A 72,089-nucleotide genomic window follows, 5' to 3' on the forward strand; every position below is an offset into this window, starting at 1 on the left:
GGAGTCCGAATGTGCCAGGGGCCTGGGAAAGTGCACAGACCCTCCCCCTTCCTCCCACCTCCCCAGCGGGGAAGTTATGTTCTTGCTTGGGAGATAATGGAAAAAGAAAATCTGAGAGCAGCTGTTTGTGCTCGAGGATCCATCTGCTGCACCACGTAGAGCTTTGATGCCCGTTTTAAGAGGCACGACACGGGCAGCTGACTTGCTGATAAAGGAAAAGATATCACGGGAGGCTGGATGCTCACACACCCGCAGGTTTGGACCTCACCCAGATGCAAAGGCTGACCTAGGACAGAGCCAGCTGGTTGTGTCACCACGACAGCCAGTGCTGACACGATTCAACAGCGAGTGAGCTCAGGTGTTTAATGCAGTCACATTTCTAATGCGTTTAGGATGCTCCCCAAAAGTATTACTGCTGCATTGGATGTGACACAGAGGTCGAAAAGAATCTGGACCTCTGTGAACAGACCTTGTACATGTCTCAAAACATCACGCTGTATTGTCTACCACGTTTCTTGAAAAGCACTTTAAAAGCTTCACCACTGCCAAATATCATCTTTACCTGTAATAGATGTTTAAAACCAGCTGTTCCACAAGGCACAGAGCAAAGGAAGCTCGCTTTCCTGTGGATATCCACTTTACAACTGGATATTTTGGTACTCAAAGAAAACACAAAAATCCACAACCAAAAAAAAAAAAAAATCCACAAAATGACAGAAGTGTTCCAGGAATGTAGGATATTTGCCATGTGCATTTTCTGTGCCACGTCGATTTTCTATGATAAATAAAATGTTCTTTATTCCTTTGCCCTCATTAGAGGCACTGTAGGCATCTCTCCTGCATCCAGCCATTATTTATCATCTTCTCTTGGAAGTTTCCCGTACCTGGCCAGACCTCAAGATATCTGCAGTATAAATTCTCCACACGCTTTCTGTCTGCAGCCCTCTTTGTGGGGTTTGTTTGTGGAGCTGGTGCAGGACTTGCTGCGCCATCTGGCAACGCGCAATCAAGTGGAGCACGGGGAAATTGAGAAGTCTGGAAGCAAAATAGCTAGCATCTGCAGATACCAAGCAGCCTTACAGCCAGCCAAACTGTGGTGTCATCGGCAGAAACCTCAATTTCCAGATCCAGGCTTGGTGATTTTGCAGTGTCAGCTGCGGAAGCGTTTGCTTTTACAAGGGCTGGGGTTGACTAACACCTGCAAAGCGGCAGCCTGCTCCCCTCCCTCTCACCCTAGGTACCAGGAGGCAGCACCTCTGGCTACCTTCTGGCTGTAATGAGCAGGTAACAGAGCAAATGTGCCTCTCCAGAGCATTTATTTTTCTGCCAGCAGCTGTTTAGATGTGCAAGCTATTCTGCATGCCTCGGCTGAGCAGGGAAGGCATCCACTGCAGCTAAAAGGAACGGCTCTGGCATCCTCTACCAGACTGTAATTCTTTCTTTTTCCACCACCTCTCGCAGTCCAGCCTGCACCAAGTGGCACAACAGTGGGATTTAGACTGGTTCAAATACAAGTTAGAATAGGGCCCAACTTTTAAACTGGAGTCTGAATCTGAAAAGCCCTTTAAAGACCTGGTTAGGAGAGGCCTAACCAGAAGATCCATTCATGACAGGTACCAGACAGGGATTCATGAGGAAGATTCATGAGGCAGAAGCCTCCGTGAGCCTGGTGTTTGCAAAGCGTATGCGTCACTGCGAACAACAATTAATCACAGCTGTTAATCCGAGCGGTTCTTCTTCCCTCCTCCACACAGCCCACGCATCTTCCACAGCTCTCAACAACCCTAATACCCGATGAGCAACAAACCCCTACAACAACACAGCAACACCTTGCTTCCTTATTGACGTTCTGGCATAGAAACCGGGCTGTGCATAAAGCGAGTCCCAAAATGTCTCCAGCAACATATCGGTCACATAAGGGAGACAAGGATCAAGCACTGAGCAGTGCTATTTTGGAAACCCTTGGGAACAGAAGGAGGTTCTAGGACACGTGGGTGAGCTAGTTCATTGTGCTCTATGGAGAAGGATTGGGTATTTACTACCAGCCAGCAAGCCCTCCCCCAAACACAGCGCTATTCATTTCCTGCGTGATTCCACAGGCTGACAACGCATGGAAAATTCTGGCTAAATGTCTCTCCCACACAGCACAATTTGGCAGAGGGATTAGCAGCGTAATGCGATGCACCTTCTTTTTAATCTCATGTAACGATTTTGACTGCTTAACACTCTCCTTACTCAGCAGCTAGCCATCAGAGCTGCTCCTCAGGAAGCGCGTACCAGGACACCGCGCTACACTCGGGAAGCTTTTTGACCTACCTACAGGAGCTGTATTACAGCAGCACTAGCCTGTAATTAAGGTTGTGTCAAAGTTTCCATTCTGTAATGTTACCCTGGAAGGAGAGAGTACACAGAGCTGAAGGTACCTCGAAAACTCATGGTAACACATCAAATTGCTTGGGGTATTGTATAGTACAGCTGAGACCTCAAGCCAAGTACCTTGCTGGGAGTCACCAAAACGAATCCAAGACCTTGCTGTCTGATAAAAGTCCCCTCTCCCTTCTTGAAGATTTCAAGCAGCATAAACCACATTATTTTCATGAGACTGTAGATTTTTCATCTCACTTTTCCTTATGGGATCTGAGGTGGTAAAAGCCCTCGCTCTTTCTCCCAGTCCTGCAGCACAGCTTGGTTAGCATTCCCCTGCCCTTTGTGAGCACGCTGCATCTGAGCACGCTTCCTCAGATGTGGCAACATCCTCTGACCTGGTCCTTTGGATAAGCTCAGCTTTACACTCTAGAACATGCACGTGACAGCAGAACATATGTACCAGCTATCAGACTGAATTGTCATCTTAAAACAAAAATTCCCAGAAAACAACTGAGTCCTTAAAACTAAAAACAGGTGAAGAAATTACACATGCTTGTACTTTTTAATATACCATGGCTGTGCTTGGCTGAACCTTGAGGGACAGACCTTGATCAGCACCACGACTGGTAAGGTCACTTGGTTCACCCTCAAGTAGTGAAGCGAGGTCAGTGGATTGCACGTGTGCCACTGGAGCATGAGGAAGTAGAGGCTTCCTCGCTGCAAACCTCAGAAACAAGGAGGAAGGTAGGAAGCTGGGAGGCACTTGGCATTGCATGAGGAACCTGGTGCTGTGGAGCATGTTTTGGGAGAGGAAGGAGATGTGCTCTTTTGCCAGGAAGGGCCAGCTGCTGGAATTGGAGCTCTTTCAAGGAGGACCAGCGTGGCAGTGTCTGTACTGCAACCTGGAGGACTCTGTACGAAGAACCTGGAGGACTGCTGCCTCCACAGTGAGGAGACATACACGAGGGCATTGAGGAGTGGAGGGAGATGAAATCTGAGCGGAGCTTGCTCTGATATCCAGGGTAGACTGGTTCCCTGTCTCCCTTCCTTCCCATACCCAGACTCCCAGTTCAGCCTCAGGAATCTCCTTTGCCTCTCCTTTCCCCCGTGACTCCATGCAGGCTTGGCACTAGCCAGGGCAGGCCTCTGGCTGCCTCACGCTCCGGGCTGAGGTGAGCCTTTCACCACCAAGAAAAACAGCTGCGGTTGCTGCTGGCCATCCTGCCTGGGACACAGGCAGAAGTGAGTGACAGATGCCAGCACGCTTCAGAGTGGCCAGACACGTGGCCACTCTGCTGACTAGCCCAGACAGGGGAGGTGATGGTGGCAGAGTCTTAGGTGAGATCTGGTGAAACCATCTTCTCATCTAGGAACCAGACTAGACAGAGGGACACTTCACCAGCCCTGCTCTCTCCTCTCCCCACACAGTGCCTTGCAGTGTCTTGGATCAGGTCACAGATGATAAAACCATCTCAAACACTGCAGTGAAACAGCAGCAGACACTACTGACAGCTTCTCTGTGTTCTCATTCGCCCCCAGTTTCCTCATTTCAAATCAGCTCACCTGCTCCTAGTATTTCTTTAGGTCTTCCCTCCAACTTTTCCCACCTTTTCTACCACATTATGCTCCCTCCCTCTTTCCTGTCTCAGCCTGACTGCCACCTGTTCCTCCTAAAATCTCAAAGTAGGAAATCTCATGGAAAAATAGCATCTGGAGGAATGGACTGCAGCACGCAGAAACTCTTCTTGAAAACCTTTTTCAACTTTTTAAATGAACTTCTTTGTATGGCTGAGGAAATACAAGCCTAACTCCAATCTATCTAAGATGCACTTAGATATGCTTCTTAAGACAGCATGGGCAGCTACCTTGTTTCAGAAAGAGCCACCTTATGCAGAATGGAAAAGCAATCACAGGCAAGACTGTTCCCTGCAGCATTTTTTTTCCTTTACAAAAATAGAACTCCTTCCAAGTGTCCTTCAACACAAACAAGGCCATTTGCCTTCAGCCAGAATAGTGCGTGTTACGACATGCAATCGGTTTGACCTTCAGCATCAGAACAAGGAAGATGCTGTAATTCCCTCTCACAGGAGATATGCTGGCGTGCATACTCTCATTGCATGCTCTCCTTTCTTTGAATGAGGTACGAAGTACACACAAATCATTTAAAAGGTAAGTTTGAGAAGTTATTACATGGCTGAACAAAAAATTCCACGCAGCATTTAGTTTACCGTCTGACAGCTTCTGCAACCCTGAAAAGATCAGAAACAGCATTTTTAGGAACATTTGAACAGGATGTGGGATATCCGAGGATATCGAGAAGACACCAAAACCACCAAAAGATCTGTCACTTTCTAGAGGAATAAACAAGCTGCCTCCACAGATTTTCACTGAAGTGCCAGCTGACTGTTGATCTGTTTGTCCTCACTGAGCAAGAGGCACCAACCAAACCAGTGGTAAACACCCTGGCTTTCTACCCAGAGGTACTTCAGCACCTGAACCATTTCAGTCCCTTCTTGCTGCTTCAAGCCCCGCCAGGCTGGCATTACCAAACTCCTCATTACAGTATGGGCAAAACCTTAGGAGGGGAAAAACAAGAGGTATAAAGGGTTAGGGTACACAGCTGTCTTTTATGCCAAGTCATGTATTTCTGCAGCTTTCATAAAATTCAATACATTGATCGTTATTTTATTTATAACAACCCAACACCATTCAACTCCAATACTGGGAAAAGCCAAAAAATCCACATTGCTGTTAAAAGCGCTTCGTGTAACTGCTGCTTTTTGCATTAGTCTGGCTGTAATTCACATTAAGAAATGCTTTTGGATGAGCTAAATTAAATACAACCTGTGAATTAGCAACACTTGATATATATAAACTAGTATTTGAACTTCATCTTTTACAGTGAAAACTGACTGGACACATGTATGTGTTCTTTGTGCCTGTTCAAAGCAAGCAGTATTAAGAAAAGTTGACAAAAATCCTTTGGAGTTTTTTGTTAGAATAACTTAAACACGACTAGCAGTAGGTAACACTAGTGATTTTTACTCATTTACACGGCACAAAGCTCAGCCAGGGCAGCCAGCAGGGAGAATGATAAAGCAACCCCTACAGAACTACATCCCAGGCTGTTTCTATCCTCTAGCATAAAATCACACCCCACTTTTAACACACAGCTTCACTGCTGGTTACAATTCCTTTGAGATGGCTCACTTAAATAGGGGAATTGGATTAACACTAGTTTGAAAAGTCTTAATGCAAATAAATCTTTAAAGCTAGAAGCTTTAACCATCTCTGCAAGCCTGCAATGCACGCTAGCCTTTTACAACTCATTTTTCTTGTTGCGTGCATTGCAGTAATTACTTCTGCTCTCTTTCCCTGTAGGGACAAGCTTCTCTCCACAGGAACTGCGACACCGCAGCATGAACAGCCAACATACAAAATGCTTCATCACCTGGACTAATCCCATTTTACGGTCTGCATGCTTACTTGCATACACAGACACCCATACAGAGATGCACAAAGTTACTCAAGTGCTGGAAGCAACCTTGCCACGATACATGGCATCCTTGGTGTGTACACTTGGTGCTGTTTAATCTCTAGAAAGCACAAAGTGCATAAATGATATGAATTCCTTCAAAACCTGTGCTGCATCCCTGTGGCCTTCTAACAAGCTGAATTAATGGCTAGGTAACTTCCAGTAGGTAACCTGCTCTCACCTGATTGCTTAGGATTAAGATTTCTTAGGATTAGGGTTTCTTAGGAGTCTGATTTAAACACTTTGCCTATGTGAACTATTTGTCATGAGTGGTATCAATGAAGTCACCAGGGAACCAGGTGTGCCACACTGCAATTTACCACTTTTATCTTTAAAAGTATTTCACTACAAAATTTTTTATACACCACAGAAACATTTCAAGCAATATCCCAAAGGGATCAGAGATAAGGAGCAGTGTACTTTCACAGCCCAGTAATGAAGTTACTTCTTTTCCACATCTGCTGCCATGGTGGGGGCCTTTTCTGGAGGTGAGTTTTTAGTTTAATTTTATCCAGTAGTACGCAATGGCATTGCTTGATGTTTAGCTCCACCTATTGGGCACCTCCACGTACCTCTTTCAATTCGTCTAAATTAAACTACAACTTGATTACGCTTTAAGGCTCTAATCATCCAAGTTTCCCCCTACTCCACCCTCCCCCAAATGCATATGCAAAATTCTGTTGAGAACTACATGCAGGTTAGGATCCAAGTTCTTACTGAAATCACACAGCATGCAAAAAAGTGAACAGAAAAGAAAGGAATAGAGGAAAGGGGAGAAAAAAGCAACCCAAAAAAACGCATCTTGGAAATTAAACCAAAACAGATTCAGAACCTCTTTTTAGAGAATATACAAGATAAATTCCTTATTTTCCAAGAGATCCCTAGTGAATGCCCCATTTAAATCCAACTCTGTTATCCTAAATATTGAATTTCAATAATTTTTCAAACAACAAAAAAAACATTGTTTGAAAATAATTCTGATAGTTTACTATTTCACTGAATTTTCCTGTCAAGATGGACACTGTAAGGAAACAACATGAAGGTGATTTCACCAAATCAATTTAAGCTTTTTAGGATTTGAAGGATGCATTTTATAGCTTTAGAAGAACTACTAAATAATAAGTTTAAAATATCTTAAGAATCAGGGGACACAAGCTTATAGTGTAAGGGAGAGAGGAAAGCAGCAAAAGGGTTTTAGCAGAGGCCACAGGATAAACTTTGAATCACTTCAATGCACAGAGACAGAGAACTCCAAGAGGAGCTCCAGAACAGGCGTGGATCTAGCGGCATCCCTTGGCACCTCAACACACTCCCTTAAAGGAAATTCAAGTGAAATAATGGTGATGTCTACCTGAATGACACTTAAGGACAGATTTTCCTCTCCAGTATTCCTATACTGGAGTAGCTCCAAATATTCAGTGAGTTCTCATCTTTGGCACTTTAGGGGAGAGACGTAACTCTAGGTAGCACTAAAAGAAGTCAGAAATTTTCTGTTTCTTTCTCCGGATTTCTGCAGTAGCTCAGTAAGCCCCTTTTGGTAAAACCTTTAACTAAAGCAGTGAGGGTCTGGGGCACTCAAGAAAATAAATATGGAAACAATTGAGTTGTGACTGGTTACCCACAGAAATCCTCAATATCAAGTGCAAAGACTCAGAGTAGAGCATTATGTAAAGAGTCTATTTTGACTAAAAACTGTAACAAGTTAAAAAGGAAATTAAAGCTGGAGAGAGAGAGAAAGAGAGAGAGAGAGAGAAGGAAAAAGAGAACAGCTATGAGTCAAAAGCCTGTCTATACTCTAGAGCTCTTTGAACATTTGTTTATCTTTGAACAAGCTTCTCTTCACTGGACTTGTGAAGTGGTACCAGTAGGGCAAAAAACATCAAAGTTTTCAGAGATTTTGACAACAGCACCAAGCAGCCAGAATTGCACCCATGGGAATCTGCCTTGTTTCCAGGCCTACATAATTACTGAAGGTATGTGTTCCTGGGAATTGATTATGGCTGGCCAGAGTTACAGATGCACAGCACCAGAACAGTGTACAACAATTTACATCAGTAAAAGAAATAAAGGTTAAACGTGTATAAATGGTAGACATGCAACATAGATCAGACAGAAAAACAGATACAATTTCATTAGGATTAACTAAAGACAAGACACCTTGGGCATCAGGTGAATGTTGGAAAAGTTCATGCAAGTGGGACATATCAGTAATGAAACTGCAAACAAAATAAGTTCCTGGCACATACCTGTGGCAACAAAAACATATACACTGAATACGAAGGCAGGTACAAAGTCACACGTAAAATCCAAGGAGGTAGCAGCCGTGGTTGGTAGATAGTACAGTCAACTCCAATATGTAGGCAGAAGGACAAAAAAGATGTGTAGTAGAAGAAAGATTTCAAAACAGAACAAAGTGTTTCAGAAAGACCCAGGAAATTCTTTTAAGTACCCAGAGACCCTCAAGTGTTTTGGAAACAGAGGGAATGCCATCTTGAGAAAGGTGGTTGAGAGCGAGAAACAACGTTAGGAAGAACTGCAGCTTCTTGGGCTGGACTTTCAGAGGGAAAAAGTCCCAAAGAGAATGGGTGACAACACAACTGCGAGAAGTGATGAAGTGCCACTTTAAGCCTTTCTCCACCTATTGAATCTTTCAGGCTTAAACTCCTATCTTTTTTTTTTTTTTTTTTTTTTCATACCTCAGAGTATCACACTAAAAACCAACTGCCAGCTACTAAAAAAAAAAAAAAAAAAAAAACAACAAGCAAGGTGACAGAGATGCTGCAATTCACGCACATAAGCACAGACTAGGTAAATGACAAAAGGTTTCAAGTGGAATAGTTATTACTTATCAATGGAAATTTTGTCAGAGAAGAGAAATCCAGTCCTGCCAGATCCATCCCATTGACTACTTATCAACTGAGTCACTTTTCTCGTCTTGCTTTCTCATGGTAGAGTACAGCATCTTGGGGAATATTTTGTCTTCATTATTATTGGTTGTTCTGTAGTCTTGTTTTTAGACATCCAAACATGGATTAATAAAAGCGCTAAAAACATGAATTAATGAAAGCGTTAAGTGGATATAATTTTCTGTAAAATGCTTCAAAGGCACGTTGGACATAATCCAGGATAAAAGCAAAGATGATAGAGGAAGTGCAACAGCTAAGCCTACTAAGTGAATTTCTGAACTTGGCCCATGCCTAGAGTAAAGGCCCACCCCTCGCTACCACAGCATGTTTGGAAGTGGGAGATGGCTCTGGACATACCACAGCTAGCAAGCAAGCTTTACAGATACAAATCACAGTTTCAAGTTAAGAATTGGTCTTCCCCCAAGACGTTCTTTCTAGTGTGACAAAACAAAACTTGACTAGGCAGGTGATTATGCCTAGGGGAAAACCCATGCTGCAACTGTTAAAATGGTATGAGAGAGTTGCTCGAGTTCATTCCTTCCCCACCCTTGACAAGTCTGGACTACACATGAACAACTAATACACTTGTCCAGTATTTCAAATATCAAAGCTACTACACTTACTGCTGCTCTGAGAAACAACACCCTGATTAGAAACAAACTTCAGTCTTACATGTAGTTGAATTCACCTTGGTAAGGTCATTAACGTAGTAATGCATGCATAAACACAGAACCTGATAATAGCAACATGCATCGCTAAACTGACAAGTCTTGATAAATGACAACTAGGGATTACTTCCACATTTATAAGATCATGGACGCTATCCTTATGCAGAATGCAAGTAATAAAACAGTGAGTTGAACATCTAAAAAAATAAATGAAATTAGAGATTTTCTGTGTAAAATAGGATGGTTCAATTGCTGTTGCTTGAAATTGCACAATACCTTGTATCCTCTGTTAGATCACTTAAGGATCAAGTTATGCCTGTTAGCCTACACAGGAATTCCCCTGGATGGGCCTGCTATCGATAAGCAACAGAACTGCTACTTCAAACCATTCCCATGTATAGGACAATTACTTAAAAACATCAATACTTCCCAGTCATAAGTATTGAGAAGAATGACCAGCATTAATATCAATAACTCCTTTCTGCCATGAGAGGATTTCTGTTTCATTGAGTGAAACCTTCAGTTCATTTTTGTATAACGTTTTGCAACTCAGAGATGTAGGATTACCAGGTAAAGCCCAAGAAATATTTACATTTTCATATTCCAAGAGCTTTAAAAATAGAATTATTCATGCTGTAGAAGAAAACTGGTAATGATAATATGATCACAGAGGGATTATTATAGAACAGTAAAACATTGATATTGTTATTAGGAAGCACATCAACTTTAGGCACAGAAGAATCAGTTTTTAAGTGGAATATTTTGGACCACTTAATTTACTAGTATATCCTCAGACTTGCATTGAGATCACACAAGTCACTTAAGCAAAAGGCTGTGAAGAGTTTCACTGTGAATAAATCCATTTTGTTGGTAAGGATGGAACAATATTCTAATATTCTAACCTTATTCAAATCAACAGCGTTTGGAAGCTTTAAGTTCATGTTTTGGTGCAAAATCTTCAAATAGTTTCATGGAGAAACACCACAACATTTACAAGAAGACAAAATATTTTAATTTAAATATGCCCCATACTATACAATTGTATAAAATACCAACTAAGCATTCATTTGAATGTTTAAAAAAAACAGAGCAAGCAATATACTGTAGTAATGATAACAGGAGGTGGCACAAGCCGAGATACAGAACCAGAAAAAACAGGCAAGTTACTGTCTCACCATCTTTGTTTACAATCGCCATCAGAAGGGTAGCCATCCCAAGTCTTCCGTCCATGGTTCCCAGTGCCCGCTTTATGAGGCGGATGGCAGTGTAATAAACTTGGAAAATCATGTTTTTGTTTATGTTTCTTCACTTTTACTTGAAAATCAGCACTGCTTTCTTTGTATTGCTACAAAGCAGAGCAGCAACTAAGTTGCTAATGCAAAACTAATACTTTCACTGGTAATCATATAAAGATGGAAATAGGACAAAAATGATTTCAACAATTTCAAACTGTATGATGTAAAACACCCTAAGCCCAGTAGTAATTTTAGAAACATGGAAAAAATCTTGGGAAGGCTTAAAGACAGTTGTGGCAAGCTTACAAAGTTTCCTCTCCATTTTATTTATTTTGGGGTGTTAATAGGCAGTACATGTACCCAGCTGATTGTTATACCTTAAAAAAACAAAATAACCTTAAGCACCTTAAGTTGGAGAGTGTGCCACTTGAGTTAGGTCCAAGATAGACACCAATTGTCAGTGTTCGGTATGCCCTGCGAACTGAAACACTCAGAACAAGGTCATAACTAAAAGTTTAATATATTCCTCTTATCTTTGGTCACAGGATATCAATCTCTGTTTTACTTAGTATAATGTCATGCCTTCAATAAACCATGTTTACACTGCACCACAGCTTGGAATGGCTTCATTATGCAACTTGCTTCACTAATATTTTATTTTAAAAATGAGGTGTGAACCTGGGTATTTAAATTAATGTTTGCTTCAAATGGCACTGAATGGATTTTTTTTTTTGAACATTAACTCCAGCTACAAAACTCATCCTCAGACCAACTGTGGCAAAAATAAAATGACAGAAGCAAACTTTTGAATTTTAGAAACGTGTTGGAAACCCTCAAATGTCCCCTAAAAATTGTAAGTGATATTTGCCCACAGGTATCAGTTATTGTCTTTAAAAAAAATTACTGAAACCCATTTCAAAGTGAAGATCTCAGTTTTAAAAAACAAATAAGAAAATACACTTCTGCCATCTTTCTTCCACCAAACTTGTATGTGATAAGCTACTGTCTTTAAACACTAACATATAAAAAAAGCTTCTCCCATGTATACCCATTACTTAAGTATGCATCGTTACTTGGCATTAAGCATTTCTAAATACCAGCTTATTTTGGAAGCAAAGCTAAGAAAGTATATTCTTATCAACATAGAAAGCCAGTAGAAAAAGATACAAGTGTGCAGCTTGTAGAACAGTTCACATCAGGAATGAATGAGGAAAAGGCACTCCATCTCGCTTCGCTGTTCTACACAGTGTGTGCAATTTTTCTATCACTGTTAGACCTTTGTTCACAGCAATGCAGATTCACATATTGAGCAGCGCTCTCATTACTCTCCATTCATTATCATTTTTTTCACTGGAAAAGTACATTGCTGTGAATATGCAACATTAGCTTTATTTATACATTTAAGAATACTTTTTTTTTTCCAAATGAGAAAGTTGAGATTACTGAACAAATGCTAGTGAAGATATAAATTATTTAAGTTTAAATAATTTAAAATCAACTTGTTTAAACAACTTTCCTATTGCACAGTTTTTCTATAACTTTGCCAGACAAAATCCTACATCGGCATTTAAAAGAGTAAAATCGTAATAGCACAAGTTACATAGCACCAAGGTAGGGTGCCAATTGTATGCCTGCTGAAAACTGAGTGCCAATAAAAACAAATATAAATATATATGTATATACATATCTAGTAGTAAGTCCGGGATGCTGAGATAATAAATACTTTAAACAATTTCCCAGATTTCCAAAAACGTGAGAAACTATAGAAAATAATGCAAAGTTACTTTTAGAAGACCAAGAATACACATGCACAAAATCTATTACAAGAAAAAGGTTTACCATTCCCAATGTCTTATCTTTAAAACCACCTCTGTTATCGCTACGTATGCCACACAATGACTAGCCTATTAGTTTGAGGATTTATTAGAGACAGAACAAAGAAAGCTTCCCCCTGTTGCTTTATAACGTAAAAGCTTACAGTACCCCCAAAAAATAAACCCACAGTTTGTCTTGTTAGGTCTCAAAATGTCGTCTTCTGCCTGTCTTCATTCCCAGTGATCAGGGAATACACCCATGACATCTATCGACCTGCAGCATCAAAAACAAGGATGAAAATTCCTGTATTTTTTTCTGAGCAAACTTACATTGGAATTTCTCCTACTACAACTGCTGCTGTTGCCACCAAACCTGTGACCTGCCGTTTCCATAGTAAATGTTTCCCTTGAACACACCTACTTGTAACCGTTAAAATACTATGGCAGTTCAACTTAAATGGGCAGGGGTATAATCCGGCCTTCTTGTCTGAATTATTTTTGGTTTGGGTTTCTTTGTTTCTTCTTCCACATCGTTTTCCTGGTCACTCTCACAGACGTGGACAACAACGCTAGGGGTAGTGTCAGTTGCAGCATGTAGCTCATACTTTTCTCCTGGAAATTAAAATATTAACAGAAGTGGTTAAAAATGATCTATTTTGTAGAAAAGTATGAAAGAAATGACTAAAAAGAAAAGATTTGTTCTTTTTAATGCTACTTGTATAATATGTTGATGACTAAAAGCCTGATGTCACAAAGCATCAGATGTCACAGGCAGGTGCATTGTGAACCATCATATTCACCATCCAGAAGTATTTAAGTATTATTTCCAAAGCAACAGTGCTCACCTACTTTCTTACATGAGAAAGTAAGTTACCCTAGGCATTTAAGAAAGCATTCTATGTGAGCTGTCATAAGACTTCCTGGTGTGCGGTTTTTGTTTTGTCATTTTAAAGCATACAAAGACTATCCATTCACTGTACCATGCAGACTTATTTTTCCTCAATGATGACAAAACCACAGGATCTTCCTTTCCTTCCAAAGCTTTCACTGTTAAGAAAGCTGGATGCACTTTTACCCACCTCGCACAGAGGTGTTTTAAAACTGTTCTGGCATTCTGTGGAGCAAGAGCTAGACAGCAAGCATCACGCACATACAAGGTGAAACATGAAGATTATAATACAGTCTGGGTGCAGAGGTACTATGACAAATTTGGTTGACCACTGATTTGAACTCTGGTTTTACCACAAGGTTAATAATTGCTTTTAAATCTAACCAGATGTTAAATAATTTTAGTCTTATGTTAGATCAGGAAAACCAAACTATTTCTTTCTACCACATTCTACCTGATGAGCTCTCCTTATGTTTTTTTTTTTGTTGTTGTTGTTGTTGTTGTTGTTGTTGTTGTTGTTTTTTTTCCATGTTACTTTATACTCTTTACCTCTCAGTGGAGAAAACAGTCTTCTCTAAGACCACTTCAGTGATCAGCTGTCTGAGAGCTAACACCTGTGACAAGCTGCACACCCTAGCCTGCCAAAGCTCTAAAGTGGTCTCTGCTCTGTTTCGCAGAGCACTTTAGGAGCAGGAACTGGCAAGAGCACAAGTTCCATAGAGGAAAAGGCTCTTGCCTACAATTCTTCTAAAACATGCAAACCACTGTGCTGAAGTAACCCTTGCTTGCACCTGGCTCCTTGGTACTGAGTCATTAAGCCCATGTTTCAATAAACCTTACAGTAAATAGGTAGAGTTTTATAGGGCTTAACATTCACTACATATGTGAAAAATCTCATGGAGAAAGGGATTGCAGATCTGCCAATAACCTTACTGTAGGGCATCTTAATAACAGAATTTGCAGGGGAAACACCACCAGCTTTTACTTAGTAAACTTTTAAGTATTTAAAACAGAGATTTCTTTTTGGTATGGATACAATTTAAAGGAAAGTTTATAGCTAAGAAACCAGCACACACCAAGCAAGCTCTGAGCTTTCACAGGATCAGCAGCAGTAACACTACTTATTCCAAGTCCTTCATCCAAAACAACTTTTATTCCAATGAACGTAATCTTATGGGACTTTTGTTTCAAAAACTGATTTCAGGAAAATAAAGTCTTTGACAAAAATATTTACTATGTCAGGAGTATTCTCGATTAATGGTTTCAAAGACCTAATCAGGCTTATCTGTTTAGTTTACACACTTCTGGATAAACAAATGATTTTGGCACTATTTTATACCTTCATTTTAACTGTAGTATTTTTCCTATAAATTGTTTCCTATAAATTGTCCCATCATTCACATACTATATGAAATATAGTATTGATTAAAAACTTACAGTAATTCACCCCAATTTTTATCCTAGCATAATCATAGATATTTATCCCTCCACAGACTGCAAGGTATGAATTTTCACAGGTAGGAGTAATTCACTAGTCGTCTGAGACACATATTATTTTCATTAGGAAATGAGGATTTCACCAGCATACAGTTGGCCATAAGCTGTTACACAGACAACCATAACATACTACTGCATAGCTGATACATGAGGAGGTAGAAATTCTCCTCTACCTTTTCCCTTTTCCACTCCCTTCCTACTGATGTAATAAAAGTTCCCTAAGCTGGTAGGCAAGCAGATATATAAACATATTACAGCCAAATAAATCAGACTACAGTTTATGTTCTCTTTGATGCTGCTACTAAATATATTCATTTGTTCTCTCCCCTAAACCTAATAGGACAGTTGCAAACAGGTTAAGTCAGAGTCACAACCTGTAAATTGTGGAAAATTAAATTTGCATTAACTCTCATTAAGTTGTTTTAACTGAGATATAAAATGACATCAAGGAATGAGATCATATCAATCCACGAAGCATGCTTAAAATACGAGTTAGTTCAGTTTAATGGAACTTTGTATCAAAATAATATTGTTTAAAACAGACCAGGTAGAACTGTTTCTCCTATCTGTGGTGCTATGTATTTTTAATAAATAGATGCATCAACAGCCTACACAGCTGAAATGAAAAGCAACTGACAAGATACCACTAGAAATGAATGGTAATAAACAATAAGTGTGCATTCTTGTTATCTCCTCTAATTTGGACAGAGAGGGATGGAAATTCTTCCTTCCCAGGCTGAAACAAACCTCAAAGCTACCAATAACTGAGTAAACTGCAAAAGATGAAAATACCAAGGAGTTGGGAGTGGCAGAAACTTCTTCCTCTTAATTCCGAAAGAAAATTGGTGCCTCAAACCTGAGATAGTCTTCCACCTACACATACTGCTATCTCAGAGTGCATGGAGGTAATTCTAGTTCAGAGCTACGTAACTGTTAACTGTTTTAATGTCCTCATCTGAAACAGGACTTTCCTGTCTCTGCAGAAGGCATACCACTACTCAACTTCCTCTATTTTTAGGAAACTACTTCGAGAAAATTCTGGTGAACAAGCTAGTATTTTTGAAGCAATATTCATGTTCTCTACAAATCACAAAACATCATATTGTTGAGGCCTGGGCACTTCAAATGATCCTCTGGAGTTACTGTGCGTGTAAGAAAGCATAGCTTACTTTTTCTGATACTATAAATTTAATTGGCGAACAGTAATTCATTTGAAAAATTATAGAAATTCAGTTGAAAAGGTGTATTACTTGAGCAAAACTTGGGTGTTTCTAATCCTGTTTACCTGGTCCTAACTTGGAGATAGCATATAAAAGGTCATAGTTAATCACTGGAGTAGCATCTTCTACTTGCTTCCAACCAACAGGTGGAGAGGCAGGAGGTGAAATCAAAAACTGTTTGTCTGGATTTGGTGGTGCCAAATGCGAGCTTCCAATGTGCAAAGTCTGAAAAAAATAAGCATTAAAAAAATAAAGTTATTTCACTATTATTGATGAATTCATCATTAATGAGGAATTTTAACATCAGCTAGATGTTATGCTGTAGCAGGCACTCAAGGTGGCAGCATGTAACAGTATTATTGAAGAGAGCTATCTGAAAGACCCCATATACAAAATACAGACGAGCCACCACATCCGTTAACTCTGATGAAACATGCAATGAGGTGTGTATGTCTACATTTTCTCGTTATGGAGTTCTACATAAATTTCACCAGAAAATATCTGTCCTTAAAATACTGAAGTAGGAAGAAGCTAGATATGGGTTTTAAGGTCTAATGACAAATGGTGTTGAAACTTATTACCACAAGTGAGAGTGGTGAGAATTCTAGAAGGTATATAAATAAACTGGCTCCTTCAGGACTGTCCCTATTGACATCTGAAACAGACACAGAGATTAATTTTCCCGTTGAGTTTATGAAGGAATACACACCATAGCTACCAAAAAGCACCCAGATTACCAGAATCTGCGGCAGTTTAATATCTTTAGCAGGAGAAGCTAGCTAGCTAGAGAGCTCCACTGATGGCAAACTTCAAGTACAAACGTGTGCTAGAGTCCTGAGCACATACTGCTACACTTCGGGGTCCCGCACATACCGTTTGAGCATTCTTTTCTTCTGTGTGCGTACTGCTGGCCAACACGCTTGGCTTTCCCCACCCCGTAAATTCTATCTTTGACTATGTTGATCACTATCATCTACTCCTTCCCCAAAGGAATCTAAGCAATACAAAAGGAGACATGCAAAATATGCAAGAGCCTCCACACACGTGTAGCTTTGGACCAACCTGTGATTCTCTAACCAAAATGAAAAAGTAAGTGTTCATTAGCATGACAGGAGACCTGTGGAAGCTTACCACTAATAAGTTACACTTTAGTACCTTGCAAGAATAATCACAGAGACCTACCTGAGCAAAATACAGTTTTATTTCCTTTCCAAGGAATTCTGTCTTGTGCAGCTGGACTCTAGCATCTGCCGCAGATAAAGGGTTACTGAAATTTATTCGTACTCTTTTGAAGCTCTTAAAATACTGAAAGGTGATATCTCTGTCATATGTTCTAAACAGCGATTCAAATTTGGCCTGAAAAGAAAGGACCAAATAAAGTCAACACAGCACTGTATATTTTCTCTAAAGAAATACAGAAATTACAGTTGTCAGGAGGGGGAGATCAACACTTGAGTACTGGCGTATTCATTATAGCTCAGGTATCTTTTTATTTATTTTAAAACTTTTCTAACCTATTACTTGTTTGTTCTTTCTTCCTCTATGGAAGCTTTTTACATCTTAATCAGCAAAATTATCAATAAGAAGCATCTGATAAGATGACATAGAAATATTAGTTAATGGTGTTGGTACGATACTGAAAAGAAACGCTTGTTTTACAAAATTAATAACCAAAGGCCTTAAAAAAAAGTCTGCCAAGCATGCCTTTGTCTAAGTGAGTAATTTTCAAGGAAACCAACACAACAGTTTTAATAGAGAAAAATGAAAAAAGCTTATTTGCAAGTTAAAAGCAATTTTCTTCAGTGACTCAGCATGCATAATAAAGTTCATGAACATCGCCTTTTTTAATAGCTGCTACTTTCACTTAGGAAAATGCATGGTAAGAAAATATATTACTGAACACTACTTTAATAGCCTCTTCTGTTTCTGGAACTGAATTCTAAGAAGGCTCCCACTGGCTCTTCTAAAAAGCCCTAAGCACTAACCATATAGCTCCTGAAAGGCCTTTGACACACTTTCTGTTTTGACCGTGTGGTAAGTGTAGGAACTGGACCAAAGCCTCATACCTTCATAGATCTGCAGCTGAATTACTTTGCTGGCCTGACTGTGTGAAAAGATTTAAGCACATTTACCAACAGCTGGTAATCTCCATGATGCATTTAATGTTTGTGGTCCTGGGGCATCTACGCAAACCAGACAGATTTTTTTTTTATTATTATTATTTTTTATTTCTAAATAAAGTGTACTTGCACTCTTACTTGAGGACACCAGAGAAAAGGAAGAGAAAAAGCAGGAAGCATGCTCTTGCAAAGTGTTTCAGGCTCACATTAGGACACAGTAATCAGTTACAAGCCTTATTTCAGAGATGGAGACAGACCAAGCATGCTAGCATTTCAGATATCTTCATCAAAGTTTACTGGAAGCTGAATATGAAGTCAAAATATGGAGATATATAGAACTGCATGCATTTTTTTAATACTAATTTTGAATTAGTAGGGAAAGCAACAGAGATTATCTAAGGCAGCAGTGATTACTTCAAAATTTTATTTTCCTTTCTGAAGAGCTGTTTCACAAACTTGTCAGCTATATACGTAACCAGTATATTTCAAAGATATTTTCAAAGATATTTCAAAACCACTGCTGTCCTGCTTCTTGCTGAGCCACATCTAAGCTTCAAAATGAAATCTGAGACAAGAACAGAACCCTCTGCACAGAAGCCTGTATTTGTTAGCCTACTGTACTGGAAAGAAAGCTGGATGAAACCATGAAAACTAAGCCTGCATTTGTAAAAGTCTTAGTCATGTGTCATATGAAAAAAAAAAAAAAGAAATCCATGCTGAATTGCATTTCAAAGTTCACATTCAACATTTAAACTCAGAGTGCCCGCAAGAGTTGTGCAATAGCTGTAGTTTTTTGTGTGCGCAAATTACATAGGTCATAAATATCACGGTAACAGTATGATAACGAACAAAGTATTATTTTTGTACTTCAGGGATCTTAGCAATCAACAACTGCCTGTATCAGGACTGGATTACTTACACAATACTAATTCTAATCAGGGAAATACAAATCTGAGAGAACTTACGGTTCTAACATTGTTATTAACAACTATAGAGCCAACCAAAAAAAAACTACCAAAAAAGGTATATAAGTTACAAGAATCTTACTACCAAAATTATAATCTCAACATTGCTGAAAACATGCATGAAATCGAAGAATACACTACAGAGACAAGAAATGTCTAAGGTAAACTTCTGATCTTTTTCCAGAAACACACAGCTTAAGATCTAACAATTTCCACAGTGAGATTCATTCATATCAGAGCACACCGTTGCAGACTTCTAAGACCCAACACCTTCACATTAAACTGGCTTTTCCTTGTAAATCAAGAAGCTACCGAGGTAAGCTGTATTCTGAACAGTTTTGTACAGCACCTCTAGACCTTTAACATCCCAGCAGTCCGTATAAATAAAGCAAAAGATAAAGCATACCCTTGTTTCTGCTTGATTGAAGACATCACTATCTGCCACACAGGCAATCAGAGAACTAAAACTGTAGTTAAAGTTTCTAAAATGCATTTTGTTCTTTGCTAAGGCGATACTTGCCGTCCAGCAGAAACCAATTACTTTTAAGGAAGCCGCTGGCTCTGCAGGCAGTGTTTATAAGGGAAACAAGTCCAGCCCCTCAGAGGAAAAAAAAAAAAAAAAAAAAAAAGAAAAAAGGAAAGGTTTCAGAGCATCCTGTATGTGACAGCGAATTCCTGAACAAAGTCCTGCATGCTTTGAGGCAGTCAGGAACAAAATGTAAGCTTCTACTGGAAAGAGGTGACGTCAGCACATTAGTCAGCTTCCCTATGCTAATTACCAGCGCTCGGGAGGATGGAAAAAGCAGCTGAGGTTTGCACAGCAGCTGCTTTATCAAGCCTCTTGCAGCATAGTTTCCACTGGTAGTAATTCCATTCAGCACTCAGACAACATGCTCTTCACTGGAATGGGACAACCCATCTTAAGATGGAAAATGTTACTGCTAAAGGACCAAAGTCTAGAGTAATAGGCTGTAATTAGCCAGGAGGAAAATTTCAAGACTTTGGAACGGAAAACAAATCCCTCAGGTCAATAGCTTTCAGTAATTTTTTGGAAAAAATACACAGGCTGAAATTTGGAGATTAAGAGGCATTGATCTATGAAAATACTTTTTCCCCATTACAGTGAGAATTCATTTTGAAGCTTTCTCCAATGCAACTAGATGGATTTAACTTCCATCCCCACTTCATTAAGAACCCAGCATGAGCCCCATAAGCAAACTTCTTTATTTATTTAAATAAACACAGCTTCATCAGAAATTGACTGGCAGGGTTTTAAGAGACAACCTGAACTATCAATGGCAGTGACGAGCTATGAAACCTACAGTTTTGAACGTGGACTGGTTCGTGGATTTGTATCCTAGTTTCAGAACATTTCCCAAGAAGTATCAAGAACAATTCACAAAAAAAAATATCATTACCATTTTAAAGTAATTCATTACATTTAAGCTGAAGCTTAATGAATTTCCAGACTACTTGGAAACTTCCCACACAGCTTGAGATCAAAATTCATAATGAAGTCAAATTTCTAAGTGCATTTAGTTCATTTGACTATATTTAGTTCATTTGACTATATTTAGTTCATTTGACTATAAAACGAGGCTATCACAGAATCATCAATTTTTATGAAACTCTCACAAACAATAAACAGTCATTAATTGAAACCCTTACTTCATAAGTGTTTAATCCTGTGTAACTATTCACATAAATAGCCTTCTTGATTTCCATAGGCTCTACTTGCTTGCTGGAAGTTAAGGATGCCGACTGTGCCACAGGCACAAATTCCCATTTAGTAGTCAAACTCTCTGCTGCTGCAAAGTTACCTTGGCATATAAATTGCTTTAGTGTGAAAGACCACTCAAGACCTACTTCCTAGTACCTCTGCTTGAAGGTACTTTAAAATAAGCTCCGCTCCAGTAAAAGAGCTGGTTGGAAGGACAATGCAACAACTGGTGTAGATGCTGTCAGTGTGATTAAACTCAATGCCTAGAAGGAAGTAGCAGATAACAAGGCTCCATCGCTCCAGGAGCACCTAGCGTACCAAGTGCCTGAAGGACAGAAAGGGTGGGAGAAGCAACCAGTGCCGCATCCCTTCTGGTGAGCGTTGGGCAGGAACTGCAGTATCAACCAAACACTTCTGAGGTTTCACTTGGCACATATACGGCAAGAACTGGTTTGAGTTCTCAGGATCACTGCCTGCACCCAGGAAGGCAGATACTCATAAAAAGCCATCATGCTGAGCAGCAAACCACCTGAGCTAACATGGAAAATCATGCAGGGTATGTCTTGGATCCTGCTCTTGCCCTAGAATTAGGTCATCAAGTGTCAGGTCATCAAGTGTCTGGAAGACTTCGGAAGTGGAAGCGCCAAGTATGACTCTGTGGGCCAGTGGTCTGGATGCTCACCTGGAAAGCATGGCCATGAATCATTTGGGCACACATGGAAACTGAAAACTGGCTTCCCACATCCTATGTGAATGCTACAGCTACTGATAAGAAAGTAAAGGTCCCCCTATAACCTGCTGCTGAGTCAGAGTCACCTGGTGCACTCTGAGGCTACCTGGGTGACTTGTGGGTGACAGGTGGAAAGGATGTTGCTCCTAAAGCCTCACAGGGCCGACACATGAGGCTGTTCTCCAGCTACCCAACAGAACGAAGCCTCTGGCAACCTCGCTGCACACCTTTATACAGCTGAGCATGTCAAAGCTTCCTATCAGCCCAGTGGTTGTAAAGGTCTGCTAAAGCCCTATTTTGGGCTCAGCTTAAAGTAGGGCAGGTAGGTTCTAGGTACGTAAATCCCTTTGTAACTCAACTTACATTTAGGTCCAAATCTCCCAAAGAATGAAAACACTTGATTGCTATTATCCTCAAGGGCACTTATATCTTACCGAGGGATAAGGTGCATGGAAAATGACTTCACAAGTCTTCCTACAGCCATTTTTCAGATCTAACTTTATTGTTTGAAATAGGACCATTACTGGTATTACTGTGCTGGCTCTAAAGACGCCAACCAGTTCCGAGAACATGTAACATCTCAGAAGACAAGTTTTTCACACTTTTCACTGAATTTAAAATAAACATTGGCTCTTCCACTGATACACAGTAGAATTTTACTTTATCAGTTTCAAGAGCAAAGAAAATAAGCCAGTTGTAGTCTGCCCCACTTATGCATTGTTATTATTACTTTTTGGTAAGGTGGTGTCACCAGTCACTCAAAGATACAACTCAGGTTAAAAAAAATTGATAATGACTACACACTGAAGCCCCGTTCACAATACAGAATAAACAGAACCAGTAACCTGAAAAAGAACATTTTGAAGTAAAACCTAATACCCTTAATGCTATGCTTTGTTAGAACAGTGCAGTCTAACAAAGACTGCACTGTTCTAACAAAGTGCAGTGTTTCAATTATTGGATTAAATAAATTACCTGGAATGCTTAAAAACAAAACAAAAGGGTTCCTTCATTCAAAGAAAAAAAAAAGCATATTCTCACTCTCAGTACCCATTTCATTTAATTAAACAACACAGCAGCACTAAGTTGAGACCCCTGAGATCTGTTGTAGAAGCCAAAGTTACAAAAGCGCTATTACAAAATTCTGCCAGTGTTGCAATGTTTCTTCTGTGGTGATCAAGCCCTGTAATGTTTGCTAGTCACAATGAACTACCTGGAACAAGAACACTGCATGACAATCAGCACCGTGGATTCATCATTCTGATACTATCAGAGTAGGCTTTTTTTTTTTCCTCCTCTCTCATCTTCAGAGAGTTTGCTGCTTCTCTCTTTCTTTGAGACTCCCTACTGACCACATGACACAGAAAAGAGACCAAGGGTAAGGAGATGACCTGCTTAAAGATCTATGCCTTCATCTGGGTAACAATGGCTGATACTTCATCAGTGCAATAGGATGCTGCTGAACTCAGCTACGAGAAACTAAATGGGTAAGATTCAGGTGAGGTGACAACACAGTTGACCTTGTTTCTCACAGTTCACCTTTCTATTGAAGGGTACGGATTCTGGAGCTTCATTTTTAAGATTTGAGCTCTGCCTCTAAAAATTGCAGAGGAGTTGCTCACTAAATATTCCCTAACCTCAATAGCTCCTAACAGACGCTCCATTAGTAGCACGTCCCAGGCAGAAATTTAACAGACCCTTTTGAGGTTGCTTTTCTGGGGAGAGGGAAAGGAAGAATAAGGAGTCAAATGGACATTTGGAACAGTGCGAACACAAAATGATCAAGCGTCATTACTTACTCTATAATTTAATCTCTACTTGCAATAAGATAGGTAAGGCACAGCGGAGGAAATGAGACCGCAGAAGCAGAAAAAAGGCAATTCACAAAAAAATGATTATGTTGTCAATATCTATCTACATCAAAGCTAACAAACCAAGAAAGAAAATTAAGATGAAGCGAAGCATGTTGGTAATTCTGTAAGTGAATAAAACAACCACTGTAAGAGCTATAAATCAGAATGGAGTCCATTCTTCTCTCTCATCACTGGCATACTTCTACAATTACCCTTGGCGGGTGCTCCTTTTGGAGTCCCTGCACTCCCACTATATATGCTTGCTGATCTTCTGCTATCAAAGATACAGTTTCTATTTCTGTCTTCACATTAATTATCTTGCCTTTGCCCTTATTTAGGGCAGGGATAAACACCTTGAAGTTATCTAGAATGAATAATCATGCTTACTGGTTTCTTTTTCCTAGTGGTTGGGAAAGGAGAAGGGGGGGCAGACAGTAAGCTACAAACAACTTCCAGACCTACCCATGCATGTCTAGGTTTAGGAAGTTAAAATTCAGGTGTGTGTTAGTGCACACAGAGAGGACTGACCTACTAGCCTACACTGTTTTGCCAATGCAGGAGCAGGACATCTAGATATCAGCATGTAACAGCTGTGCTGAAGGAAAGAACGTGAAAATTTAGTAAGTGATGCTTTCTGCAACTTAACACTAATCTAAGGTTGACTTGAAAATTCATTCAGGCAAAACCAAAAAGTTTAAGTCTCAAAATGAGACCCATTGAAAGAAGTAGTGAGCACACGTCCTTGACTGCGTGTTTTTCTCTACTACCTTTTAGGGTGCTCCACAAATTAACAGAGCAGTCAGGAAACAGTAACATTCTCTATTGTTAGAAAAACTTCAGTTCCTGCCCTTGGGATTCAAGAGGTAGGTTGTTTTGCTGTAGAGGCTTTTTGTGTTGTGCTTTTTTTTTTTTGGTTGGCTTGCTTGGAAGCTTACTCGATGAGCAAGGGAAGTCACAACGTCAACAGACTCACCCAAAAAGCCGAGTGAGGGCAGTGAGTTAGGTCACTTGACTTAAAATATCCGTACAGTAACACAGCCACATTTTACTAGTCAAAATGAAAAAGAATCCAACCTCTCCCCTCTGAACAAAAAAAGATCTCCCCCCACATGAAGACAAAGGAAAAAATGGACATTATTTTTGCAAGTCTGGTGAGATTTATTATCAAGTGAAAACAACTGGCAGATCAGTCACACTTGTTGCTTTTTCTCCTTAAAATCTTTACATTAGGCTGGGCACTGGGAGACAGACAACCTTCACACCCAATGCAGAACAGTGAAATGGCTGCACACCTCCTTATGCAGTCAGGCAGTAACACAGCCCTCAACATAGCTGTACAATCTTCTTTCAAGCCAGGGGAATACCGATCAGGAACACAAATACAACGTATGAGAAAGGCAGGGAGCATACGGGAGAGTTATCATACAGCTGAAAAGGTTAATGGACAGTTTCTTCTTCTTTTGTGGAGCTGTGCACTCATTGTTCTGCTCATTCCTAAGATTATCAGGAAGATATTACAAGGAAGTATGCACAGTGTGTTAGTACATTTAGCAGAGAAGTCCTCTGCAAGTAAAAAACAAGTCTTTGGTATCAGAGAATAAGCTGTACAAGAACATCTGCAAATGTATTTACAGTAAAGAAATCAGAGAGCAGAGCAATGCAAGTACGCAGACTGGTTTTCCAAATTATACAGAGCTACGTGCAGTGTGTTAAGTCAAGGTAACACCCACACAATGACAAAATGGAAAAAGGGGCATGAAGCATGGAGTTAAGACTGTCATCATCAACTCCTCTCATTAACTTTGTTTATAATGTGGAACGGCAGACACATGACCATTGACTATTTCATATGCGAACAAGTATTTTAGTCACAATTTCCAGCCATAAAAGTAGAGACAAAAATCCATGCAGCTTTAAAATATAAGCATCTGATGCCATACAGGAGGGTACACAAGGGAAAAGCCTATTTGTCTGTACTACAAGTTATGCCAAGCAGCATATAGGAATGTCTTTAAAAAAAGATATTCAATGGCTATAAAACTGCATTGTTGGACAATATTTCCAGATATAAAAAGCAACTTTTCAGAAATTAAGCTTGAAAACTTGTCTAAGAGCACTAGTTCAATGCAATGATCAACAGCGTATTTGGTGTGTCAGTAGATACTTCTCGCAGATAGACAGGGCTAGGCTCAATTGACAATAAAAACCAAAGGCCACATGCATGGGGTGTGGTATCTGTTTTGGACTTAGCTGTTCCAATAAAATCTTTTCTTCTTCCAAACAGCAAAACATAGCAGAGGGACAAGTGACCATTTTTTAAAATGTTAAGAAAAGCTTACGTAAAAGCAAGCAGAAAAGCTACGAAGATTCAGCATCATTATGTGCTTAAAAAAAAAAAAAAAAATCAAGACAATCAACTTTACATACCTAAAATTATAGAAGGACAAAAGCCAATCAAAATGAGTTTTCAGAGAACTCCACTATTTCTCCAAATTTATTCTGTATAAATTCACAAACTCACTCATTTTAAGTCCATACACTAGAAAGAATGTATTGTGAAACAAGAAGTCCTTTTGCAGCAATTGGGCAGGTGGGCTGAGAAGAAGGAAAAAGTTACTGTGAGGTCAATTATAAAGACTTCTTCCATCATCCCCTGCCTCCGCCTTCCTCCCCTCCCCATACCAAGAGAAAGTCTGGTTTCAAAAAACACCTTCATGAAGACAAGCTGCTGCTTAGAAGTGGATGAAAATGCCTAGGAAGGACTGTTCTGCAATACTACAGGCCAATCCATTCCATGTTTGGAGATAGGGTGATAAAAGAAAAAAAAAAATCGAAGTTAAAAGACAATTGAAAGACCACAATGATAATCTTTCTTTAACCAAGCCAAATGTGAATACAATCATTCCCATGGCCAGATGGGGATGGAATGCCAACTGTACAAAAGCAAGGGGAAGAGATGGTGGTGGGGACAATGCTACAATCTAACTCATGGAAGTGATGCACATGCTTCACTAGAAAAAGCTAACTATGGAAAGGGAAGGAAATCCTTAAACTACTCTTCCCTTTCTCCTTAAACTTTTTGAAGGCTTCTATAAATATAGGTATCTATATTAATCCTTTCCTCAGAGTGGAGATAAAGAAAAAAAAGAAAAGGAAAATTCTCCAGAGATCATCTACATCTGTTATCAACTGAAATAGAAGGGCTTTTAAAGCAATCTGTTTAAGTTCATTTTTGCATACTCTAGGAAAAGCATCTGTAAACAATTTACTGCAGAACTGTAGGAAGTTGCTTGTAAAAATAAGCCCACCCACCTGCCCCCCCATTCCCCAATTTATGAAGTAATATCTCTAAGTACCGCGTAACTATGAAATAAAGGAAGCACGAGGTGTTCTTCCTACCAGTAAAAATAGGAAAGCCATCATCAGTCTGTCCTTCTCAAGGTTATTTATTTGAATACTTGTGTGGGAAAAAGAGATACAGTAATTAATGGATAGGTGCATTTGCAAGATGTCTCGTGCTCTCTTGAATTATTTCAGACATGCTATACAAGTCAGCTACTAAAACAAAAAAAAAAAACAGGTTTTCAGTTCATTATTTCTCGTGAGGGGGCACCTTCTGAAGATGAGCTCTGTTTTGTAAAGATGGAACAGCTGTAAAGCTATTTATAAGCCAGATTCAGTTGAGGGAGAGGTCCAGGGGATAGGGCACATGCTTAGTGTTGGATTCATGCATTCTTTAAACATGTCAAACATACCCTGACAGTAACCACAGCTGGAGTGGTGCACTCTGATGCTGCCTCTACACGTCACCCACGCAACAGAGTGAGCTCAGGGGCATTAGAGGGCATCTTGGTGCTGGGCTTGTACATTAGCCTTCAAACGAGTTAGCTTTTAGATACTAGAGACCAAATTTTGAGGAAATGAACCTTTAGTGCTAGCCTTGACATATGCAAATTTTGATAGTGATGCAAGTAAAACCAGCAACCAGGACAAGACGTGACGAGGAATGAAGTTCTTGCATATAGATAATCAAGTTGTGACAGCTTATGAGAAAGAAAGGAGGTAGCCAAAGACGCAGGAACCAGGTTCTCCAAACATCTCACCCTGAAGACGGGGGGAAATACTAGTAGTGGATCCAAGAGTAATACAGCTTGGTCCCACAACTCAGAATATTTTACTCAAACCCTATAAAACTGAAGCCAGTGTGGTCAAAGCTGTCCAACATCCAGGTGTCCTGGCAGCATGTGCCTACCATCCTGGAGCTGAAAGAGGCATAAATGAAAACTGCCAACAGAATACCAAACCTCAATTTCATTTATGATTTTAAAAGCCCAACTCTGTTTGGATAAGTAAACTCATAAATACATTAAAACATGATATATCTTATAAAAACAGGAACTTTGAAAAACTGAATCCTAAGATAATTGGGCAGCTATGATCCAGATTCAAATGTCAAAGGTGGTCTTTTAGTGTTTTTTTTTTGTTTGTTTTTGTTTTTGTTTTTTCTTCAACAATACATTCATCAGAATAAAATCTTGATCTCAAGCAATATTTAAAAGAACAAAATGTTGATAAACATTTGTCTGGCTCTCTGGTTTTACGAAACACACTGACCACCACATCAGGATTACAAGGACAATAGCACTGCTGATGCAATATCCAACGATATCCATTGAAACTTTTCTAAACAGACCAAAGAACCCAAGATATTTTTATCTCACTTTGCACATTCTATATAATGAAGGAGGTAATCACAAAAGGTCAATACTGAGGAGAAAAAGCAGAAGGAATGAATCTGTCAGCTTATCTTTTCTCCCTACTCAACATCTAAATCAAGAGTTACCATTATAAAGCATGAATCACTGCATATTAAAGCTTCAGATAAACCAATTTAAGAAGCCTAACTACTTTCCTTTGAGCAACCAAGGCTGAATCTAGTTTTCAAATCTGTTCTGGCACAGCCAGATAGCTTTTTTAGTGGTTTCTGAACCAATGAACAAGGATCTCTATGATGGCTATTTCTCCTCAACTAGTTGGACAGAGTTCCAAAGTTCTTTAGTGCAAGAAAACTCTGAAGCCAGTTGTCATTTCTATTGATCATTTTGGAAGCTAATAGCATGCCACCAACCTCTGTTTTAGTAGGACTTACACCACTACCTTACTCCTCAATTTCAGAGTATGTTGTAAGATGACATATCTTACCACATATTAAGTGAAAATTTCACAAGTGACATCTGACGGTGGAAAACAAAACCCAGTCATTCTTATCTGATGATACTCAAACTGAACTGGGCCTTTCAAGCTGCAATGAAACTTCCATTATCACACTGGGGAGATCAAATCAGTTCACCATGGCTGGTTAAACAGTGCTTTAACTTCAGTTCCACCTGCATTTTCTTATTGAAAGTAAGTCGATAAGTTCTGCAGCCTGGCGATACTCCAAAACCAAGCACATACTCCAAGGCTAATGAAAGTACAAAAAGGCAGCTTGGGCCATGCTGCAAGCAGCATTCTGTTTGCTCTCCCACCCCCCCACACACAGCAAGGTGCTACCTCCATTCAACCTGTGAGCTGGGAAGAGGGATCATGAAGATGTTTCCTCAGTGCTATGCCTGTGGATTGTTGAGAATTTGGGTATAGCCTTACATCCAAAGATAATACACAGGTGTCATTATGTATACTCCCCCTCACAGATGGAGTACAGCTGATGCAAAATCTTCAAGAGCTATTATTATTCTTTGATGACATTTGCTGAAGTAGCCTACTGGCTTGCCTACAGTCTGATTACCTTTAGAGTGCTTTTGTTTGAATTTAAAAGTTGCAAAGAGAAGTTTGGAACAATCAGTCTCTCCTCAATATCTCCAAAATCTGAAACAGTTTTGTATACTGTTTAATCAATAATTCTTGAAAGAAACAACTCTTTCTTCTCCCTTCATTTAAAAATTTTACCTTTTAAAGATATGTGAATTGCAACCCAATCTGGCTTCAGTGAATGCCTGTCAACTAACTACTTTTCTTGATTTTAATTCAATAACTTGTTACGTGGCAGAAGAAAATTCCACCAAAGGTTGCCCACATCTATTTCTATTGTTTCAAAAGGAGAGTAAAGAAGAAATCCCACTCAAATGAGTTCTTAATAGAATTACAAGCATGCATTTGAAGTCTGAAACTACAGATTGTACCCTGAAGTTGTATGCCCTTCCAGCAGAAAGCCATTATACCTATGAATCTAAAGTTTTGACCACAGAAGTGAGCATCACCTATAGACGTCAGCAAGGTTTCTACAAGGCCAAGTGCTGAATTCAGCCATTTGTCTGTACACAGAAGCTATCCATTCCGCAGTTGCTCCACTGAAGAATAAAAAGTCATATAACCCACTAATGTGTTTTTTTTTTTTTTTTTTTTTTTTATTTAAATGCAGATTCCAAAAGCATTGCCAAGAAGGAAAGTAGTGGTTTTAACTGGATAGACTCTTACAACATTTTTTAAGAGGAGCTTAAAATACGTGAATTGTCATGCTTACATTCTGTAGCCTACATATGTTCAAACAGAATATATAGAGCTGTGCTGTATCACAGAGGGGCTATTTACAGATCAAGTGTGTGACAGTTTTCCAGCCAACCATCAGAAAAATAAATACCTACAGTGTGCTTATTCCTTCCTTGGAAAAATCCATGACTTACACTTCCATTTCCAATCATTAAACACTAAATTCCTGTTCACTGACGGGTAACATAAAAGCCGTAATTTGGAAATTCCACAACAGAGTACTTGAGTAACCAGCTACACTCACTTCGAAAACTTTAATATAGCAACTATATTCCAAAATTTAAAAGCTTTTTGCAACCTATTTGTACTCCTGCAAGGAATTTACTCAATCCATTGTAAACGGATTGCAATTTTGCCCTCATTCAACTGTTCTGAAAGAAAAACATTTTTCATACAATATATTCACTGGTAACTATTTTGCTATTCATATTAAAAACATAATTCTGCTTTGAAAAGTGACTTTGATGTGCTGAAAACTAACATTTAAAAATCTGCAAAACTGCAAGACTGAACAGAATAGTGGACTTATTAAAAAAAAAAGTATCTTAGGATCTTATACACAGCAAGTACTCTGAGATAAACAACTTCTGTTTAATTTTGTTTCATTGAAAAAAGTATTTGTAATGAATAAGAAACAAAATCAGAAGTAAATAAGGTCTGTGTTGCATTCTGTCAGTCCATATGGATGGCTTATACAAACAAGCTATTCCAATGCTTTAACTCCTGTGCAGCACCACTGAAGTGGTCATGAATAAACCAGCTGAGGAGAGAACAGATCCTTCAACAGAAAAATCTACAAGAACTCCCCTACTTTGTTTGAGAAGTGATATTTATGGAATGAAGGTGTTAATCTGAACTGAGCAACCAGGACATGCAGTTATCACCAGTTCACATAAGGCTGCCAAAAAGCCTGATCAGCACCAGAATGCCATCCCACTCATCTGCACCTCAAAGCCAACCAGCACCTGGGAGCTACAAACCATGTAGTCTGGAGTAGCTGGTGTCTCTTTGGGAAACAGAAGAGCAGGGCAAGGAATATTTATGGCTGCTGTACACCTAGGAGGTACCAGAAAGTTCACAAAGCTTGCTCTCACCTGGAAAGCAGGAAACAGCCATTAGCAAACAGCATCATAAAGGGTAGGAGTTTCTGAGGAGTACTCTACATTCACTAGGAGAACTGCTAAGGGCCTATAACCCTATATTCAGAGACCATTCAGGGATAATCTCCTCAGGAGATTACTCAGTCCTTTAAAGAATGATCTTTCAAGGTTTAAAAAAACGCACACTAAACAATGCCTTTTTTTTTTTTCCCCTCCAGAGTTCCTTCACGCAAGGACAAATCTACAGAAGAAACATGTCCTTTATACTGATAGGGAGAGTTTTCTCAAAGTCATCAGACAGCAGGTCAAATAAACGGACTCTCTTGAGCCTCCTAGTAAGTTTTAATCAAGTACGATACAGGGATGAAGGCTTAAAGGACAGCATTTGTGATAAAAAAAGATATGTGTGAATACCAGGGACGGGAGAGAGCTGGAAGACCAAGGAAGAAGCATGCAAAACTTAGTTGTTAGCTATTCAGCTTGGCACAAGCCAAGCAGGCAGCTCTTGTGAGCTTCCAGACAAGCTAGAACAAGTACCAGCGTATGCCATGGCACACAAAGACAGGAGGATTCAGAACTTTGTAGAAGGTGACAGCCAAGAACACACATGCAGAGTAAGACAGACATTTGTTCTGCAATCTGTGTAACGTGCTTAGTATACAGAGGAATTTGCAAGCATTAGGGCCTTCTTTAATCCATACACTATAAAAATTAAGTAAAACCACTAAGTTTATCTTCGGAAAAAATGTCTTGTTTTTTGTTGAGTTTCCAGAGCTCAAAACAAAAATGAGCTGAGACTGCATATAAAGACTGAGATGCACAGTGAGTAAGCGATGATCTGAGAAGTGCATTTAGCATAGCATGTGCGCTTTGGGTTTTACAAAAGAACAAAGGCCAGAAAGGACAGAAAGACTTAGGAGTGGCTATCTGGTCAAGCATACAAAAATTTAGTAGAAAGAAAAAGAATCCAAATAGATGGAGAAGTGCAGTGATAGCATCAATTTTTTTTTTCCTTTACACAAAGACAGGGTGGAATTTGTTTTCAGTGTTCAATGCAATGCTATCTTGCACTGCTAACAGGGCTCTGAAAATGGATTTAACTTTCTTATCATTAAATTTCTCCAGGTGTATTTACCTCAAGAGTTAACACAACAGCTTTAACTTACTAAACAACAAGACACCGAACATATTCCACTAGGCCAAACTGGAATAACCAAGAATATATCCAGGCACAAGATGCTGCTGACAAAACAAACAATTCCCATACAGCCCCCTGAAAGAACTAGGATGCAATCACCTTTGGCAGAACCAGCTCTTGTCAAGCTGGAGGAAGCAGCAAGGAGGGAGACTTGTCAGTCAGCCAACACTCACAGCTTCACACCTGTGCAAAGGTGTTGGTAACTCTAAGCAACTCCCTTCCCAACACCAGCAGCTCCCAACAGGCGGGTGGATCAGTAAGCACAGTCACAAAACCTGCTGCAGGATTTGCTCCAAGGAAGCCTGAAAGCTGTACTTCCTCACCATGTGCACTTTTTTTCTGGCATTTCTGATATACCCTTTTTGGTACTGTAATGCTGTAATCACTAGCACTGTTCTGATCACACTTGCCAGGGCAAAAACTGAAAACTCACATGCTTGATGCCTTTGCACAGGTGAAAGACTGTAGAAGTTGGCTGAAAGTTACAGTGATAACATTAAGACAAATATTCACCACCATCCAGCAGAGGAACTTTTGGCCAACAAAGTATGAGGGTGCTAATTTTAGCCGGTTCTTTGAACAGCACTAAGAACACTAATCAACTCGGAGGTGAGGGTACATTATCAAACTTGTTGAGTACTGATGCGGAAGAAAGATTTCATTTCCACGGTTGTTCCAACTGTATAGATTTTGGCTTTGCTTAGTTGTTATCCTCAAAGCCTAAGGAGAGAAGATAAGTAACAGTTTTGGGAGAGAGCAACAGTGGGCCCCCATCTTAAATTATGCCAATGGAGAAACACAGGTAAAGAAGAAAGTTTGTGGAAGAAAGTAGAGGAATTCTCTGAGCATTGTAAATATTTGAAGATTTCTCAGAAATATCCACACCTTCTGCCTGATACTAAGTTTAGTTCAAAATAATCATTTTTAGAAATGCCATAAGAAAGTCAAAGAGCAGCAACTTTAAGTGCTTGCTATTCTAACTATAGCTTCTCAATTGTGCCCCATGATTTGTATAAAATCATGGAAAGTTGCACTATTTCCTGATAGCATAAGGCAAAGACTGGTCACTCAAATATTTATTTGACTAATTCATTCCACTGGGTTTTCCAGAAGTGATTCATGGCTGTACTCTACTTTCCTGGAAAACATTTCACCAAGTCTGTACAGTATGTAAAGTAGTGTATTTTCATTGTCTAGTTTCTAACTGTGGATTTTGTGGATTTTCAATACTCCTTAAAAGCAAACAGCATTTTTTAATGAGTTCATCCTACCAAATACACTTTTGTTAACTCAAGCACTCCTATACCCAGGATGCCGGCTCTCACAGGAAACGTGTACGCACTTGTTTTTCTGACAAGTTACTCCAGGCTTACACACAGTTCTACTTATACATGTAACCAGACTTAGTACATCCTTTAATAGCACATTTTATCCTCTCTTGCCTGTCCTGATCCTGGCATCACTATTTTATGCCAATTCTGTTCCCAATTAAAGTTAATGCCGTAACATTGCCACTTTCCCAAATGAAAGGAGGATCAAGTCCTTATCTGTAAGCTCCTCTTAATAGGGATTTATCGCTATTTAGATGTCACCACCAAAATTACAGGGAGATGGGGGTGGAACACAAACTATCAATAAATAGGAATTTAACTGTTTAATACCACTGAAGGCAAGACTGAAGACAGGTTGACAGTTGATTTCAGGGCAACCTCAAAAGCCAGAGGCTGGTCAGTACCAGTGAAAATACAAACAGTGCCTGCAAAAAAAAAAAAAAAAAAAAAGAAAAAAAAAAGCCTCAAAGAAAAACAGAGCTGTCAGGAGACCTAATGCCATCTCCATTGACCCAGCAAGGGCTGCTGTGTTTAAATAGCAGGACACGTTATCCTCTATCACAGTACGTGTGGGAGGGAAAAAACAAGGAGTCGAGTACATACAAGTGAATCCCAAATCCATAGACACACCCGAGAGATATTGAAGTTTCCCCAATATTTTTTCTTACTTCCATATAGAAGTGTGGTAATTACAAACACTGACCTCTCTCAAGATTAAGGAGAAAAGGATGTTGCACAAGAAGGTAAATTTGTGCAGCCCCTTAAGAGGAGTATCTCTGTGGAAACATTCCCTATAAAACCCTCTGAGACCTGCCTAGAGGAACTAGGAAGGGGGATAGCAGTAATTTGATTAAAATAATTTTAATGCACATCTAAATGCTTATTTTCTTCAAAAATGTTATAAGAAATTGTATATGTACTTCACTCAATTTTAATTAATCTCATTTACAGGAACTCCAGTCACATATGCCCAAGGAAACTTTTTTGTTTTGTAAGGAAATTTAGAAAGAGCCTCCCTGAATACTCACATCTTCAATCACAAGTTTGTTCTTTTCTTGGAAGTCACAAGATTACAAATAATTTGTTTACATAGAGGGACTGTAAAATAATTACAAGTTCTCTGAAACTGCTTGCCAGACTGGTTCCTAAAATCCCTCCTGGTGTCAGTTCAACACATTACACACCAGTGGGGCTGACTTCAGTACCTGATCAAAGTTCTGGTTCCTCTGGTCAAGCCTGAGTCTGGAGGGTACTACTTAAACAAATGTGCCTTCAAAGTAGTTCCCAGGACCCTCACCTTCTCCCATGATCATTAAGGAATTTAAGGGACTGTAGCTCTGTTTAGTATGCAGATAAGCCCTGCGTATAGTGAAATGACATGTAACCTCGTTTCCCATTTAGATGTGGGTTGCTGTGTCTGTGCAACAGGTTGGTTTTCCTCACCAGACATTCTCTACTGTGCAACAGGACAATCGATTACCCAGTTCCTCCCTTCCCAGACAGTCTGACACAGCGCTGCTCACATTGCTTCTGGCTTGCGTTTGACTTACAAATTTCATTTTTATGAGAACTTTACACTACTTGCTTCAGGCAGGTTTCATCGGACTTTCCATTAAGCCCTTCTTTGAAATTAGCAGAAATGTTTAGGCTCTAAGCTTGATTCATTTTTATCAGTTTTAGAAACACACGATACCACCCATCTAAATAAAAGTGCTATCAAAATAGGAATAATCTTATAGTGCTGGAAACTTACTTCCCTCTGAAAGTTAAACAATATTGAAATTTCAGCAGGATATTCAACATGGAGGTAACTCCTCAGGTTTCTATACTGCTTTGAAATTCGTTGTTTACCTGCTTTCATAGTTCCCCAAACACTTTTATGGAAAATACAGCCATGAAGCCTTTTATCGGGCCAAGGAAGAAAGGCAGACAGCTCCCTTCAGGGTGCTGCCCTAAGCTATTCTTAGGCTGTTTGCTATTACTGCCACTCTCCAAGGTATTTCTGAGGAACTTCATTAAGTTACTGCAACAATAAAGTCCTAGTCAAAGGAAAGACTAGGATTGCGTACTTAGCATTTCAATAAATACAGAAATAAAGACATCTGTCCCATGTAAACAGTTAAGGCTTATCACTTTTTCCAGATGAATTGTTTTGATTGGAGTACTTGTGCAAAAAGCTTTTTTGGAGATGAAGTGTTTTATTGCACACAATTTGTGAGTGAAACCACCTAACGTACTCATTCTTCATTAAATTGCTTTGTGCACAATTAATAGATACTCTTTTAGGAGTCACAGTTTCATAAATGCTATTTTTAAGCATGGGTCATTTCTCAAAGTCACTTAATTTTGACAGCCTCTAAAGAAAAGCACTACCTTGGTTGTTTGTAAAGCCAACCAGGAAAATTTTAGCTGACATTCAAAAGCTGTCAAGAACAGTAAGCCTACAAGCATTTCCAGTTCTGCATTATGCAACCTGAATGTTACAAAGTTTTTGTAGATTTAAATTCAAAATAATTACACAATCTTCAAATTAGACAATATGCAATGCAAAGTACTCACCAGAGCAGTCAGCACAATAAAGTGATACTTAAAACAAGCAGGAGGGATTAAACAATAATGAGCACAGATAGGGGTTGGAAAAAAGATGTGGGGGGAAAAAAAAAATGTTAGCAGTTCTCTTAAGAAACCACTGTCTTGTGAATTTAAAAGAAATACCACACTGTCAGCTGTAAGAAAGTCTGCCGCCTGTTCTAGGGCTCAGAAACTACTAGTTACATACCCTGGAAAGTTTTATACTGCAAGCTGATTTATCTTTAATGATTTCCCTTATAGGAGAGGGAGAAAAAAAAAACATCACACTGCTAAACCAGGGAAAATTCTTTTAAATTCCTCCACTGCGAGCTGTTTCACCTGTAACCACATAACAAGTGCAGGATGTAGCAATTACAGTAACTCCTTTTGTCTGAGATGGATGAAGCTCCAATAAAATAAATGCAATCAGATCTGTCTGTTCAGAAATAAGCTTTGGTGTTCCACATCCAATCTATTAAAAAAAAAAAAAAAAAAAAAAAAAAAAAAAAAAAGATTATCCTCTTCAAGAATGGAGAATTAGGATAACTTGGTTGGGTTGCCATGTTAAGCCTTTTATAGCACTTACTACCCAGTGGTCATACTTTGGTTTTAGATTTACAGTTCCAAGTACTATTTCCCCCAGATTCTCATGGGGTATCACACAAACTTCTCAGCCTTCTCTCCTACTAGGAGTGTCCAACTGCTCATGAAGAACATGGCTGACCTTCCAAGAAAAAAAATTATGATGATTACTCAGTGCTCTATCAAATCCTCAGTGCCACTCAGAGCAGGTTCTCCTGCTTGAGAGCTGTCCCAGTGATCGGGGGCCTGAAAGGGACCCAGGATCCTTTCCTGACACAATCTGGGCTTAGGGGCTACGTTAGCACAAGCCAATGAGAGTTTAAGTACTTGTACTACATCGTGCGCTGAAGTTTTGCAGCTGTTTTTTGTTTTTCTTTTACTTGGCTTTCAGGAGATCCTTTATCTCCTTTTTAAAGCACAGATTTACTGTAAAAATAGTTGGGCAACATTTAAGGATTAAGTGACAGAGCAACTACACTCCTAACAATTATGGTTAAACCATAGGTCTCAAACTGAGCTTCTGGAATTTAAATTAGGCTTACTCTGTGAAAGACAGACATGGAAGCAAAGACAGCACAGACTCACAAACTTAAGTAACTTCTGTTTTTCAATTTATGATTAGCCACTACAGGATCAGATGTTAACTCTTACATTGTCTGGTTCTTCTATGATCTCAGATTTGTATTTAAGTGATGTTAAATTGTACTTTTTAAAGCATCATAAACTTTATGCTTCTTTACGTAGCATGGCAATTAAGAGACCAAATCTACTACAAATAGCTTCAATAGCTGACTAACTGTGGGAAAGAACTCCCCACCACCAAAACAGATACCAGTGTTGTCATCAGCTTCCCAGACCAAAGGACATTCAACAGCATCAATTCAGGTCCCTGCCACATCATCTGAGGTTCTTCACAGTCTCTGCATTGAAAGTTACAGCTGGGTTTGACTGTTCGCAACTCCCATTTACTTCCTACACCAACTTTGTCTGTGAGAATCTATAATGTGATGGTCCCTGAAATATTTTTAATTACACAAACTCCACTTTTTAAATAAAAAGCTAGTTCAGAACATTTTCAGAGATAAATACTTCAAAATTAATATGGCATTATGTTATACTTAAACTTTTGCATATTATGGAAAGGAAAAATGGATTCTCATCAGTATTTAAGAATCTTACACAGAATTTTATACTATTCCATCCCCTTTGACTAGCAAATATATATATCTTATCTTTTATGCCTTAAATGCACCTTCAGGACTGCATCATCTAAGGGGTCAGAGGATTATTGTAGTAGTAAGAAGATAATTTTCAGGTAGCAAATTGAAGTTAGCTGTCATTTGGAGCATTTCTGTTTATACAAGTATTCTTTGCTGCCTGTTGTCAGTTATCATTCTGATACACTTAACATACCTTATATTTACAATTCTGTCACTTTCACGTGCCAGATTTTACCTAAGTAATAACTTATGCTTTAAAAGACTAATACTGTTAACAGGTGAAGCTAAATCTATATGTTACCTTGAATTCAAGATTTTTATTATTTTTTTTTAAGTGTTCAGTGTTATTTTAGTCACTTATTTCTGTCTTAAGCTGTCACTTCCAACAAGTAAAAATAGGTTTTGTCCCATAAAATCTTTTTTCCCCCCGAAGTTATCTCCCCTCCACTCCCCAGTTATGTGAGCTCTGTAATACTCCCTGAAGACCATAATCTTGATTATATTTAATAAAGTTAAGCAGAGAAGTCTCATTAACATTAAAAAAGATGTAACTTCCATGCCAAAACTACTACTTGAATTAGGAGGAAGGTAGGGGGAAGAAGAGGACTAAACCATATGAAAACAGCATGGATTCTAGGGCTTTAAGGACTTTAACAGAAAGACAGCAGTATTTGTTTAACTTAAAGATGAAAGATATTATCAAAGCCAAGTACAAGTTATGTATTCTACAGCATTCATCTGCCCACTCTTTTACTATGTTCTCTGTGAACAAGGGAAAAATAAGAGTCAGGGGAAAAAGGTTATACTCAGGAGTCTTTAGAAAACCACAGAGCTGTTGAGAAGCAGGCTGCTATTTTGTGAACTTTGAAGAATGAAATTTTCCACTGGAGTCAGGGAAGGAAGAATGGAAGATGGTTTCAAAATATTTTTAAAGAATGTTCTGGGTGGGTAGCAGAAGAACAATACAATTGCAATTAGCGATTGTATTTCTAAGAACACACTAAGCGTACCCAGAAGTTTCAAAAGCATTTTTAAAATATTCTGATAAAGATAACAGAACGAGCCACAGAAGAGGCTGGATTTTTATCTTAAATCAAATGCATTTTTGGTAAGCTTAGTGTCTAATATTCTGATTTTCTCAGACATGTTAAGTTAGTGACATGCTACAGAGTGTGATAAGTTATATAACCTGTATTTCTGAACATACTGAATGTCGATTACAGCTTTTTACCAGCCAAATAGCCTGTCTGCAAAGCTTGTGAAGCTTCCTATGTAACTAACCCTTTTACTGCAGCAGGCATATGGTAGCAACACAAGGGCTGTATTACTTCAACTGTTTATGGAAATATCTTGGCAATAAGAACATGAAAATACCTTCAACCATCTGACCTAACCTTTCATGCCTCATGGTAATTTTGCTATTGAAACACTACTGGTAACAAAAAACCACTGCCATTTAAAGCTTTTGCAGTGCCTAACAATAGAGCTTTTAGGATGTTACTTTTGTTTTTATGGGAAACACACACCTGCTTTAGATGAAGGGGGAAAAGACTTATCGGAAAATAACTCCTGAAACCGTTTTGACTTCCTGAATATTCAAGGCCACAGCTTTTGTTTATAAATTTCTGCTTCAAATAACATTGCTAAAAACAAATACAGTTCATGCATTTCAGAAGACTGCTTCCCCTGTAGCTTTGGAAGTATGTAGCTTTCACTTTTTCTCAGCAGGGGAGATGAAAACTTCAACGTTGTACTCCAGTATTGATAAGAGCACAGTTTTTTATTTTGGCAGCTTCCCAAGGAAGAAACAAGAGACATAGCTGCATCTCAAGTAGTTAATTAGGGAACAATTTCTCCCCCAAACATCTCCTGTCAAGAATTAATGCACTTAATCTGCTATCGACTAGGTTACTAATATCGCTTTTAAAACTTGCTTGACATATACCAAAGAAACTCAAAATTTGTTTGAGGTTATTACACACCTCTCAGGAAAATGACCTTCTCCCACACTCGATTTCTCAAGTGGAAAGTATCTGACTCCCGATGCAAAGACTATCTATTCATGCCTAATAGGTGGGCTCTGTTTAGTGTCGTTAAATTATATGTTGTAACGAGGCGTGAACACATGGCTAACAGCATTTTTAACAGTCAGAAGTCACAATGATTTAACCTAGTCTCTGATCCGATTATTCTTTTGGTTATACAACCCCAGGCAAGAGTTATTCATACTTTCCACTGCCTGCAACAGCAGCTGTTTCACTATCACCCTGGAGCCTCAGGAAAATTCAAGCCCTTAATCACTATTTCCATTAGCCAACAGATCTTTGCTATCAGCTTGAAGTGATACGGCCGAAGTGCCAAGAAGTCTAACTACAGGAAATTGATTAAAAAACTATCCTGCAAAGAAGCAGCCACATACATCAGAAGTTGGACAAACACCACTAAATGGGTTCCCATTGATTCCTTCAAGCATACACAAGCCATGCACACAAGCTTTGCGCACATTCCTTCAAGTATGTACGTCCCCCTTGATGTGAGAATACTTCGCATCTTTAATAAGATCCCAATCTGCAGGATGTACATATTCTAATTCTTACCTCATCTTTTCTTTCTTTGCATGTTTCATTTCACCCTGCTCCCCAAACTGGGCAAACCAGTCTACCACATGCATATTCCCACTTTAGACAACAAGAAGCCTCAGCTTTCTGCAGCAATGGGCAACTCACTGCTGCAAAGCCACCAGTCCTGAACAAATTATCAAATTTCTCTCATAGATGGAAGTTGTTCATTAATACAATTCATAACAACAACTACACTTGCTGGGTTGCCCTCCTTTTCTTATTCTCACAGAATGGTTTGAGTTGGAAGGGACCTTAAAGATTGTTCCAACCCCCCTGCCATGGGCAGGGACACCTCCCACCAGACCAGGTTGCCCAGAGCCCCATCCAGCCTGGCCTTGAACATTTCCAGGGATGGGGCCTTGATAAATTATCTCACAAATGTCTTTTATTTAACCATATGGATTATGAACAGCTTCTTCACCTACAAAATCAGAAACAGGATAAAACCAATTTCTTATAACAATACAACTTGAGTCTACTGGCAGTTCACCAGCCCTGTTACATTAGCTTCCTATCTCTACAGAGAACGGAAACAGTACCTCTATGAAAGAAAAAAAGAACAATTTTCCATGCCTTTCAGCCAGTATTTGTTTGGAAAGCAGCCCAATCTTTAGAAGTACTTTGCATCCAGACAGTCCCTTGTTTTGAAAGCAAGTCCAAGCCTTCCCAGAAGCTTCCAGAATATTTTCTTTCATTGATGAAATAGAGAAGTGATTCTTTTACTCGCCTGTACAGCATTTAAAAAGGTATTTCTTGTCAAAGTCTGACTCTGTTCTAAGGATACCAAGATTATCATCATTAAGCATGTGATGCACATACACAAATAAATCCAGTGACCAAACAATACTTATCTCGCCATTATCTCTGCACAAAGCTAACATCCAATCCAGCGCAGCTATTTGCAGCTGAAATACAGGACGCACACCCATTACAGCATTAAGCTTTTATGATAGTTTCTATGTATACCTCAGGAGAGCTCTCTGCAGCTTCTCAATAGGCCAACTACAATGTAGCTTTCAAGACAGAAGTGCCAAAAGCACCTTAATTTTCTCCTTGCCAGTCTTCTGCCAAATGACTCAAGTTTATCCAGTCAAACACCCTTCAGCCACGCTGAATACAGATAGGAAAAAGTAATCACAGTACTCTTAACTCTGACTTCATTCTCTTAATAGGGCAGTTTGGTCACAGTTACCCCTCCTAAAACCACAGCTTCATCAGAACGATACATTGCCTCACTGTTTCTAGTGGCTTTTGTACTTCTGTAATATCTTTTGTACTTCAGGAACAAGAAGCAACTGAAATCCAACTCATGAGGTTTGCAATGTACTCAGCTCAGTAGCTAGGAGTATGTTCTCCTTCCAGGAAGTCTGCCAACATCAAAATAACTCCAGAAAAGAAAACCTCAAAAAAGGAAAAACAATTACCTGTGTCCGATCCAATTGTTAGCTTCTGAACTATCTGAGAATCTACAAAGTGAAGTTTATCTTAGACAATGAGAATATTTTTTAAAATAAATGAAATCCAGTGCACACACTAAGTATCAATAGCTCTGCTTTTATGAGTGGTACCAGTAATAAGTAACTCATGTAGTTAATAAAATAAGAAGAAAGCCCTCCTAGTTATCTCTGGCTGCAACAACTGCTTGCAGGAAGAGAAAGAAGGTGTAAGAGCAGGTAAATATCAACGTCTCACACTTAATCATTGCCACAGCAAGTCACAAACTTTGGGGATCAAGATATACCCTAATCACAGTGCTCAACGGCACCCATGAATCTGTAACACCCCTTTTTTAATATTAGGCTTCTGGCTTCCCTAACATACTAGGGTAATGAGATCCCCAGTTTAATTATGCATTACACACACACACACAAAGCTGTATTTGAGACCCCATTCCCAACTTCAGGTTCACTGAAGACAGCTGGATATTTCAGCTTCACTAATGTATTTCCAGCATATGTTCTACACTGGAAATATTCCACAGGGTGGCTCACTCCCACACCTCCCCTCTCTCATGGAAACAAGAAGCCTTTACCCTTCAAACTCCGGTTGTAGAATTTGATGGAGCCCACGTCTTCTTTTTTTTAAACAAGCCTGCAAATCCTTCAGGAATACCAAGTTACAATAACTAATACTGCATGAATGATCTCTATAGTCTTAAAAAAAAAAAAAAAAATACAGTTTCCATTGGGGGTGGGGGCACATTCTGGCTATCTCAATGGAAAAACCTGTAACTAATTACAAAGCCATTCCTAGTTGCTTCAGGCCAGAGGTGTCTAGAAAGCTTCTGTCACAGACAAAGCGAAGTCCTTGTGCTCCTGACAAGAGTCTCAGCTGGGTCCATCTCTGAGGTACTACTATCATCAGTTGCATCAAGTCTTGAGGGGAGAAAAAAAAAAAAAAAAAAAAAACAACGCAACAACCCAGAATCTCCACATCATGGTTTTCAGACTTGTGTTTCATCAATCTGAAGTCTCACTGAAAAATAGGACTTTTATATTTTTATAAAGTAATCCACAGAAAACATTAACAAGCTTCACAAACTGTTCTTTCACATTCAGTTTTACTTGACACATTGGTGTCAAACAGCTCATGGATTTTTTTTTTTTTTTTTTTTTTTTTTAAATCAGAAGATGCAGTAATGGCAACAATTTTTTTTTCCCCCCTCACTAACTTGAGCAGCATCTCCACGTAAAGCTTAAAGTATGGAAACACTCTTTACACCTGGTAGTGCTTAGAGCAAGAGTTAAAAATCAAACCAATCCCACCTGAAGCTACCTAGCATCCCAGCTGTCTGTTAGAACACAAATTTAAAAATATAAAAACAACGCATGCACATGAGGATCTACAATATTTTTTCACTATAATAAACAATACAACATTATTTCTATTATGTGCTATATATGAGTTTAACAGTGTACCTGTTTTCAAATATTTTACTCATTTTTTCATTTTCAGTTCTGACACTAACTTATGACCCTAAAAGACCAATATTAGACAAAAAATAGACATTTACAAACATTTTTAATCAAAATGTGACCAACTGAACAACCATTTTCACTGACAAACTACTGGAGGCCTAAGCTTTCTCTAGGACTGCTGTCAAAAAAAAAAATCTTTTATTACCATTTTAAACCTATTTTGCATAGGACAGTTTGGCCATTACCAATTAACATAACCATTAATGCTTACACCAGCAAATATTATAATGTCAAGAGGTTTTTGTAGTGAGTTTTGAGTTTGCATCACATCTAAATTCTGTAGTTATTTTTACATGGGCACATCTGTGCTGGTATTTCTGGAGAACGGACCTTAATTTGTTCCTGAAAGACACAGATAACAAAGAACATAAGGAAATCTCCTCCACAGCATTTTAATGTACACTGGACTTGTTGGTATGACTAGAGCACAGTGATTTAAACCAGACAAAGCTCTTCCAAATTTCCATGAGATTCTCCAGGGAAATTAAAGCTTTTAAGCTTGTATCACAAATTTTTCCTAGTCTTTTTTAATGACCTGGGGTTAATGATTAGAGTATTAGATCATACAGGAATATTTTTTTTCTTTATTACCTACAACACCTATGCTATTAATGGCCATTTTACAATATTTATTTTTACTTTGCGAAAGTATTTTTAAGCTACTTAACAGCCATCTCAGGCAGCATTACTGAAACTGTTTCCATTTATAGCCAAACATGCCAAATCTGAATGTTGCTTACCCTTATTTTCACCCTGTATGTATGACTTTCCTTAACATATTATATAAGCGACATACTTCCCATTCTTCAAGCAAACAGTGCAAATCCTTTTATATGTAGAAATAAAATGGATGATCTCTGTACTTTAAGGACTTAACTAGTACCAGGACTTTGGATGTAGAAGTAAGTATTTTATGCTTTCCACGTGACCTAGAAGACCTACAGAATGTTCCCAGTGTGGTATAGAACTGAGACTGCTCCCAAATCCCTCCTCTCAAGACCATGACACAGAAAGCTGCAGCACAACGGCTTTCTTGTTAGTAACTCACTTATGTTAAAAACTTTGACTTGTATTCACGTATGATGCACTCAGAGATGCCTTGAGGACAAAAACCTACAGAAATGAAAATAATTCTTCCTCCTCCTGTGAAATCACCCTTTCTGCTGTTTCATGGCTTTATCTGAACTTTCACAAGAAAGATAAGTATGGAAGGAAGCCACCCAAATTGCTGTTCAATGCCTCAAAGTCCAAGTCTATGAAAAAAGCAGTCAAGGACTGCTTGAGCAAACTTCTTTATGCTGTATAGTCTCTTCAGACCCTTCTATGCCAGCTGAAGATGAAGAGTACTCAGCTCAAAAGGTGATTTATTCAAATAGTCTTTGTGATGACAAAGAAAGCAACATCCCACATGAGCACTGGGAAGAGCAACTAGAAAACCTTCTCTGGGCTCACAGGCCAGAAAAAGCTACTCAAGTGGGAAGACCGAAGACATCAGCCTTAAACGAAACAGACACACTGAATATTCCACTTCTTCATGACTGTTGCTAAAGTTTCCATACAGACCATGCATTTAGTATAAAATGGTCATATTATGAATAAAGTATGCCAGCTTTTTAGACACAGTTTTTCCAAAGACCCTCAGGAGCTGTGGAGGTGAGACATCCCAATGACTCTCAGGAGTTCACGTTTGTCCTCAGATGCCAAGATATGAACAAGTTCTGCCTATGCACTTAGCTGACTGGATGCATCCCAGAAGCCATAAAACTGCACTAGCATGGTATTATGCTCCACTGTAACATCAGAAATTATTACGTCAGCCATAGCACTACAGTTATATGGTCTCCAGACTGCAAGTCACTCAAAAGTCTGCCTTAACCTGTTAACAGCTGCAGAAGGAACCTCTATCATCTCAACGTACAACAACTAAATAACTTTGAAAATTTAATTTTACTGCAAGAATTTTCATACTGGAAGGTTTTTTTTTTTTTTTTTTTTTTTTAAAACCATCCTTAGCCATTTCACTGTTCAATGTAAAAACAGGCCATTGGGATAGGATTTTGAACAACAATCTTAACCCTCAGCTTTTTGTGGAAAGCAACAAAATAGATTTATAAACATTGTCACAAAAGTGATTTGAGGAAAAGCACCAGCACAGGAAGAATGAAAGACTTCAAAAACACACACAGAAAAGTACGGATTTCATACAGTTCCCATTAAGGGAACATTTCACCAAAACCAATGCTGTAGTCACAAAAATATAAGCTTTTTTTTTTTTTTTTTTTTTTTTAAATGTGACCTAAGAGGATTGACAAACTTTAAGTAAAAGGATTAATGAGGCATGTGACTGAGACAGGAAGAGATTACCAGAAAACCCAAGCACTATTCTGTAAGGAAGGTTTTGTGAATACTCCTGAGAAATTTGACCAACTTCCTGTAAAGCAGAAGTAATTCTTTAAGTATTTAATACAAAATACATTCAACATCTCATGATTATTTCAGTAGGCTGAAAGTCAATTAAAAGTTTCCAGAGGCATGGCTCATTTAACAATGAGTTTATTTTCAGATCAATTCACAAACAAGTTTTTCCATATTAAACCTATACAAAGCTAAAGGAAGACTAGACTTTTAAGGCTATGATAATCATTAACAAGATGCAATATATCTGCCATTGCTGCTTTTACTCTTGGTTATACTACCGCAGAGAATTCTGACCTTTTCAGGCCTTATCTTCAAACACAACTATGATTTATTTAAAAATAATCAGGCGCTGTTTCACAGCCAGTTCTACCCGTGCTCACCACTGGAGGTTACATGAGGACTCAGATGTGCTCTCCTAGGGTAGCAGGAGACCAGCTCCCTCCTACTAATGCACTGGAAAGCAATCAAGCTAAGTTCCTTTAAAAAAAATTCAGCTTTCAGGGAAGTTTTCTCTAGCAAGCTCTGGAGAAAAACTATTATTGCGATTTAACAGCCTGTTATCTATGAATGCGGGTTTTCCATTAATTAAGGGAAACCTGCTACATTCGTTACTTAGCAATAACTTGGGAGATTTAGTAGACTAAGGCAATTATAGGTACCTTAAAGTAATGCAAGGAGTTCAACCCGCCCTAAGGAAAACAGCTGTATCCAAAGTCTGTCCCTGCCCCATTAAAAATGCCACAATACAACCCACCAAAACTAGTTCCTCAGTAGCCCAAAGCTGAGTTCTTTCTAGAAACTTTACATTCCTCTTTTAATCCCCTCAAATTAAATGAGTGATACTTGTCTACAATTAAACTGAAATGGAAACCTGACAGTGCAGACCCAGGTAACCTACTTAGCAAGAGACTACTGGGGCATAAATGAAGTTATTTAGCCCCCCGGTGGCCGTGCACTGAAGTTTAAAATCATCAGTGAAGTATGCCACATCCCTCCAGGATTACAAGACACAAGCAAGCTATTACCTTCTGCACTTGCTATTTCTCAGTGGAAGTCCTATTAAAACACCCAAGTGTCCTCCACTGACACACACACAAAAAAAAAAAAAAAAAGACAAAAAAATTGAATACCAGCTGAGGAAGATGGAAATGGGAAAATTAAAAAAAATGCTTGCTCTGGTAATTAGCTACTGACACTTTTAAATGAGTACACAGGCTCATTTTAAAATCAGTAATAGTACAGTTACAGCAGATCAAACTCATCTACATATTGCATGAATAAATATCACTTTAAGAAAAAATACAATTGCTCAAGCATAAAGTCAATATTAGGACTGCTAAAAAGCCAAGGGAAGGAGTACAAGACACTTCAGGAAGTCAGAATAGAATTTGTTTCTGAGGTAATTAGCCAACCTGAAGATCAGATGAAGTGTTTTTACTTCAGATCATTTACCATACACATCTGTGAAGGCAGAGGTAAGGGGATACAGTCTATAGGAATTTCTTCAACTGGGAGTTAGAAAAAGCCTGAGAGTACGTATTTCAGCATTCTAGGGAAGATTTTGGAAGTGATACTTAAATACCTCATCGATGGCTTTCCAAAAAGTCAGATTGTTTCTTCTCTGCTGTATTCACATAAGAAAGAATCACTTACTAGTACTATTACCTTACCTGAGAAGATGGTATATTTTAAAAGAGATTTATATCAAAACCAATAAAAAAACAAAATCAGATTTCAACTGAAAAAAAAAGAAAGAGCAAAGCCAAAGACATACAACCAACATTTCCACGTCTTAAAATCCTGTACTTTCACCTTTGTTGTGCCACTCTTATCATTAAAAAAAAAAAAAAAAATTTCACTGTTGAGTGTTTATTTCAATACTTTTCTGACCAGAGGAACTGTGAAACTTCAACATGGCAAGAACACCAAAAGAGAAAACCCACAAATATAAATAAAATACCCTGGCCCATTGACGCATTCTGAGAGCAAATCACTGATTTTAGGGAACCTGCTCCAAGCATTCTAACTTCTAAAAACATCTCTGCCTGAACAGTTTGGTGGCAACTGTAATTTAAGGAAATGCTGTAGCCACAGCCCTACCTCACCCCTAGCTGAGGAGGAAGGAGTTTGACACAAGCAGGAATCACTGACTAGGGAGGGCAAAATGGAAATAGTTGGCAGCCGTCTCCTATCTCACCTTTGATTGGATCAGCCCTCCTCAAATAGGGCAATCCAGGATTACAAAGGGGCCTACCAAAGAGAAGAGGAAACTCAACTCTGCAGAAAAGGTATTTTAAGACTGTTGTATACACCTTATTTCTTACCTTTTTACTCTCAAAAACACACTCAACTCATCAAAAGTAATAGATTATTTATAAAAATAATATGTCTATATTTTGCTATATTTTACAATACCTTTACTCATTCCTTTATGACAGAATAAATTAAATGCAATTGCTTGCAAGTCCTTTAAGAGCAAATTTGACTTTTCTGTAAACTGAGTTTTCTTAAAAGTAGCTCCTTAAGTATAGTATGGTTATCATCTTATAATTTGTTGCAGATACTAAATCAAAATCACCTTCATTTTCTTGGGTACCAGAATTACTAACTCCTAATGTAAAACTGGATGCATGCACACAAGGTGCATTTTAATACAACCTTACTCTTCTCATATTAACTAACAGCAGCACAATGAATCCACCTTTCACCAATCCAAGCAGACCAGGATCCCAGCCTTAGTGCCTCATGTCACCTCTTCTCTTCAGTGAATCACTTCAGTGGCAGAGGTCCAGTTTGCCAAGAGAGAACTGTTCTTTAATCTATTAGAAGTCTGTGTACACCTACCAACTGCCTCAACGTTCTTTATAAAACTTCCAGAAAGATTCCTCTTCCCTGTTGGGCACAAACACCATATTAATTCAGGTTCAAAATAAAATTAAATCCCTAAGGCAGAGAAGAATTAAGAGCAACAGCTATGCTGCAGTAACTATGCATACTGTCATCCCTGTTTAAGGCAAGACAGTTTATTTACACCAAGACGATTAATTAAAACAATAGGAAATAAACTTGCAATTAATCTGCATTCCTACCTGCTGCAACTCTTGGCAAGGAAAAAATAAGTAGAATGAATAAGAAAAAAAAGATTGTCATTTCAGTAATGCATAAGACTTGGTTCTGATCTAAGCTTAGTATGTGGAGACTGAGAGCCTTTGGAATTAAAACAGAAAGACGGAAAAATGGCTTAAGTGTTTAGACACTTCCCAATCTTCTGTGTAATCGTGCATTTATGTATGTGCATATGTGTTTTCAAAATACACCCTTTCAGGTTATAGAATTCACCTACGAAAAATACTATTACCACCAGCAACTGAAGATACTGGAACTGATTACGTTTTGCTAAGTACATTTGGAGTGAACTTGAATTAGAGAGGGTAAATCCCTGTGAAGGTGCCATTCCCTTCCTAGCAGCAGGTGCCCTGCGTGATACAGGATTACACTGCTGTTAAAAGTTACATAATTTTAGAAAGTAATAGAGATGGTGCAGCTATATTGTACTCCAACCTCCAGCTCATTTTTAATGCATTGCAACTGTTCGTAGCCTTCAGCTGTTGGACCTCTGCTGTATCTACTCTAAATTGTTTTTCACAGAGACAGCCAATTATTGTAATAGGATTTTAAACCAGTACGCTTATTGCCTAATTTTTCAAGTAGGTTTCATTTTGAATTTTTTTAAGAAATGAGCGTCTCTTTCAGTATCAAAGGAAGTAGGAGCTTGATGGCAAAAAGGAGTGTAAAAATAAGAGAGAGAAATGCTGGCTTCACTCATTCTTTAATTCTGGGCAACGGTGCCACAGGTAAGGGGAGGCAAGCTCGATTTGAATTCCAGTTCCATCAGGAAAGCCAGGGACGAGGTGAGCAGCAATCCTGAAGCGTTTACATCAATTTATTAGACCTGGATGTCTCAGGCAGCGTGTGACATCCCTCCGACACCTGCTGTCACCCTGCCCTGCCCTGTCAGAGCGGCGTGCAGCCCTTTTAAGCCCAGCCGGGCACCACAGCCCCACTTAGCTGCCCAGCCGCTCCCTCCCCCTGCCCTCAGGGCAGCCCCACGCCCCTCGGGCTGCCTCCCCCGTCCCTCCCCGCTCCCCCCCGGGGCGGCGCGGCCCTCACCCGGCACGGCCCCTCCTGGAAGACGCGCGGGTCGAGGTTGCAGGCGATGGTGGCGGTGGGCAGGTCCGCCAGCGCCTCCGCCTCCATCGCGCCGTCCACCAAGCTCCAGGCCGCCTCGGCCGGCAGCGCCTCCTCTTCCTCCTCCTCCTCCTCCTCCTCCTCCTCTTCGTCTCCTTCCCGGGGCGACGGCTCCGCTGAGCCCCTCCCGCCGCCGCCGCTCTCCATGGCCGGCGGCGAGCGGAGCCCCCGCTGTGGGGCGGAGCGCGGCTGAGGCGGCGGCCGTTGGTCCCCCCCCGCGGCCGTTTAACCGTCGCCTTCCTGCCCCCCCCGCCCCGCGCGCAAGCCCTATAGGCGGCGGGTGCTGCCGCAACAGGTGGCCCGCGGCAGCGCGGCGCTGCCGGGCGCCATCTTGAGTGAGGGCAGCGCCGCCCTGAGGGGCGTTAAAAGGGAATAAAAAAGGGGTGGTTTAGGAAGACACCGCTCAGTGCCTCGTGTTTCTCTTGTCTGTCCCCAGAACTGCCTGATGTAGCTCTTGATGTTCTGCAAAGGGTTTCATGGTGCTGCAGAGTCAAGGGGAATAAAAAGCCTGTTGGGAGAGTTGTGTCGTGTGGTGTTTTTGTCGCTACTCCCTTACCTTGGACCTGAAGGAGACATATTCTTAAAGCCTTTCTTTTTTTTTTTTTCCTAGTGATGAAAGTCTATAAGGGACAGCTGCACCTTTCTTAGCTAAGCTCAAGGAGCTGCTCGTGTCAGACATTCTGCAGATGCCAAAAGCTTAACTATTTGTGCTGAGCTGCTTAGTCCAATGTAACCAACCTAGACAAACACTTTTCTTACATACATGTATATACAGCAACGCATTTTAGTGTAAGACCTTAGAGTGAACTTCACATGACATGCTTTTTTTTTTTTTTTATATATATATATGAAGTTACTGTGATATTCATGTATCAACCCCAAATATCCTATCCTTGTAGAAGAGTAGCACAGAAGAGTTAAAGGTAATAAGGAGTGAAAAGGTGTTGGATGATAGCTGGCAAAATTCTAACTCAGTCTTCGACCTTCACAGGGCTGAGTAAGAAAGCAGGAGGTCTGAAAGTGGGAAGTGCAATCCCTCCAAAAGCTGTTTTCTCACCAAGACCAAAAGAGGGCTACCACAAGAACACCACTTTTAGCAAGCTGAGGTGCTAATCCTATTCTCATGTTCAATTTCCAAGAAACTTCTCACAGACGTGAGTGAGGAGGCACCTGTCATTTATATTACATCTCAGTCCCAGGACTTAGAAAGCAGTATGTCATCACACACTGATCTTGTCAGCAGGCGTCATCTATCCAGAGGCTCAAAAAAACCTGTTTCAATTCAGAATGTCTGGTGTTCTAGACTGCAATTTAAACTATATCTTTGTAGATAACATGTGTTAGCATGCACTTGGAAAAAAATTACTGTGATCTTACTGTGATTTTAATGAGATCTTGCAGGATACAACAAGGCAAAAAATACCAGGCAAAGAGATACTCATTTGCCTTCTCCCTCCCTCCTACATTTTTTTTTTTCAGACTCTGTAATCTGTCTGTTGTAATCCATTCAAGCCTTTCTCAGAGAGAGACACATCTTACGTACAGCATATTTTCGTGACTGGTTGCTCTAAGTCATGTAAGTCTGTTTATATTTTCACAAACATCCAAACAAATGGTATCTTATAGAAAAGTTCACGTATATGAACTTGCTGAAACATTTTAGAGCTAACATTTCAACCTTTAGATAAGCTAATATAATTTTAAATCTTATTCTATGCTCTCAGATTTGCTTCCTGATGTGAGTAGTGATAGCTTCTCAAAGGAGCAAGTATCTGCACTCTCTGTTTCAAGAGTCCTAGCCCTCTACAGAAACCTCATCTGAGGAACCTGAACAAAAATCTTCTGTTATAAGTATTTAAAAGCTCTCACAGAAGAAGCAAAACCTGCCAGCAACAAATTCCTGTGATTGCCGCTTGCCATTTTACTGTTATGAAAGCCATTCAAAATCCTAAAACTGGCCACTACTGGTCTAATGGCATAAACCACCACCAGCTGGTAATTGCAACCAGGTGTCAGATTTGTGGATGAAAATAAGTCATTAATTATATTTGTATCATAATAACACCCAAAGCTCAACTGAGATCACTATCACGTTGTTCCAAGCACTGCAGTCTGAGGACCTATCTGCCCAAAGAGATGAAAAGTTCAGGCAGACAATTCAGAGAAAGCAAGCATTGCTGGCATTCTAGAAATACAGCAAACACCAATATGAAGTGACCACCACCACCGCCCAGGCATTGTGAACCCCACCGCCAGTTGTGAACTTCAGAAGAAAAATTAAACCTCACTCTCCCTAATCCTAATGTTTAATGATGGATTCCTCCCCTCTTTCTGTTAGGTGTGAAGAGAATGCAATATATGCTTTTGACTAAAAGATTTGGTAAGCCAAGAGAAATGAGATCTTAACCACAATGCTCAATCCTGAGAATGGAGCACATATTTAATGTGATTGACAGTGATTAACAGTAGTGATTTCTTTACATACAGGAAAAAAAAAAAAAAAAAAAAAAAAAAAAAAAAGGTTCCTGGAACAAATCACTAAATATCACTAAATATACACTTGAACAGTGCTGTTCAGGTGTTTTAAACAACGCACACTACCATCTAGTGGTAGAAAGAGAGGCACAAAACATCTCAAAAGGGCTATTTTTATTACATGTATCTGCATAATGAAATCCTCACTTCTCAAGTGAACAGAAGTTATCTAACCAGCATGAAAAAAAAAGAAAAAAGAAAATATAGAGAATGTTCGAAGAAGGACTGAACATGCGGCTTGTGGGTGACTTTACTTCCTGAAAACTAATGCAAACTACTGGCTTGTTTAATATTCCGCAGAGCAGATTTTCAGTGCACCTATTGAGCAGCTGCATATAGACAGGTGTAGTTAGCAGTTTAAACACATGGTATTGGTGTCAGTGACAGTACATTGGAAGACTTAGATTTATTTTTCCTGGATAGAAGCCTATTCACAACATGATACTGCAATCATTCATTGGCTGTAGACTTTAAAAATGGTATGCATGTCTAATATATGCATATATATTCAACATTAATTTTGGCTATCAATAACACAGTTTTATTTTCATTAAAATGTTTTTTATTACTCCCATATACTGCAAGTATCCTGAAAGTAAAAGCCAGTATCCTCAATTTCTTGCTTACATTGACGTTAAAAAACTTGTACTACCAGCTATTTGCTCATGTTTGTTTTTGAAAATCTTGACTTCTTAAACCTTGTCCAAATAACCCCCTAGATTTACAAAAATAAATGTCCAATGTGTCTAGAGACTTCAAAGCGCAAATCAACCCAGTCATCCTGATTGAATATAAAACATGGTCAAAAGAACCTGATCCATATTTGCAATTTGCCCACAGTCAAGGATGACACACCAGTGTATGGTATTTATATATTTACTTAATTTCCCTTGTTAGATCATATGAACTTCATAAAAGCCCAACTGATCCAACAACACTGACTTGTGGGGGTCTTCTCTATCAACAAGGTCAGAGGAAGGGGTTCTCAATCTCTCATACCTGAGGTATGCCAGTCACTTTTCAGTCTGTTTGCTCAAAATCCAGTTCATTTGTCAGAAGGGAAATGCCCATCGCTGCTTCCTCCCCACAGCTAGGAGAATCTTACACTCACTGGCAGCTCCTTCACAAACTGCTTCATGAGCTTTACCTCCCGTATTTCCTGCAGCTCTCTTGGAGCCCATGTTCTTTAGGAGGTTTTGCTAAAATCCACCTCAGTGAAGTCTCCAATTTACTTCTTTCAAGTGCTCGTTATCTGCTGAGCAGCCCCTCTCAGTTACTTTCTTATATATAGACATGTTCCCCTTCAAACAGCCTCCCACAGACAGAGTGAGATCTGAGCCTCGTTAAAGCAAGCCAGTTATGTTAAAGTGAACATATAAAGCACACAAACCCTCACTGCTTTTGCTTTAAGTTCAGCTTGAGCAAACCATATGCCCCAAGGAGAAAGTAGATGTAAAGAAAGTTCCCTTATATAACATTTTGTTCTGATGTTAAATGCTGTTGGAGGTATGTTTAATTTCTAGCTTAAACTTGCCTGATTCTCCCTTATAACCACTTGTTCTTGCTATGTTTTTCTTTGCTGAAATAAAAACCTCTCCCAGTACTTGGTGTTTTATATTGGAGTCCCTCCTCACTATTCTTCTTGCTCAGCTAAGCAGATCCAGCCCTGCAAATCTCTCAGGAGGTAGAACTCCTTTTGGGGTTGCCGAAGGGGTTTCACGCCTGGTCCGTGGTGCTCCTCAGCGTGCTCCCTTTCCTTCCCTTGACTTGGAAAAGGATCCCCTTTTCCAGAGCATCAGGCCATGAGGGTCTGGATGCCATCAGTGCTGCTTGCAAAGCTCCTGACACTACCCTGCAGTGTCTGAATCTGGCTCTCGTAGAAAAACATCTTTAACAACACAACCTAGGGAGTTATTTCTGACAGTACGTTAGTTCACTGCATTCACCAGTAACTTTTAAGCACCAAAGGAGCTAACAACACACCATCCAGTTTTATTTTTTCTTCTTTAACTTGTGCAGACTGATCTTCTTCAGGTTGAAACCACAGTAGTGAGAATAAGAAAGCAGGGACACAGCCTCCCTGTCCCACGTTGTGTAATGTTTTTTATAGAACACTGTGTAATGTTATTTTAATGTTTTTATTTTCCTTCTGCCTGAAAGAGAAGCAGAATCAGCTGGAGTGTTTTTCAGTCCCACTAGTGTTTGAAAGAGTAGGAATTGTCCCAGAGCAGAGAAAAAAACATACAAATAAAGTGTCATTAAATAAGATAAATGAAGTGAACCTAAGGCTTCTTTACCTTGATGTTGGGGGGAGGCTACGAACAAATCCGCAGTGCAGGAGGTAAGGCTTGTTAGGGAGCCTTTGAAGCCGTAGGTAATGCAAAGCACATTCAACTGATTCAGATCAGTTGCTTTGTTAAATGTCTATCAGCACGATCTCTTCTCTTTCACACATATCTCCCTCTTCTCCCCTGGTTCGTTATGCTCCCTTCCTGCCACCCTTCCTCGGTGAGACAGTGAGGTGCCTGGATTTGCACCGTGCCTGGCACAGATCAACTCCCAAGGTCGCTGCCACCTTTGGGTGTGCCCCAGATCTAACAATGGTGTGCTCTTCGTTATACTATCGCAGCAGGTTACCCTGTACCTCTTACTGATTTTTGAACTGTGCTCCGGTAAGTCGACTCCCAAATTAGGTAGAAAAGAGCAATACATTGTAGAGGTAAATGAGCCATTTATTTCAGGAGCAATTGGTAATAAGAAGCCTGGTTACTGATTTACAGCAGAGCTCGGTTACAAGTGCTGTAGAACAAATGGGTTTTGTGGGGAAGCACTTCTGAAAAGGAACAATAAATACAATACAATAACAACAAAACTTGTATCAAATATTTTAGCAGAAAGAGTGAGGTTTGGTCCCTGATTTGGGGAAAACAAGAAAAAGAAAAAGAAAAAAAGAAAAAGAAGAGAATGATTGTGGCAAAACTACTGCATGCAAATAAAATGGATATTAGTTAAAAATGGACTGGGACTCATACAGAGCAAACTGTGTGTAATTCTGCCCCAAGGCAGATTGTGCATGTCTTTTTCTATGATTTTCTACCCTTTATTATGGCTTTTAGGGGATTAAATGCCCAAACCAGCTTCACTAAACATTCCTTTAAAATAAATAAATAAATAATAATAATTAAAAAGCTGTATAGATGTCATGGGAATTCCACTTTGGAATGAAGCAGAAGAAAAATAAGACCTCTGGAGATCACCTGTTCTTCTCACTACAAGGTTGCAAAAGCAAAAAAAATCTTTCCTGATTATATGAAAAAATATTTTCAAGGCTATCAGAGTGCATAAAAACGTTTCTGAAAATTCTGCTGAAGTGAAAACTATACGTTAATTTGTAGAGAGCTACATATAGATGAGATGTGTTTTTCTAATGAATAGAGTAATTTAACAGTAAGTGTAACAGTCAATGTGCAATTACTGTTCACTAATCATGATAAGTGTCTCTCTCAATTGCACATGTAACTTACTTTTATATCAGCTTGGTATTTTGTAATATTCTGTTTTATTCGCAAATCTATAAATACTCTAAAACCTATTATTATTAAAAAAAAAAAAAATCTCAGATTTGCAAAGAAGGAACCCATTAAAGGCCAAATGCAAGTGGAAATTGTACAGAATGTGATCCTATTTTACATGGGGAAAAAAGCTGCTAAGAGCCATGAAAGGTTAACTGAAATTTAAAACACAAGAAAGAGTATGAAAAGATCAAATGAATCATGATTAGGGATTACATTCTAAGAAATTATTCCAAGACACTTTGGTCATAATAAAAAAGGAAACTATAGAATAAATAACAGGTTAATGTAATACGAATGAAAGTAGTAGAAAGGTCAAGAAATTCTAGATAGGTTATTAATAGTGAAGGAGGACTTTAGAAGAAACTTTGAGTTAAGTGTTCTGATGGATCTGGTTAGGGCTTCATATACCATTTCATAAAGCAGGACAGTGTGAGAAAAGTAACATTTATAACAGAAACCTTAGGAACACCACATGTAGTTTATTCATGTTCAGTTCATCACTTTGGAAAACTCACACCCCAAATCCAGTGCCACAGTCAGTGCGTCAGAAAACAGAAGGAGGAACGATGCGGGTGACAATAATGAAATCACAGTTACTTAATAAGACCCAGATCCTCACAAAGACTCTTAGCTTTAAACATTTCTCTAATCCTATTGAATCACGTGCAAATCGTGACGGTCCTTTAAATAGTGGTGTGTGCATGCCCTAAGTAATGGCACATGAGGCCGGGCATGGCCATGGCTGAAAGGCATTTGGAAGTGAGGAGGGAGGAGTTCAGTGAAATAAGTTTGCCTGGGGTTTCCCAAACAAAACATGGGCAGAGGCCCCGAGTAGCCCAGAATGAGAGCAGGTCCTGGGTTTGCTCAAGACATGCTGTCAGCAGCAAGGTGAGGGTTCAGCTGGCCTCGCTGCTTGTTTTGTGGCAATATTAGCAGCAGGCTGCCTCTGCCCCTGCATGTAGGCTGTCCCCCCTGCACATATAAATACCCAGCTCCTTCCCCAGCAGGCTGCAGGTAAGCAGCTGGGGAGGGAGCCGATCGCCCCTAAGCAGCTTAGGGCCGGGAAGCTCAGAGCATGCAGATGGCATCCCCCCAGCACACACCATGCCGCTGCCATTTCCAGAGAGGTGTCTCCCACTCTGAATTTTGCTGGGGCAGACGGAGCAGCCTGCTGAGCACAAAGCAGCAGAGAGCTCCATCGGCTTCTGGACAGAAGTTTAAGGAACCAGTGTCAGAAAGAACAGAGAGACATAAATGGATTTTGAAAGTGCTAAAAATCATCGTCTTCCAACACCATTTTTAACACCCCATTTCTGGACTCACCTGTATTTCCCACCGAGTGCAGTGCAACATTGGTTACTCAGCATCTGGCAGAAATGAGCAGAATCCAAATCCTCTGTGCAGACAGGTTTTGCCCTGGGGATGCACATCTTCCCTTGTGAAACGTGGTACATGTGGACGAGCCCACCCAGCAAAACAGCACAATGCCAGCCAGAGCCAGCAGTGAAAACAGGCAGAGCAGGCTGCTGTGTGAGCAAAAACGCCTTGCTGGCTCCGTTACCCCAGTTCTCTGCTCATTGTGTTAGGGTGAACTATTAAATATTTGGCTGTTGTGTATTTGGCAGCTCCCTTGTAATGCAAAAGGCATTTTTTTCCCTTTAGGCTGCAAAACAGTAACCTAGATCCGCAACTCACTGTACATTCAGGGAAGGAGAGGAAGTGACAATAATCAAGTAGAGCCTAATTGATAACCCCCAGGGATGCAACGTGTTCACCAACAGGCTGTAAAGGGATCTTGGTGCTGTCCACTAATGTCTGACATATGCGATATTTAATTGCCTGCACTCAGCTTTTAGGCGAAGAAGGTGTGCAGTAATCCTTGCTGGAGCTGAACCGAGAAAATAATATTTATTAGCTGGGGGCCTGTTTTAGAAACAGATGGGACATAAAGAGCTTGAAGACAGCGTAAAGGAGTGTGAAGCGGGGGAGATTAATTGTTAAGTAATTGTTGAGTAATTGAGAGGGGAAGTGTTGGATGCATAGAGCACAGGGCAACAGAGATCTGAAGCTCCGGGGCTTCGCTGGGACAGAGCTAATTTTCATGGCATATTTCCAAAAGTGCCACCTGGCTGCCTCTTCTCTGAGCTATGCCCACCTCGTCCCTCTTTACCCTGTCCCCCGACTCTTCCTATTTTGTCTCTCTTGCTGGCACATGGAAGTCATGGCATAAGCAGAGCAGGCAGCAGTAAGCAACTCCTGAGGCAGGAATTATCACTGACAGATTTTTTTTTTTTTTTTTTTGCTGCCATTGAAATCCTTATTTTATTTTGCACTTAGAGCCACAGAGCAGGTGATGGACAAAACCAGCGGACTGGTGTTGTCCAGGGATTGAGTACTGGGGAGAGACACTCACTGCTCACGTATCTCCATCAGACAGCATGATGATGCAAGTCCCATGTCAGGCTCATACCTTAACGAAAACTGAAACTGAGACCAGCAGAGGGATTTGGAGAAGAGATGCAGATCCAGGCACAGGATTATCTGGGTAGCGATAGAGATGACTGAGATGTGTCAGTCTCTGTTCATGTCAGGGAAGTGAAATAATTGCCTTATTATGGGTCCAGCTGCAAGACGCCCATTGCCAAAGGCCAGGCTTTCATTCCAAAATGCCCAAACCTCCAAGAAGCACCCCATCCGATCGCGGCTGCCCAGCAAGCCAGTCTGTATCTCCCCATTCTTTTGCCTGGCTGGGAAATCGCCTCTGGGCCGGCATAGCTTCTATGTAAAGCAGCTGCAGGAGTATTTATTCATTTACCTGCTTGCTTATTTTTATCAGAGCAAGCATTTATTTGACTGAATTATTTATTTCACAGTGTTGCCCACCTCCTGTCGGCTGCATCTTCTGCGTGCCGACTCCAAAATCCCGCCTTCAGCCCCACGCCGTGGTTTTGGATACACGTACACAGAAGCTCGTTTTTTAAAGATGCTACCTTAATCTTTTCTGCTAACTTTCCCATCCCCTCTTTTCTCTACCAGTAGCAAAGGAGGGATGTTTTCAGCTCACCGAGCACCACTAGCCACTCCTCGAGGGCGACAAGCTGCCTGCCCCCCCCCAGTTGTGGGCTCTATGCCCAGGATGGGGTCGGGGCAGCTTTGGGGCGGCGGCCAGCAGCGCTGCCCCGTGTCCCCCCCGCATCCCCGGAGCGTTTCAGCGGGGCGGGCAGGGCTGAAAGCCGGGGGAGGAGCGCACACACCTGCGGCTGCCGCCCCCTGGCCGCCCCCGGGGCTGCAGCGCAGGCGCGGCCCCCCCCGGTGCCCGGCGCTGCTCCCAGGCTCGGCGGCACCGTCCCGGTCCCGGTCCCGGTGCCATGGCGGAGAGCCCGGGGCAGCCGTCGGGGAGCGACCTCCCGGGGGCAGGGGGCGGCGAGGAAGCCGCAGCGGCGGCGGGGAAGCCGGAGCTGCCTCCTGAAAGGGCTGCGGAGCCCTCCGAGGGACCCCCGGGTGTCCCCCCCGACGGCGGGGCGGGACAGGAGCCGGCCGGGAGCGCGGAGCCCCCCGAGGGAGGCTCCCCCGGGGGACGGGAGGAGACCCCCGGCGAGGGGCAGCAGCCGCCGTCGGGGGCAGAGGAGCCGGAGCCCGTCGGGGACGGTGCTGCGCTGCCCGGGGGGGGAGCGGAGGGCTCGGTGCTGGCCGAGGGGGCAGCGGAGGAGGCAGAGGAGGCGGCCCCGCTGCCCACGGGCCCCGAAGAGGCGGCAGCGGCGGCCCCGACGGGGCCGGGCTCCGAGGATGCGGTGCTGGAGGCTGAGGCTGGGGGAGCGGAGCCCGAGGAGGAAGCGGCGGGGAGAGATTTGGGAGAGGAGGTGCAGGGGGGAGCCCCCGAAGAGAAGGAGAGGGACGAGGCCCCGCTAGGGCCGGAGCCCGAGGATGGGGAGCGGGAGGAAGCCCCGTCGGGGGCGAGCCCCCAGGCGGCCAAGGAGGAGGCTCCGTCGGGGGAGAGCCCCGGGGGGGCTCCGGCCGGGCCCGAGGAGGCTCCCGAGAGCCCCGGGGAGGCGGAGGGCGCGGGGCTGGACGGCGAGGACGGAGCCGAGCCCCGGCCGGAGGCTGGGAGCGGAGCCGAAGCCCCCGGGGCAGGGGGAGGCGGCGAGGAGGCGGCGGGGCTGCGGCTGAACGGGGTGCGGGGCCGGGCGGAGGATGAGGAGGATGGGACGGGCTCGCCGGCAGCGCTGGAGCAGGAGGAAGAGGAGGAGGAGAAGCAGGAGCACGACATCTCCCTCTTCGTCAAGGTAGGGTGCGGGGGGCTGGTGGGGTGCATCTCAGCCGGGTTGGTGACCCTTCCCTTCACCGGGACCCCGCAGGCAGCTCCTGCGTTTAAATCTGGCAGAGCAAGGCGATTTGGTGATGAACGCCCTAAATACACCTGCCTCTGACCCCTCATTCCTCCTGTGCGTTGGTGTGGACAGGACCAGGCTCCCCACTCGGTCATGGTGCCCTCATCCCCAGCCCCACAAGCTGTGGGACTGCATGATCCCACTGGCACAGACCTGACTGCAAGGTGGCTTCCCCCAGAGTTTCCCCTGCTGAGCCCCATGCTGTGTTACTTGAGGTTTCTTTAGGTTTAAATGGAAAGGGTACACAAGGAACTCAGTTCTGGTGGACTGGGAGAGCCTGCTCTGCCCCCAGGCTGGACAGTTTTGGATTCACAAGGTCAATAAACTGCCCAGCAACGTTACATCCCTTTCAGTTGTCCAATTTGCACGTGTCTGGACAGGGTTAGAGGAAAATAGACCAAAAATAAATAAATTGTGATGGTCTTTAAAATAATTTCTGCCATTTTCATGTACTGGAAAAATGAGCAACAGTGACGGTTGATGTTGGTGAACGTGCTGCCTGGTTTAGGCGAGCCCTTGGAGCCCAGGCTGGGATGCTGTGGCATATAGGTGCCTTTCTGGGCAGTAGTAGCAGGGGCTGAGCTCTGTGCTTGTGTGTCAAGCAGCAGGAGCTGCCACTGCTCAGCCTGGCTGAAGTGACTTTGTGCTCGCCTGCGTATCACCCTTGTGCCTGTTTCATACCTGCATGCCCATCAGTGAATGCTGGTGCATGGCAGAGGGTGAAAGTCACGATGACTGCATGTGTGCTGGTGGACCTGGGTGCACTCTTTATGGAGAACATGGCCAAAATTAGAGAGCAGGCTCTGATAAGAATAAGAGTAAATGCTGTGACTCTGCAGTCCCCAAAATTAGGATTAAGGATGTTTTTTTATATAAATATTTGTGAATGAACAAAAACAGGAGGAGCGTTTTCATGATTGATGTAGCATTAGTAACTCACGGATGCCTTGAGAACACTGCAGCTGCTTTTCTAATGATATTTTTCTAATGTGGAAAAGTGTCACAAAGTTTGAAAATTTTACCTCATCTGGGAGCTAAACTTTTTTAGTTTGATACCAGCACAAGCTTTTTCCAGTTACATCTAAGGGAAAAAAAGAAAAAACCAAACCCTATGGGAGAGCTCAGCATCTCCCTGCTGACCAAAATGTGCAGGGCTGGCAGTGCTGGGAAATGGGAAGCAGTTTTCTCTTATGCTTTTGTGGGGGAATTCCTGCTGCTTTTGCTGTCACCTGGAGATGCTCTCACCATCTTTTGCTAAAAGGAAAGGAGGTATAAAAGGACTGGAAACTCTCTGTACTAGCTTGAAGTGTTTTAGGAGCATGTGCACGATATTATGCTTTAGTAGCTGCTGCTGAATTTTGACAGGAGAAAGAAGAAAAGTGGTTTCCAAAGTGAGACAGCATGAACTATTGCATGTGTCTGTTCTGGTGTCCTTATACCTGACCACAGCAGTTGGTCCACAGGTGTGATGCTCCTTCCTGAGCAACTCCTAAAACCCCAAAGTTAAGGAAGTGAGGTGATGATCCAAACTGCATGCAAATGTTCATTTCCAGCCCGAAACGCTTCCATTCACACGCATTTTTCTAATATACCTGCCACCCCGCTGCTCATGCTCTATTAAATCAGTGTTACGTGCCTGTCTGTTATTTCAAAATGCTTTTGAGGTGTTGTCACCCACTTCTGCTTTGCAAGTGCTGCTGACCTCTTTCGCCCTTCTGCTCCCTATTTTTCTGCTCGTAGGAACTGGGCAGCGATTTGGCTGTTCAAGATAGCAGGATTGTTGTCTGTCCAGTTAAATATGGTCCTAGTTCCTTTGTTGTCGCTATTTCTGCTCATCTGCCTGCTGAGTTTTGGCTTATGTGTAAGTGGTCAAGATGTTGTCTGTGTGCTATCTGTGCCTGCACGCACAGTGCTTGAGATAGGAGGTCTGTGCCATCATGTGATAGCACAACACAAATAGAGAATAATGTTAAAAGCAAGCCCCATAATAGGAGAAAAATGAGGAAAAAATATAAGTGATAGTGACTGAATGATCCTCAGTTTCCCTGTGAGGGAGCATTATGCCAGATGTGGCTAACATTAAATTTCTTGCTCCTCTTTCAGTAATAAAGCTTTGAGAGTAACAAACGGAAGCATCACTGTCAGAAAGTAAGTGGGTCTTTTTCAGATCCAACTGTGAGATGACTAGTCACAGCATTTGCTTCCCGTTTGTACTACTGCTTATCATGAGCTTGTTCTTTCAAACGTGGAGGTTTTTTCCTTGCCTGCTTCCTGCTGCTTTGCATGGGTTCGCTCCCATTTTGCCTGCATGTTTGAATATCGTGACAATTGTGCTGTCCCGTGCCTCCCCCTGCAAGGTGGGCGGCAAAGTTCCTGCCAGCTCCACAAGAATGGGTGTTGGGAACTGCGCTTTTAAGCTGATTTGGGTTGCTATGTGATGCTGTTTAGTTTGAACTTGGACAGTTCAATGCAGAGATCTCATACCAGAGCACTTAGCAGGGTTAGCAGCCTTTGTGGAAGACTATGTCTTTCTGGACCAGCAGCTAGGTGCCAGACAGGCTACTCTAAAGTATCCCCAAAGACAGGAGATATGTTTGTCTTTAGGCAACCAGACCATGCCCTTAATGAAGCTGAACAGCAAAAGTCTCCTAGGCTGTAAGGGTAACACCATATCGAAGCATTTCTCCAGGTACTTATTTGATTTCCACTTTCCCATGAAACGGCACGTACTGTGTGTTTCCTTTAGATAGTGATGTTTGATGGCTTTCAAAGGCAAGTGTTTGCGAAGGGCATTCAGATATATTTTCTGGTTGGGTAGGACACTGGTCTTCTAAGAGTAAGCATGTGTATGTTCTCTTCCCCTTCCCCACTACATGGCAAGAGCCCTTAATTTGTCAGAAAATGACATATTTATCTTTCCATTTGAATTTAGTGAAATATTCAGTTATTTTTAAGCAATCTAAAAATCCATATAGGGTTTAAGAGTCTATTTCTAAATTAAAGGAACAAAAAACACCACCACCAAAAACCTGCAAGCTTATCTACCAATCAATTTAAAATTTTCTTACAGATAAACAACTTAAACACCAGAATCACAACTACAGATTTCATCATGCCAAAGATTTCTGGGGATACTAATTCTGCTGTAAGTGCTGAGCACAAGCAACCAGACAAGCCGGCTTGAGCACAAGGTCTTCTCTGAGATTACTCTTCCAAAACAGTTTTTGTTTAGCTTCAGGGTTAAATTTTTTGTAGTAAAAGCTGCCCCTGAGCCTAAGGTAATAGATTTTATCCAACAAAAAGTAATAAGCTTCACCCAGTTTTTGTGACATTCTTGGTCTCTAAATCAAAGTCATTTATTTTCATTCAGAGAGTTATTTTATCCCTAGCAGGGAGTGAGGTTACTTCACTGATACCAAATTTCCTTGCACCATTCCTTGAGATATGTCAGGTCAGTCAAACATGCTTAGAGATGTGCTGAATTATCAAAATTTCTGATAAACCAGAAAGTTAAAGTGCCAGAAGCCTTGCTGTGACTGGAGACAGAGGAAATAGCAAGTGCCTCCATCCGTGCCTCCAGACACCACAGTTGACGTATCCGACTTGAGGGGCAGTGTGTTATGTGCTAGGGAAGAACCAACCCCCTTTTCTGTGATGTGGTGGACCTGTAGCTCATATATAAATTCAATTTAAAGTACAAAATGGCTGTCCTAAAACTCAAGAAGTCCATAGACAGTAGGAGCTCAGGTCCCTGAAAAAAAATCATAGCCTTTATGCCCATTCAGTAGACTCTGTTCTGTACCTGAGGTAAGCAGTTACAGTATAATTACTGAGTAGGTACTTAAGATTTTGGTTTTTGCTCATCAGTGTAATGAGTCTGTAAGTTGGATAGGTATTGTTTATAAGGAGAATGGCTGATATCCTCTATCAAAGTGAAAATATCAAGGAGAAAATACTGCCTTCTTAATGTAGATTCGCTGTAGCAAGTCAGGATTTAAATGGACTCAGGAGGATGAAAGTAAAGATGTGTATGTGGGAAGTTATGCTTCATCCTTATTTATGGATTAAACGAGGTTTTGGGGGAAAATGAGATGGTGCATATTTATCCAAGCAAAGGGATAAGAGCCCTTTGCCCAAATCTTGCCAAAAATGACTGCATTGGACTGGTGAAATGCTACGGTAAGATAAATTGCTGGGTAATGAACAGGGAAACGTTTGATGAGGTTTGGGCAGTAGTAGAACCAGACTGCTGCTCCTTCCCTTCTTTCCTCCCATCCCTACCAGCTTTTCACCTTCTGTCAAAACCATGCCCTATTTTCCTCAATGAGCACATCCACTGCTTTCTCCTCACTCAGTTCTCATCCTTCCCAAGCCGCATCTTGTGCACCTTCCTCAGAAAGCAGGAGCTTTTACGTTGTTTCCCCCCCACCATCCTTTTTGATACAGCTGGCTATGGGACCTGTCAGCTTCTGTAACCGAGGAGTAAGGAAAGCTATCCTAAAACCAGAGGGAGAAGGGGTTCAGAAGAAAGCCGGTGTGGTGAAGCAGGGCAGGAGCACGGTGTGCTGAAAGCAGCATCTGGCTGGAGCTGGCCGAGACCAAGCCGAACCAGAACGGTCCCAATTTCCTGGTTGCTGGCTGGTTTGCTGTTTGTAGGACATTTTTTGACTCTGAATATATCCAGCAGTACACCAAGTACCAGCGCAGGTCAGGAGGTGTGCTTGGTAACACACGCGGGGCGGTGCTGTTTCCGGGAGTGTCTTACAAAGCACGAAACTGGCTGGCTTCCCAGGGGCATTTGCCTTTTCTCAGTTACCTTTTTCTTTTCATTTCCCAGCTGGAATGTGTCAAATCAGGGTTCCCTGATGCAGCTTAAGAGGACGCAACATTATGAATTTCTTTCGCAACTCTTCATTTCATTTACTGTGTCTACCCTGTGTGCACCTACACTTGTTTTTCTGGGATCTGAGTATTTGTTCAGCGGTCTTTCAGTAAAAGTTGTGTTTCATAGACTTTTGTTAAAAAGGCAATATTATCAATCTTTTTTTTTTTTTTTTTTTTTTTTTTTTTTCTTTCTCCAAAAGAGCTATGCACACTCTCCTAATTCAGTCTTTCTCATAGTTACTTCTCATGTTTTTCCTTTTTTGGCAGTTTGGGTTGTCACCTTTGTAGGGCTTAGGCTGCTGCAAAGAAACAAAGATCCTTGGAACTGCTGACTTTAGCATAGACCATACCAAAATCCCTGTTGCTACCATGCTCTTGGAGATATGCTGGCCGGAGCAGTCATGTCTACAACTTGTAGTCCAAATCCTGTTCTACAAAAACACAGTCCAGCAGATCATAGTTATGATTTTGCATCTAATTTTTGATTTTTTTTTTTTTTTGGTGTGATCTAGCCAGACTTCTTAGAGCCCCCTTTTTGTCTGTGTTGAAATCCTGAAGCTTTATGTGCGCATAATATCGTACAAGCTGTAAGCATCTATTTTCAGTGCAATTGCAGATCTCTGCTGTTTGCAAGTTTGCTTTATGTAAAATATATATATTTTATTTATATATATATATATATATAAAGCTTGAAAAAATAAAATGCATTCAAAGCTACATTTCTAGATCTTTTCATATTTGTATTTATTCTCAGTACACTGATTCAGTAAAGCACCTCACCATGTGTTTTCTTTAAATATAGGTTTAAAATCGCGTGCCACTTAAGCCTTTTGCTAGCCAGAGGTCACTTTTTCTTGATTCAGGCTACAGGCCCGTCCTGTATTTCTTGTTCTCTGAAATCAGCAGAAATTTGTGATGAGGTAAGCCTGCTGCCCAAGATCCAGCCATGCCTTTTCTCCCTGAGCTTTGCCATCATAGTAAGGCTGATGATACCTGTCTCCTGGACCAGGGCAGAGCTGGAAGTTTTCCTTGTCCCTGATTGTCAAAGTGAGCCTTTGGCTCATAAATCCTGTGGAATGGCTCCACCCTTCTTTGGAAATGAGGTGATCACAGCCTGATGTGCTATCATGCCTCCGTGCTTGGGACTTGTCTTGCTGCCTGCTTGGTGCTTTGGCCTTTCTTACAGCCTTGTGCTATTTATTGTATGGATCCATGCAAGGGTATATTTAAGGTTATTAAAAAAATAAATATATATATGTATTTAAGGGGAAGCGATAATGGAAATTACTAATACAGCTACACTTTTTTTAGGACGTTTATCTCAGATAAAATCACTTTGAATTGGTGGTTGTATGCTTTTTTTTTTTTTTTTTTTTTTTTTTTTTTTTTTTTTTTTTTTTTCAGAAGAAAGACCCTCCTCATCAGAAATAGTAGGGAGTAAGGCAGGAAAAGGAAATATTGTATATTTTATAGACAGGGACCTGAAGCAAGCAGACTTGCTCGTGGTCCATCACTGACTGCGTTCAGTTTCCTGGTTTCTCACCCAAAACAGATCCTACTGCCTCTTTTAAAAAGCAAGGAATTGCTCATTCCTTGGGCTCCGACCGTGGGGTGTAAGTCAATGCCGTGTGAAGGTTGCATGATTATTTTCTTGCCCAGATAATAAAATGTCACGCAGTGATAAGGAGTTGTATGCATTTCCATTTGCAGTGTCTGATTATTTACTGATAAAAGACTGAGCAAGAGGAGTGATTACATTACAGTTGCTTTCAATAACACGGGCGCTGAGGGAAATTGTTTTAATTCCCTAATAAAAATCCTTAGCTTTGCAAACCAAGCAGTGGCAGCTTGTGCTGCGTGCTGTCTGAAAAGGCTGTGGGAGCCCATCCTTGGGATGATGCTTCTCGAGCAGCTCTGCACAAAGGAGATACATGAAGTGGTGTTTGCCCCAGTGAGGGGGCTGGCTTTGTAGGAAGAGTTACCTTTCTCCTTTTTTTCCCCTCCTAGAGAGGTGATTATTGTGAAAGGACACAGGCAGAGGTGCAAAGGTGATACTTCCCACTTTTTTTCCTCTTCATATGCTGAAATTTCAACATATATTTAAATACTTAGACTAGAAATATAATTGTGACAGAATGAAGTAAATGGCAGAAGGATTGGAATCACAAATGCATGTCCTTTATTACTAAATTACTAAAATGGAATAGTTAACCATTTACTCAGGTTGCAGAAAAGCTGTCCTTTGTGCCTTGGAGAATCATTGACATTTATGTGGTAATTAATTCTGTGAAATTACTTTTAAAAGCTATTACTGAATCTGAGCTGAAAAAGTAAAATGGTGGCAGATGAAACTTGGAACAGGATCTGAATATGCCCTGAAGGCTTAAAAATGTAGGGGTGTGTGCTGACATCCCTCAGAGCAAGGCACTGTGTAGGTACTGGGGCTGATTGTTTTGCAGTATGGTGCATGCAGTATACATTTAAAAACTGTATTTGGATTAGCAGTGCTGTGTTTCTCACAGTTTCCAGAGGGCTGGGAATGGAAATGAGGTGGTAAGGAAAGCAGGATGAGGATAGGCTTTGAATTTGGGTTTCTACTGGGAAAGGAGGGAGCAGAGTCTAGTCCTTGTGATGGAGCCCCTGCGTTTTTGCTGTTACTGGTGCCCAGTGTTTTGCTGCTCTTATGGGACCCAGTTTTGCTAGTTTCCACAGGAACTGGCATTTCTATGTAATATTTTACCTGGTCATTTGAATCATTTTTCTACTTGGGCCAAAACATAAAATACTGTTAAAAAGGGAGGGGAGGGGGAAGAAAACACCACATAAATAAATCCCTCATTTCACCTTCACCTCTGGTTTAAGCATCAGAATTAGGAACACCAGCGGAAAATTATTTTCTCAAGCACTTTCCACCAAGCCTTCATCCACCTACTTCCACGAGTTGCGTAAAGTAACTTATTTGTTTTGGTTATTTCTTATTTATTTACTTATTTGCTTACAGTACAAATTACAGATACTTTGTATGTATGTATGTGTTTTGCATTTAGATTGAAAAAGCAGGGCTGTGTTGGTAAGTATCCTACAGTGAAGTGTAAAACAGGATGTGTCACTGAAATACCAGTTAATCTGTTTTTCCCAGACCTATAATGTGTTTGAGAATATAATGCTCTTTTGTTGCAGTAATTCCCTGTAAGAATTTAAAAAGGATATAAGATTTTTGTCTCAATGTAGAATGTTCAACCGGCATCTTGCCATGTTATTAAATACGGATTAGAAATAGCATTGAGGTATTTAAACATAATTCTTGTAACAGGATAAATAGCTAAGAGCATTTGGTTTGTTGCTTGTGTACTTGTGACCTGGTAGTGTTCCTGTTACACGCAGACAGAAAGAACTCTGCAGGCAAAACTCGTAGCAAGAAAAGAAGAAATTTGGGCTTGAGCTGCTTGGTATAAGGTGTAGGGTGCCAGCTGCTGCCCGTGGGCAGGCAGCCTTCTCCAGGGCTCAGCAGCTCAGGTGCTCACCTGCCTTCAGTTCAAAGCCCCCAGTTTTCTTGTGCTACTGGGGCTGTTTGAAACTATGGTTAAGAATCTTAAAGTGAGAGTGGGCAAGGATTAGGAGGAGTGATCTTTCTGAGGGCTGTGTATTTTTTGTTGTTGTTGTTATTAATTACCCAGTGTGTTTCTGTTGTGGTTAACAGATGATGGAATTCCCTCTCCTCACTTCAGAGGGAAATGGGGTGGGGGCACCCCTGCAGCTGCTGCCCTTTGCCCCTGCTTAAAACCTCTTCTCAATAGAACACCCGTTTTATTATTATTTTTGCTTGTAAAAATGTTTAAAAAAAATAAATGGAGGTTTTGTCACATCTGCCATTAAAATGAGACGGTTTCCATTTAGGAGGAGTGGCAACAATTACTTACAAAGCTTTGAAAAATCTCAGTCATTCCACACAAATAATACCCATATAACTCAGTACCATCATTATTATAGTACATGATAACTGAAAGTAATGCTATCCTGAATGAGACATAACGAATAGCTAATGCAACATGACAATTACTTGTGTAGGATAATGTTATTCCTAAATTGGGCAAGATTCATTTAAGCCCTACTAATTTGTAGCCCAAGACTTTCAGTCTTTGCTAGTCACACATTAATGTTCCTATTTATTTTTACCTTGTTGATCTAACAAAGTGTTGGATTCCTGGTTGCTGCTTGCTTTTGTGCTGTTACAACACACTTACTGTGCTGTGGATTCCAGGTAGCTAGGTGCAGGCATCCTTTATGTTTAGTTAGTTGCCTTCTCTTCACAAGACGTGCTGGTGGTTTCACCCCAAAAGCAGACACAACACTGTCTCGGGTTATGCTGAGTGCCGTGGCTACCACAGTGGCTTTATTTGCAGACCTGGCACAGGTAGCTGTAAAACATGAGGAAATAAATCCGTAATTTGCATTTTTCCTATGTAATTTCATTGGATTTTTAGGAATTGTTGGAGTGTACCTGTTGGCTGCCTCTCACTGCCCTGTAGAGAGCCACAGTTGCTGTTGAAAATGCCTTTGACAGCGTTACAGGTCTGTCCAAGGCTAGCAGGAACACTGCAGGATTGTTTCATACTTCCCCCTTGTAAGAAGGCATACATACACAGGCTTAATCTTTAAACCCTTTCATTTGAATAGGAGTTAATATTAGTAAAAGCACAGTCTCCATAAATGTATCACAGGATAATGTGCATTTTAATTTTCATTTGTAGTCTCCTGTGTTGTTTATTTTACAGAATTATTGTTTAATGGTTCATTTATTTATGAACTCGGTCAGAACTGGAAGGCCTGAGTGCTGGCAGACCTACTGCTCAGTAGATATACTGGGCAGCTTGTGAGTAGCAAAATCAAAAGTAAGCGAGTGTTTCATGTAAATATCAGGAATGAGTTTAGGCCTTTCTTTTCTAAAACAGTAATAATGAAAGGTCTAATAATTTGGCTCCTTAAAATTGAGTGGCACATTCTGTACTTAATAGTGGTTCTGGAGTTATTGTCATTATAAGTTCTTGTAAATTGATGCCTGTAACTTCTTGGAACAATGTTAACCTTTGAGTTGAAACAGCTTCTGTTTAATCTATTTATTTTTAAATATAATTTGGTTAATACCTCCATTATCACTTAATCAGTTTTGTAGATGCAGTTATTAAAATGGAAAAGGGGGCTGCATTGTTTTTAGTGTTTTTCAGACCTGTTACGTTGGTCTAATTATTCCTAACAACTTGACAAAGGTAAAAAGTTTATTGCCACAAAGTTACTTTTTAATGAAGGAAAATTTCTGTCTATGCATCAAAAGCATTTAATTACTTACTAAGTAATTAAGTTAATTTCAGCAGTAATTACTTAACCAGCGGACCATGAGTAAGTAAATAAAGTATTAAAAGTTAGAATAATGGAGGCTTTCTCTGTCCCAAAATGGCTGCTGGCACGCAGTGGGGAAGAGAGAACAGAAACCAAAGGAAATTGCAGCAATTTCAGACCTCTTTTCCTTTCTGCTGTCTAGAGAGGATTAGAGCTTCCTGATGTATACAGCCCCTTTAAGCTGTGACCGCTGTTCGCTCCGTAAAAGCAGGATGGAGGCAAATGCCCTGCTAAGAAACTCCAGAGCACCGTTAATCCCTCAGCGTGAACTCGGGACCAAAAGACTTCAGAGAACCACTTCCAGCAAAAAGCAAGGCATTTTGGAAACCTCATTCTGAAGGAGCCTTACCAAGTACCTAAATTAGGAAATCCAATAAGACAAAGAAGTCAGTAAAGTAATGCAAATACTGAAGGAAAGAAAGATCTAACTACTATGATTTCAGAAACCTGACAGAAGGAAAAGAGCCGTAATAATGACATTGTTGTTAGATGTTATGAAATGCTAACAGGTAGCCAGTCCATGAGACATGAACCTTGCCCAGGCTTTGGATGCTCAAATATGAGGTAGGAAGGCTTTCATGGCTTTTGCAGGTGGAGCTCAGCACGAACTCACATTAATGCCAGAAGAGCCCTGCTCCAGGACACAAGCCATCCTGTATTAGCAGTAATAACGGCTGGATAGCTCATAATTAGCTAATCACTAATGTACAGCTGCATCATTAAAAACACAGTAGAAGTATAAATCTGAATTGTCCTGTTCCTAGGTAGGCTCAACCTGTAGCCTACTGCTTACGCTCTGTGGTCACAAAACCCAGTTTAATTGAGTCCTGCAACCGCAGGTTTAATTGAGTCCTGCAACCCGCAGGTTGGAGCTGTGCGGGTGAGAAGTTAATTCCTTTTACCTTCTTTCACCTACCCTCATTTCCTTTCATTCTTTTTCACTTGGCATCTCTTTTTGGCCTAGCCTTGGGTAAA

The 72,089-nt window shown here is 40.6% G+C and overlaps 1 protein-coding gene across 2 annotated transcripts; it reads right to left on the reverse strand.

Moving 5' to 3' along the window:
- Positions 1-10,465: 10,465 nt before the first annotated feature.
- Positions 10,466-50,505, reverse strand: RCAN1 (regulator of calcineurin 1). Of its 2 annotated transcripts, none has more exons than XM_032184569.1 (4): positions 50,258-50,505; positions 17,314-17,487; positions 16,197-16,356; positions 10,466-13,137 (listed from the first exon to the last, which is right to left on the reverse strand). In XM_032184569.1, exons 1-4 carry the CDS (start codon positions 50,480-50,482, stop codon positions 12,974-12,976), a joined length of 723 nt encoding a protein of 240 aa, XP_032040460.1. In that variant the 5' UTR covers positions 50,483-50,505; the 3' UTR covers positions 10,466-12,973. The 2 variants fall into 2 exon arrangements, with proteins under 2 accessions (XP_032040460.1, XP_032040469.1); XM_032184578.1 differs by lacking the exon at positions 50,258-50,505 and adding an exon at positions 19,623-19,821.
- Between the last annotated feature and the right edge of the window lie 21,584 nt (positions 50,506-72,089).

Source organism: Aythya fuligula, chromosome 1 (assembly GCF_009819795.1).
Source record: "Aythya fuligula isolate bAytFul2 chromosome 1, bAytFul2.pri, whole genome shotgun sequence".
Classification (NCBI taxonomy): domain Eukaryota; kingdom Metazoa; phylum Chordata; class Aves; order Anseriformes; family Anatidae; genus Aythya; species Aythya fuligula.

What these genes read in the sequence shown, in the direction of transcription:
- RCAN1 (XM_032184569.1), bottom strand. Translation starts at nt 50,482, where the DNA reads ATGGAGAGCGGCGGCGGCGGGAGGGGCTCAGCGGAGCCGTCGCCCCGG. An exon ending in TAAAACTGTATTTTGCTCAG is followed by an intron (nt 16,357 to 17,313) that starts GTAGGTCTCTGT and finishes TATTTTTTTCAG; the next exon opens with ACTTTGCACATTGGAAGCTC. An exon ending in TATCTCCAAGTTAGGACCAG is followed by an intron (nt 13,138 to 16,196) that starts GTAAACAGGATT and finishes TTTAATTTCCAG; the next exon opens with GAGAAAAGTATGAGCTACAT.